Below are 72089 nucleotides of genomic sequence, written 5' to 3' on the forward strand. Positions count from 1 at the left end.
CTAATGCTAAACATAGATATTCTAATATTGTTATTCTTGTCGGCAGTAATAATGTCCGGCTTTAGTGTGATTGAATGGGTGAATGTCTGTGTGGCAGGGCGGAGGGCAGGGCCGGGTCGTGATCCTACATATTAGACTAATCAAGCCTCCGAGGTATAAAGGTTGACTGCAGGGTGTCATGCGGGAGAGAGAGATCGTTAGCGGACATGTCCGTCATGTGTGTGTTTATGTTGTCTTTTAAGTTTCTCATTAAAATATTATTTATATTGAAAAGCCGGTTCTCGCCTCCTCCTTTCCATTGATCCCTTTACAGTCTGATTGGTGTTTGGAGAATAGCAAAGGATTTATAGACAATTTGAAGAGTTTTTGGGGTAGACCTAATCTGCTGACAGACTCCATCCCTCCAGGGAAGGTGCTGCTCTCCTATCTAGTAAATTGGCTCATATTCTTAATAATGATAATATTTGACTAACTGGGGCCCAGGTCAGGAAGCAGACAAACTGGTTAATCCGAACGTCTGGTAGCTACCTTGAGATGTCACACAGGTCACATAAACAACAACACATAGAGACAGTATCATCTAGGTATCACATAGAGACTGTGTCTGTTCACCAAACTACCAAACACAAACCCCTCCCTAAATCATTTAGAAAAAAAAATTAAAAACTTGAGAAAAAAAATTGTTGGTGACTTCAACATTGGGATTAGCATTTATCGATATTCTCAATTCTCTTGGAGTCAGATAAAATATGAAAGGACCTACTCATCCCCATAATGACATGCTAGATTTAATTCTATCAAATGGATTTGATGTAGATAAAATTGAATTTATATTGCAGAGCGATGACATCTCAGATCATTACCTCATCTCTTGTTTGTTGCGATAAGCTAATGTCACTCAATCTACACCATGCTTTCGTTCAGGTAGAATAATTCTTTCAATAATTTATCAGACCGCTACCACTTTGTATGAGTAAATGAGGAATTTTCAAATCAAACAAAAGTTAAGAATGGAGTGCCACAGGGATCAGTTTTAGGACCTCTGCTTTGCTCCTTATACACGCTTCCCCTGATAGTTATTATCAGGAATCATGGAATAAGTTTCCACTGTTAAGCAGACAACACCCAACTTTATATTTCTTCTAATCCCAACAAAAATTCACAATTATCCAAATTAGCAGAGTGTATCAATGAAATCAAAGATTGGATGGCCAGAAATTTCTGGCAAAATTCTGACAAAACAGGTACTAATGACTGGACAAAAACCTCTAAAAATAAGCAGCTACAATTTAATTTGACTCTTGATGGGTGTACTTTTACCTCGTCTTCTTCAGCGAAGAACTTAGGTGTTATATTTGATACCAATCTGTCCTTTGAAAATCTAATTTCCAATGTTTGTATAGCATCAGTCTTCCACCTGAGAAAATATTACTAAATTACGACACATGATTTCTATTTCTGATGCCGATAAATTAAATTCTGCATTCATGACCGCACAACTAGATTGTTATAATGCATTTCAACATGGAGGATGTCTAGCAAGTTCAGTAAATAAACTTCAATTGGTTCGAAATGTAGCAACCAGAGTGCTGACTAAAACCAAGAAATTTGATCATATTAGCCCCATTCTATAGTCGTTACATTGGCTACCTGTTAAATTTTGTATTCATTTTAAAATTCTGTTAACTATATACAAAGCTTTGAATGGTCTAGCTCCACAGTACTTAAGTGACCTTTTGACACACTATATTCCATCACGTTCATTACGATCTCAAAATTCTGGTTTATTAATAATTCCAATATCAAAATTCATACTTGGCTCCTAAACTATGGAATAGTCTCCCTAACCTGTTCGGGATGCAGACACACTCACTCAGTTTAAGTCTAGACTAAAGACTCGTCTATTTAGCCAGGCATACCTAATTTATCCTTCAAATAACAATTAGGCTGCTTTAGTTAGGTCTGCCAGAACCAGAAACATCCATCATGATCTATAACTCTGCATATAATTGAATGACATCTACGGTAATATTTGTTGTTTCCATGTCTCAACCTTGGGATTCATATCCCGAGGTTACCAGAGCCAGCCAGATCCAGCTCCATTCCTGCTTGGTGTTGGACTCCACTGCAACATGACACTGAAAGATGACGACAAACTACAGCCAGTGCCAGGCAGACATCATTTCAGTCTTCTGACTTCAGAGGATGAACTGATGCCAATTCCTACAATAAGACATGGAATACTTCATGTGCCACTGCCTGAACCCTGGATTTAGAATGGACCCCACCGAACCTCATCGAAATGACCTGCTATTTGAACTGCGGTGCACCTCATTAATCTCTGCCTGCATCACCTTTGTCTATTGATGGACTACACTCTTGAAATGGAATACATAGACTATCATTTAATTGCCAACAAAAGCCTTCATCAGCCAACTAACAAAGGACAATGCATCAATGTGAACTTCTGCAGTTAATCCAGGATGGACTTCAAAGACATTAATCATTAATCTTAAAGTTAAAAAAATAATTATATTTTAAGCATTAAGGACCTTAATGCTTACTTAATTTACACATTTAAAACCATGACTTGCACTGCACATAAATAATTAATATTGGCATTATATTCATGTTGTTTAGCCAGAGTGGAACTGGTCCCAACAGTGATCCTGGTTTCTCCCAATGTATTTTTCTACATTAACCAACATCTTATGGAGTTTTGTATTCCTTGCCAAAATCGCATTCAGCTTGCTCACAGGAGTTCTAAATACAATTATTATTTAATTATAATACAATTTACAATCATATTTAATCAAACTACACAATGATCATTCTAAGACTTAAAAGATATTACAGTTTAATTTTTGTTTAATGCATGATTTTCTGTAAAGCTGCTTTGAAAAGATGTGAGTTGTGAAAAGCACTATACAAATAAAAATTACTTGACTTGACGTACATAGCAGACACTTTGTCACAAGCCCCACAAGCATCCGCACAGCAACAGTCAAAGGAGGAAAACACCTTTTGATGTGCAACATCTCATCATCACTCATTGACGAACTCAAACAGCACACAGCAGGTGAGCATACTTTACAAATGCTCATCAACACCATCAGACAAGGATGGCCAACCAAACTGCACAGCATCCCCCCAGCAATGCGGCCGTTTCATCCATACAGACATGAACTGGCCACAGATGATGGAATTGTGTGGAAAGTCCAAAAAGTGGTCATCCCACAGACACTGCATTCAGAATACACACAGATTGTACATAGAGGTCATCCTGGAGCTGAGTCTACAAACGATGTGCACGTGGCATATTCTTTTGGCCCACCATGACAAAAGAGATTGATGCTCACATCACATCTTGTGTTGTATGCAACAACACCAAGCCCTACCAACAGAAGGAACCCCTTCAACTGCATGCTGTCCCAAGCTTAACAGTAGCAGCTAATATCTTTGAGTGGGATGGTCACCATACCTGTCAACATTTGGTTTTCAAAATCCGGGAGATTTGGGGCGGGGTTTGTTATGAGCCTACCTCTTCATGCTGTAAGAGGTAGGTTCATGCTGTTAAGTGTAGGCTACTCCACGTGTTAAGTGTATTATTTACATTGCAATACCCATAAATGAAAACATAATTTATTAATATTTCTTAATTTTTTTATTTGTCATTTTATTACAACAAAACATCACAGTTTTTAACACTGGTACAAACACATAACACTGTGGTACAAACTAATTTAGCACATTTATTTACAGTTCATTCCTTGAGCATCAATAACTGTCTCTCTTTTGTAAACATAAGTACAGTATGTTTTGTAAACATGAATATGTGCTCACTTTTTTTTGAAGTGTTGTAATTGTATGTGGAAGATTTTGCTGCTCTCAGTGCCCTCTTGGACGGAGTGTATTTTGAAACCAAACCGGTGTGGTTTATTTTGCAGGATAGGAGAGAGCAAAGAGTGCTGTTATTCATGCTCATGCGATTTTCTGTAACTCTCTGTCTGTCCTTTCGTGATGAAGGATGAGATCGCCTGTGTGCCCTTACTTGCCTCTTCTGCGCGATGGTGCCGCTGTGTTTTAATGTGCTGGCTAATGTCATTTTTCCGCCGTGGCCTACATTAAAATCAATGCGACATACCTTACAAAAAGCGTGGAGGTTGTCTATATGACTGGGTAAGATGCACGTCAATTGTTAGCGTCCAACATTGTTGAAATTTACAATTGTACTTCAGTTTCTTTGCGGGACACCGCCTTCACCTACCATCATGTCTATCGGCTCGCTTTGGGATAAACTTTCCGCGACTGCGCAACTGGGTTATACTAGGTTGCCAGGTTGAGGTGACAAATGGGTTGATATTGTAAATGGTGTGTGGATTGTGTGAATATAATGCATTTAATACAATCTGGCAACTGATCAACATTAGACAAACATATTGGTCCGATTAATAATAATAATCGGCGATTATTCATAAAGGAGTTTGGGCCATGCAAATTACGGGAGTTTCCCGGAAGAAATAACAAACCGGGAGGGGTCCGGGAGATAGGGCTAAAAAACGGGAGAAACCCGGGAAAAACGGGAGTGTTGACAGGTATGATACCACTACCTGGTGTTTGTTGACTTTGATAGATCAGCTTCACAGCTTGACCTCAGCAAGTGTCATAAAGAAACTAAAGAGACACTTTTCAGGTCACTGATCACCCCACAACCTCTTCACAGACAACAGGAGACCGGTTGTGAGCCATGAGTTCAAAGCTTTCACTACAGACTGGGACTTCACTCACAAAACTAGTTGTCCAAACTACCTTCAATCTTATGGCCTAGCAGAGCGTGTAGTTCCTAGCGTAAAGAAACTCATGGAAAAGTCCAAATGAGATGGCACTGACATCTATCTCAACATGCTGAATCTCTTTAAATGTTCCATGAGAACCTAAGCTCGGCTCACCAGACTCATGTCCAGGCAAACCCGCACCACCTTGCCATTCCACAACTCTTTGTTGGATTAATCACCTCTGGCCAGCAGGGAGATCCACGCACAGCTTGCAAAGAAAATACTGTCAAAAGAACAGCTATGACAAAACAAGTAAACAACAGAGTGCTCTGTCCAAAGGGCAGGGTGTGAGGATGCAAGCCCCTCAAGGTTATGATAGTAAAGGTTTGGTGAAGGAAGTTTGTCAAGGACCAAGGTCTTATATAATCCTGTGTGGAGGGAAAGAGTATAGGAGAAACTGCAGACCCCTCAAATCTGTGAAAGAGCCTTTGCCAAATCAGCATGATGATGATGGCCACCAGGCAATCCATGTCCCTCCCAAAGTAAATGGTCAACTTCCAGTGGTAACTAAGAAACCCACACAAACTGTCCCAGGCAAGCTGACCTCTCAAACAAACACAAACCTGAGTAACGGTCCTTATATGACATGTTTTTGACACACAGTCCATTATTATTTATTTATTTTATTTTTTTAATTGATCCGGCTCTTCTGATATGCGAGCCGGCTCCCAACGTTCACCTACGTTCGCGACTGCCCACTGCCGGGGTGTTCAGTGTTCAGCATGGCTCTCAAGTATGTTGTCAATGAAGTCATAACTTCTAAAGCTGGTCCAAGACAGTTTGTTTCACATCGATCGAGTCAACAGTGGCAGAAAGGAAATAAATGGTAGCAAACAATTGTTTCCATGAATTAAATAATGGAGGAACATTTCTATGCATGCACAGTGGTGGTTCTAGACAAATTTTACTAGGGGGGCCAAGGAGGGGCCAGTGTTTAACCAGAGGGGCACATAAAAATGGCAACAAATGATATTTTAAGATTATAAACTTTATTTTACTTTAAAATCATATAAACATTTATTTTGTACAAGAGTGAGTGGAGGTGCAAAAGAGGTAGGGACATAAAAAATGAAAAATACAGTACAGGGTACAAATACAGGGTGTCAATTCAATGTGAACAAAACTCCAGGGTACAACAAAGGGTACAACAATGTGCCATTTCCTATTTATGGAAGCCCCACTACTGTGGACAGTTGAGTCCACACTTTAGTATTTGAATTGGCACAACAATGCTGGATCAATTGAATTTTAATAAATAGATACACTACACTACAGCAACAGGATACGGTGGTTGTGCTGTCTGGAAAAACGGTCCACAAATACATCAAGATCCAGAGCCTTGGCCCTTCTGGACTCTATGCTCAGGACACCAAGATCACTGAGTCTCTCATCAGTAGTGGTGGACGGCAGGAAGGTTTCTATCAATTTCAGTGTGGAGAAACTGCGTTCGCAAGAGGCTGAGCTTACAGGAAGGGTTACAGCAATCTTGCAAAGCTTGCTGTAACATCATGTAAATCTTTTCTGGATGAAGAACAAATCTGAACTAAACTGAATAAAGCACCGTTTCAAGTATCCTGCAGGGATACCAATCAATTCAAGCAGTCAAATGAACTAAAATGACAGAAATGCCTTAGCACTTCAATACACTGGCAATTAACTGAGATTTTCATGACTCAATGCAGACCGTTAGAAGGTACATCTTTATAAAAACTACTAATCGCTAACAGTAGGTGTATACTGACCTCTGGTGTCGTGGAAAAACTGAGAATAAATATAAGTTCTGCCTCTGTCTCATGAAGGAATGTCCATTATAACACATTAACCTTTATATGGGAATTACTATTGTATAAAGTTAGATATAGGCTATAACTAATATGGTCATGATATTTTAGGTTAAAATGGACCAATGCATATAAGATATTTGTAGAAGAGAATGTGTGGATTTTAGGAACTGTGACTGGACACCGTTTTAATTGCTTTAAATTGAATTGGTTAATTTAGTTTCTTGTTTTGCAGTTAATCTGCAGTAAATAGTCGTCAAGGAAAACAAATGAATTTTGTACAAGTACAAATATCCATGCAGTCCCTCAATTATTATAATGTCATCAACACTGCATGTTTAATTAAACAAGAATTTGAAAAAAAAAAAAAAGTTGTTTAAGGTTATTAGGTAACGGGTAATTTTTTAAATACAGGTTGGCATGGACTGCTTGGAATTTCATGTCAACTATCCACATATTGCTGTGTGAGCTTTTTATTTATATTACAGACAAATTTATTTACAAAAACAAAATACAAAAGTTGAATAAAACATATAAAACCATATTTCAAGTAATCTTATTTCTCACCATTATATTTACAGAAAGCAAAATAATAATAATAATAATAGCTTTTGTGTGAAATGGTGTCTTGTATCATAAAAAGTAAAAGTGAAACTGAAAGTCATATCAAACAAAACAAAACAAACAAACAAACAAAAAATTACAACATATGTTATCCAGTGTAAGACATAATTCTATTTGTTGTTTTTTTTGTTTGTTTTCCAACACAACACAAGCCTTGCATTCACTGTAAAAGTGCACTCGGCCAAAAAATAAAGTAAAATCCCAAAGAGTGTGACACCTATTTGGCTGTGTGACTCCATTTTAAACACAAAAACAATTGACATTTTCTTCTGTTTAATACACAGTGGTTTCCTCTGGATACAGTAGATCATCTTTAGTGCATGGCCTTTGGCTCTCACAGTTCACGAGACCATATATAAAACTTTGAATTCATGAAATGAAGCCAGCCACACTCAGTTCACTCTACAGTGGTAGACTAAAAATCCCAGTGTCAGGTGGTGGAGGAGTGGTCTGACAGCTCTGAGGCTGCAGGTGGGGCCGGTGAGAGAGAGGGGTAGGGCCGGGGCTGATCCAGATTCACATATGTGATCTGGAGGTTGATATAGTGCTCCCCTTCCAGGCTGGAGAGGATCTGTTTAAGGTCTTGCACAAGTGTGGAAAACCCTGGTCTCCCCTCAGGCTCTGGATGCCAACACTGCACCAGGATGGACCACCTACAATGCAAAATGTTGTTAACGAAACTTAAAATGAAAACTAAAAGAACAAAATTTAGTTGACTGCAATAAAAACTTAACATATCCAATAATACATTTTTTAATCAATAAATACAAAAACTTTTACAACCTGCCTTAATTAAACATAAAAATGACACTAGGTAGCCATAACCCTGGACGGCCCATTGAAATGTAATGCTAGCAGGCTTTAGGGATGTCATAGAATATAATTTATTGATCAGCACGTTATTTCATCTATATATATTTTCCAGACATCGATTTATTAAAATTAGCAGACATTTAAATTAGAAGCCTAATTTGCATGCTTTCCAATTCACTCAGATGGCCTCTGATTTACAGTCTGGCGAAATAGCGTTGGGAGACCACAAGAGGGTGATATAACATTTACTGAAGCCGGTCGCATTCAGGAAAGGTATCAAACACACATACACAGGCCAAGCTGAAGAAGCGCAGTAGATGGCAGTCTAACGTTACTAAGGTTTTTGTATTTCTTCAAGAATGAACAAAGTGACTGGTGTAACTGTGCAAACTGAACGATTAGAAATGGCAATGTTTAATATGCAATTTCTCTGTATGTAGCCTTGACAAGTCTTTTATTCAAGTCGTCAAACCACAAAATGACAATTGTAACTGAAAATACATTGTGTAGACTATATGAAAGATGTTTATACACACAATATATCAGTGATGCCTAAAGTAAATAATCTTTGTCCTTTGATAATGAATTGGGTCGAATTTAATAGAAAACTATGCGAGTTGAAGCTGAGCATTGACTGTGTGTGTGTGTACTTTTGAAGAAAATTATTGTTATGAACTTTTAGAACACGCAATGTCACCAGACACGTCCGGTGTGTGTAATTTACCCTGCCTCTCACACTTTTAATTAAACTAAAATTAACAATAAAAGAAAATAAATATAGTATAAACCATAATACTTTACTATTCTTTATTTCCACATAGTATCTTAATGTAAATTTGGGTAGTTCTACTGAGTTTATGTCTTTATTATTCAGCTAATCAGAAATAGTCAAATTCAGCATCTAAATAATGATAATGTAGCCAGGTCAGGTATATACATAAAAATAATCATACAAGGAATCTAAACAGTATTGTGGCTGGGGCAGTCGACGGCCTTGTATCAGATAGCAAGTAATGTCATAAGGGTCCACATCAGGATACGGATTGGCCCCTCTAGTCATCATCTCCCACATTAGTACTCCAAAAGACCACTAGATGGAACAAAACACACTGTGAATAACATAATCTGCATTTTGTTTATATGTGAATAAGTTTTATATCATCATACCTAGTTTCTGTAATATGCAGGAGGTGAGGCAAATATAATTAGATAATCATTAATAGCTTTCATAAACATGAACTTTGTTTACTTACCACATCTGATTTGGTAGTGAATTTTTGAGTCTGCAGGCTTTCTAATGCCATCCATTTGACTGGCAGCTTTGCTTTTTTATTATCTTGGATGCTATAATATTCCTTATCATAAACATCACGTGCCATGCCAAAATCAGCCACCTTCACTGTGAATGACTCGTCCAGCCTAGGAAAACATTTTAATGCATTTGTTAGAACTTTGTGTATATTCATTGTACTTTTCGATGATACATAAAGGCTATTGACATATGGTATACATCAATAGACTTTATCAAATATACAGTGGATATAAAAAGTCTACACACCACTGTTAAAATGCCAGGTTCTTCTGATATAAAAGAATGAGAAAAAGATAAATCATGTCAGAACTTTTTCCACCTTTAATGTGACCTATAACGTGAAAAATTCAATTGAAAAACAAACTGAAATCTTTGAGAGAAAAAAAAACTCACAATAACCTGATTGCATAAGTGTGCACACCCTTAAACTAATACGTTGTTGAAGCACCTTTTGATTTTATTACATCATTCAGTCTTTTTGTGTAGGAGTCTATTAGCATGGCACATCTTGACGTGACAATATTTGCCCACTCTTCTTTGCAAAAGTGCTCCAAATCTGTCAGATTGCGAGGACATCTCCTGTGCACAGACCTCTTCAGATCACCCCACAGATGTTCAATTGGATTCAGGTCTGGGCTCTGGCTGGGCCATTCCAAAACATTATTCTTCTTCTGGTGAAACAATGCTTTTGTGGAATTGGAGTGCTGAAAGTTTCCTCTTCAGCTTTCTAACGGACGCCTGAAGGTTTTGTACCAAAATTGCCTGGTATTTGGAACTGTTCAAAATTCCCATCACCCTGACTAAGGCCTGGTTCCAGCTGAAGAAAAACAGCCCCAAAGCATGATGCTGCCACCACCATGCTTCACTGTGGGTATGGTGTTCTTTGGGTGATGTGCAGTGTTGTTTGTGCGCCAAACATACCTTTTGGAATTATGGCCAAAAAGTTCAACCTTGGTTTCATCAGACCATAACACATTTTCCCATGTTTGTTTTTGCAAACTTAAGCCAGACTTGGATGTTTTTCTTTGTAAGAAACTGCTTCCGTCTTGCCACCCTACCCCACAGCCCATTCATATGAAGAATACGGGAGATTGTTGTCACATGTAGCACACAGCCAGTACTTGCCAAAATTCCTGTAGTTCCTTTAATGTTGCTGTAGGCCACTTGGAAGCCTCCCTGACCAGTTTCATTCTTGTCTTTTCATAAATTTTGGAGGGACGTCCAGTTCTTGGTAATGTCTCTGTTGTGCCATATTTTCTCCACTTGATGATGACGGTCTTCACTGTGTTCCATGGTATATCTAATGCTTTGGAAATTCTTGTGTACCCTTCTCCTGACTGATATCTTTCAATAATGACATCCCTCTGATGCTTTGGAAGCTCTCTGCGGACCATGGCTTTTGCTCTGAGATGCAACTAAGAAAATGTCAGGAAAATCCTCCTAGAACAGCTGAACTTTTTTGTGATTAATCAGAGTCACTTTAATTGATGGCAGGTGTGTAATGACTATTTAACATGAGTTTGAATGTGATTGGTTAATTCTGAACACAGCCATATCCCCAGTTATAAGAGGGTGTGCACACTTATGCAACCAGGTTATTGTAAGTTTTTTCATTTAAATTTTTCCCCCACAAAAGATTTCAATTTGTTTTTCGATTGAATTGTTCACATTATAGGTCACATTAAAAGTGGAAAAAGTTCTGACATGATTTATCTTTGTCTCATTCTTTTACAACACAAAAACCTGGCATTTCAACAGTGGTGTGTAGACGTTTTATGTCCACTGTATATTGTAAATGATAAAAAAATGTCTATTGATGATATATGGTTTCAAAAAAACTTTTTAAAATGAATTATTATAATGAAGGTTATGTCATATCTATTGTAAATTAACAACAGATGGATTTGCTACTTACATGCAGTTACGTGCGGCAAGGTCTCTGTGTACAAACTTCTTGTTTGCAAGATATTCCATTCCTTTGGCAACTTGAAGACCAAAGCCAATCAGGTCTTTAACTGTGGGATTCTGAATATTAAGGACAGCTATTACATTATACTAAAGACTGAAAAGGACACAACACTGATTTACTGAGGGATACATATGAATAGAAATCAATTTATTTTTTTTAGAGTATTGCCAGAAGCGTATTTATGGAACTTTCAAAAAAATGTAAAATCAAAATGTTATTAGAGCCTAAATATTAAATTCAATTCAATTCAATTTTATTTGTATAGCGCCTTTCACAACACACATCGTTTCAAAGCAGCTTTACAGAAGATCAGCATTAACAGACGATAAAACTGTAATGTCTATAAAGTCGATGAATCATCATTGTGTAATTAGATAAAATACGATTCTTAATCGTGTTTAAAAATAATAATTGTATTAATAACCCCAGTGAGCAAGCTGAAGGCGACTGTGGCAAGGAACACAAAACTCCATAAGATGTTGATTAATGGAGAAAAATAACCTTGGGAGAAACCAGACTCACTGTGGGGGCCAGTTTAATATAATGTAAATATTACTTATGTATAGTTAAAATCATGGTTTAAAATGATTAAACTAAGTGTTAAGGGTCAGTGTTTAAACATCGATCATGTTTGAACTGTATGATTAATGACCAATGTCTTTGAAGTCTATCCTTGATTAACTGCAGAAGTTCACATAGATGCAATTGTCCTTGTTAATTGGCTGATGAAGTCTTTTGTTGGCAATAGTTAGTCTATACATTCCATTTCAAGATCGTAGCCATCAATAGACCGAGGTCAATTGACAGAATATATTTTTCTAAGCAACATTTTAGAATGTGTGAAAGGTGTTAGACAGAATTTTACTTATTTGACTCGTGGTCAATAACTGTCAAATTTAATTTATTCCAGTATAATTTAAAGGTTTGAAGGTGGCATGAAATGCCTGGTTACCCTCTGCTCAGAGCGGATGAAATGTCTGAGGTCTCCATGCTTCATGTAAGGCAGGACCACCAAAGGAAGTCCATCACTTGGAAGAAGAATGCCCAGAAGAGATAACACATGAGGGTGGTGGAAGGCCTTCATAAGGATCCCTTCTCTCAAAAACTGCTCCACCTCCTCAAGATCAGTGATCCCTTTCAGGAATAAAACATAAAAGCATAATTTCTGTTATCTATAAAGGTATACTTTAGAAAAAGTATATGAAAGAAACAATACAGTACATTACAATACACTGTAATTTCAACATGTTTGCCTTTGCTCACTAAAACAGTGTGAGTTTACTCACTGTTCAATGACTTGACAGCACAGTGGATTTCTTTGTCTTCATTATCAATGTGGTAGCCGTGATACACTGTGCCAAAATGACCTGAGAAAGATTTGAGATTAGAATGTGGTATATAACTAAACAATGACTGGATGTATTACTAAAAAGAGAGAAATATAGAAAAGAATGTAACAAAACTAGATAAATGGTTGATCGTCTTAAGAAATTAACCTTTGCCAATGATCTGATCCTGCTGAATTTTGAGCTTCTTTGGTGGGATCAAAACATCCTTCACCTCCTCCAACAAGTTTGGCCGGAGGGCGGACATTGAGAATGTCTGAGTGGGCATCAGAGGAACTGCTGCAGAGTCCACAGACCCAGTATATGGCAAACTAGAGAATGTTGTGCTTGAACCTTGGAACGGAAAAACTGATACACCTACAGGATGCATAATTTATGTTTAATGGAGTTTGAATGCTGTGAATCTGCATACTCATACTACACCTTGAAAAGGTGAAGTATGTTTTTATTATACCACTAGCATCACCAAATGGAAATCCAAAAACAAAGAATGTTTTCCAGACTTGTTTCCTCAACATTCCCCACATCTACCATTGGTCAGGCACAGTCGCACCCCAAACTGACAACATTGATTAAGCCAATGTTGCTGTGCTGGTCAGGATGTTCAAACAAAAAATGTTTTCATCGTTTTCACAAAAACAGATTTCAGGTTATCTTACCTCTTCTGTAGTCACCTTCAGGTGATCTGTCATAATTCCCCATTGCAGTGCGAGTTGAATGCATGGATAGCCGAAATTCAGCAAGGGTAGCTGTCAACCAAATATAGCCCTTTGACAATGCAATGCAACAAACACTGTGCAAAATTTAAGATTTTGCACAAAATCTTGAATATTATAATTAAATAGCATTTATGTGAAAGAAATTCCTTCTGAAAAGACCAGCAGTTAAAAACAAAAACACCAGCAATTTAAGCAATTAAGTTGTCTATACATACACATTTTAAAAAGATATATAATACTGTTCAAATTAAATTGCATTATATTAATTTGCATTCTATATGGTTTTCGGGGGAAAATATAGTTTTACCTTTCTTCCTCTTACGTTCTTGTGCCATGGCTAAGTAGGCTAGAGCTGCCCCCAAGCCAACTGCAGATACGATTCCCAGCACAATTCCCACAATGGCATTGTTGTTTGCAATTACCACCACGCCAATGTCATAAACTTCCCCATTCACTGACACCTGAAGAAAATACAGAGTGATGCAGTGTAACTTTAAAGGAATGTTCTGAGTTCAATAAAAGTTAAGCTAATTGAAAGCATTTATAGCATAATTTTGATTACCACAAAAATTATTTCAACTTGTCCCTCCTTTTCTTTACAAAAGCAAAATCAAGGTTACAGTGAGGCACTTACAATGGAAGTGAATTGTAGGAGGATTTAAAAGGCAGAAATGTGAAGCTTATAATTTTATAAAAGCCCTTTAAAAAAACGATTTAAAAAAAAAAAAGTTTTTTAAAACAGAATTTTTAACATTGTTTTATGGTTTACGGCCTTGCGTCATCATGGCAATGACAAATTGTAAAATCGGATATACAGGTGAAACTCGAAAAATTAGAATATCGTGCAAAAGTTCATTAATTTCAGTAATTCAACTTAAAAGGTGAAACTAATATATTATATAGACTCATTACAAGCAAAGTAAGATATTTCAAGCCTTTATTTGATATAATTTTGATGATTATGGCTTACAGCTTATGAAAACCCCAAATTCAGAATCTCAGAAAATTAGAATATTGTGAAAAGGTTCAGTATTGTAGGCTCAAAGTGTCACACTCTAATCAGCTAAACACCTGCAAAGGGTTCCTGAGCCTTTAAATGGTCTCTCAGTCTGGTTCAGTTGAATTCACAATCATGGGGAAGACTGCTGACCTGACAGTTGTGCAGAAAACCATCATTGACACCCTCCACAAGGAGGGAAAGCCTCAAAAGGTAATTGCAAAAGAAGTTGGATGTTCTCAAAGTGCTGTATCAAAGCACATTAATAGAAAGTTAAGTGGAAGGGAAAAGTGTGGAAGAAAAAGGTGCACAAGCAGCAGGGATGACCGTAGCCTGGAGAGGATTGTCAGGAAAAGGCCATTCAAATGTGTGGGGAGCTTCACAAGGAGTGGACTGAGGCTGGAGTTACTGCATCAAGAGCCACCACACACAGACGGGTCCTGGACATGGGCTTCAAATGTCAAACGTCTTACCTGGGCTAAAGAAAAAAAGAACTGGTCTGTTGCTCAGTGGTCCAAAATCCTCTTTTCTGACGAGAGCAAATTTTGCATCTCATTTGGAAACCAAGGTCCCAGAGTCTGGAGGAAGAATGGAGAGGCACACAATCCAAGATGCTTGAAGTCCAGTGTGAAGTTTCCACAGTCTGTGTTGGTTTGGGGAGCCATGTCATCGGTTGGTGTTGGTCCACTGTGCTTTATTAAGTCCAGAGTCAACGCAGCCGTCTACCGGGACATTTTAGAGCACTTCATGCTTCCTTCAGCAGACAAGCTTTATGGAGATGCTGACTTCATTTTCCAGCAGGACTTGGCACCTGCCCACACTGCCAAAAGTACCAAAACCTGGTTCAATGACCATGGTATTACTGTGCTTGATTGGCCAGCAAACTCGCCTGACCTGAACCCCATAGAGAATCTATGGGGCATTGCCAAGAGAAAGATGAGAGACATGAGACCAAACAATGCAGAAGAGCTGAAGGCCGCTATTGAAGCATCTTGGTCTTCCATAACACCTCAGCAGTGCCACAGGCTGATAGCATCCATGCCACGCCGCATTGAGGCAGTAATTAATGCAAAAGGGGCCCAAACCAAGTACTGAGTACATATGCATGATTATACTTTTCAGAGGGCCGACATTTCTGTATTTAAAATCCTTTTTTATTGATTTCATGTAATATTCTAATATTCTGAGATTCTGAATTTGGGGTTTTCATAAGCTGTAAGCCATAATCATCAAAATTATATCAAATAAAGGCTTGAAATATCTTACTTTGCTTGTAATGAGTCTATATAATATATTAGTTTCACCTTTTAAGTTGAATTACTGAAATTAATGAACTTTTGCACGATATTCTAATTTTTCGAGTTTCACCTGTATCTTTACACAGAAAAGGTTTTTAAGCAATTTTATCACACTAAAATCATATTAAAAGGCATATTGTTTATATCTTGTGGCTTTACTTTTGAACATTTGAAATACTTTAACATTTCCCAATTGGTCTATTCACTTCCATTGTCAGTGCATCACTGTAACTCAGATTTCTACTTTTTTTTTTTTTGTGGTAATCAACATTATGCCACAAATACTGTCGATTGAGCTTAACTTGTATTGAACCCAGAATATACTTTTAACACGTTAATATTTAAATCTTTTAGCTATAGTTTTAAAATAGTAAGTATTTTAACATTTATTCTGGTGCAATGCCTTTCCCCATTATAAATGCATTCTATTATCTTCAGCATATCACAAATGCTGTCAATAAAGCATTACTTCTATTGAGTGTGGAACATTCCAGTAAATGGATTGACGTTCTCTCACCTTGACTGGCGCACCCTTGCTGGGTATGGTCAGATTTTTGGGGATCCTGCAGGTGATCTCATTATCTAGAACTGTAGTCTTGCAATCCACACCATTAATTGCCATGATGATATCCATGCAACCAAACACCAGGCCCAGTTTTTTGTGCTGAAATAAAAAAAGACAAAGTGATTAGATTATAAAATATTACATTTCGAAGTCTAATGACTTGATCTATAGTAATTACAAATGATGACTTTGGACCAAGATAAATGTAGTCTGAGGAAATAGAGCCTACCCTCAAGTAATTTATAAAATGGAAAACACTGTAATAAAAATGTTAATGACACAAATTGTTATTAAATCATATTTTTACTTAATTCCATCCTTCCGCTAATGTGCTTATTGTGTAACTATGTTGTTCTGCAAAATTCTCACAAGATTCACATTTGCTGCTACTTAGGTTGAGGTACAGGTATGTTTAGGGGTAGGGTTAGGGTTTAGTTTAGGATTATGGGTAAGGTTAACAGTGTAACTATAGATGTACAATTAAATGCAGGTACATATTAAGTACATTTGTATTTGTATACAATTCTTAAGTACATACATAGTAGTTAAAAACACCTAATTTAAAGTGGGTTTGACTATGAAGCAAGACGTACATGTACTGAAATTTTGTCCTGCCCTGAGCTGAGTTCAAGCACATGGCCTTCCGTTTCAAATGGGATGGGCTCTGCATTAGCATGACAGGTGAACGTTTCAGGCAGGATTGCTGTTGTGCCATCCAGAAGCACTGAGAGAATTCCATGTGACTCCTCACATATTGGGCTAATGCACTCCATCTGTGAGGGATTGCCCTGACCAGCACACACCTAATATTACAATATTCAATTAGTGACAATATATTACTAAGCATGGCTGTTTAAAACATAAACCTTTAATGTTAAGGAGAAAGAGTCTTACTGTTTGCACAGGTCTTGTGCTGTTGCCTATGTAGTTAATGATGGCCTGGGAAACAGAGTCCAGATTCTGGCCTGTGATAGTAATTTTTGATCCTCTTCATTGTAGCAGGACCCCAAAAATGCATAATGAACAATTTAATAAGTATTCACATGATTATTGCAGTATATTTTAAGTTATGTGTTATTTTCAATTCAAATGTTAAATATCACATTTAAATTCAATTTACTATTGAATCATGAAATTGGAGTTAGACATGTTATACAGCTTGTGTTTCTTTTTTTTTTTTTTGCCAACTGGACTACATGGATGGACTAAAAGCCACAAAACACAGATTTTTATTTCATGGGGTACAATTTATTTAATTGTAGTCTGTTGTTTGATGTGTCAAAATTATCATCAAAAATGTTCAATTGGCTAATAAAAACTTTCTACTTATAGTCTTTTTATTTAACACTCCACCATTTGAGTTGGACAATGGAATGTAAACCAGTTTGAACCTGAAGCAATGCCGTCTTATTTCTGCATAGTGTTTTACTCAACACTTGCACAGGATCATAATATGCTATAGCACAGAGAAAAAACAATAGCAATTGTGGCAAGAGAAAAACGCAATGTTTTGACTCACCTTCTAAAAGCACAATTGGGTTTCACCCCCATCACCTGAGGATTCACCTTGTAGCTAAACATTTTTGTTGTGGAAATAGTTGATTCATCAATAACAACTTTCACATCTACTTTTGTAATCTCCTCCACACCTTCAGACCTGCAAACTATAGAAGTCCCATTGCTCGAGACGCTGTGGAAAAATTACAGGAATGAAAAGTCAGACTGCTATAGTTAATGAAGAACAACTCTGGCATACCCATTATATTTCTAGACCATGACTTCTAACAGTTGAATTTTATAATCTGGCACAATAACCTTTCAACAGGGCATATTCTATCTCCAAGGTTGACTGTTCTGCTTTTGCCAGCATCCAGATATTTTCCAGCTAGGGTGATCAAGGTTCCTCCAATCTGAGGTCCATATTCTGGACTGATATCTGTGATTTCTGGTGTCTGATTGGAAATATGAGACAAGACAGATCAATTAATATTATATCAATTAAAAACAGCAAAATTGTGTTTTCAGGGTTTGTGTAAGGATAAGGCAAGAGAGAGGATCCAAATGCAGCTCTTTTAATGATAAACAAACAGAAGGAGGCAACACAAAGAAGTAGGTAAACATAAACTTAACAGCAGTTTGCTGGCTTAAAACACTCTACATACAAACAAGAACCGACCAAGGTACAAAGAACATGAGGATATATATATATATATATACACACACATACACACAGACTAACAAGGTAAATGAGACACACCTGGGAAGCAATCAGGAAAGGAACCAGGAACAGAGACACAATGAAGGAAAACACTTCATAAGAACTTCAAGAGTCCTTGTAAAGACGCTGACTACCACAGCTGGAGTTGCAAGTTCGAATCCAGGGAATGCTGAGTGTCCCCAGTGAGTCTTCCTAAGCAACCAATTGGCCCGGTTGCTAGGGTGGGTAGAGTCATGTTGGGTTAACCTCCTCATGGTGACTTTAATGTGGTTTCGCTCTCGGTAGGGCACGTGGTGAGCGGTGCGTGGATGTCGCAGAGAATAGCATGAAGCCTCTGCATATGCTAGGTCTCCACGGTAACACGCTCAACAAGCCAAGTAATAAATTGTGTGGATTGACAGTCTCAGACTTGGAGGCAACTGAGATTCATCTACTGCCACCCATATTGAGGCGAATCACTACGCAATCAAGAGGACTTTTGCGAATATAGCATACCAAATTGCAGAGAAAAGGGGAGAAAATCTCAAAAATAAATAAAATAAGATTCCTTGGAGGAAAAACACAAGAATAATGTGACAGAACAGTAGTTTTGGAGGAGGACTCATGTGGTGGGCATGTTGAAGAATGCTCTGTGGCAGGAGGATGCTGAGAGGATGACTGCACCAGCTCGGTCTTCTTGCAGTCAACGACGGAGCAACTTTCTGCTCTTAAGTTTATTCTGTGCACTGTGAAGTGCTTCATCTGATTTGTCATGTTGCCGGTCTAGGCAGCAATGTAAAATACATTTTTTGATACTCGATTGTTTACAGACAATTCGGTGGGTGCCTAAAATGTGCTCGATACCCAGCCCTACTCATGAGGCAGAGTGGACAGAGCCATGGAGAGCTCGGAGGGTAAAGCCACGGAGAGCTCAGAGGATGGAGCCACGGAGAGTGGTGCCTCAGAAGACACATAGGGTGGAGCAGACAGAGCCACAAAAGGACAAGTCTCAGAAGAAAGAGCAGGTGGAGCAACAGGAGGAAGAGCCTCAAAAAAGGAGCGGGCAGATCCACGGGAAAAAGAGCAGGCGGAGCTGCGGAAGACTCGGGAGGGGGAGCCATGGAATACTCAGGAGGGGGAGCGGACGAAGCCACTGGAGAAGCGAGTGAAGCTGCTGGAGGAGAAGAGTGGGAAGTGGAAGGGCCTCCATCGAGGGGGTCTCCAGAACCACCTGAGCTAGGAGCAGAGGGGCTTCTGTCGAGGGGGTCTCCGGAACCACCAGAGCTAGGAACAGAGAGGCCTCTGTCGAGGGGGTTTCTGGAACCACCAGAGCTAGAAGCAGAGGGGCCTCCATTGAGAGGGTCTCCAGGACCACCACAGGTAGGAGCAGAGGGGCCTCCATCAAGGGGGCCTCCCAGACCAATGGAGTGCAGAAGGTCAGACCTGAAAGACAATCACAATCCAAAGGGACCAGCTTCCTCACAGGGCCATTAATTCCAAACCAGAACATTTGAGGGATCTCTCATTCCAGTTTAATTGGGCGGCCAGATTCCAAAATTTGAGGCAGATCTCCGCCGCAGGAGTGGACCTTTGGAAAAGTCTCTCAATCAGTGCTGCTGGATCCATTTTGTGTGGTCAGTTCTTCTGTCAGCGTTTGTGTAGGGATGAGGTGAGAGAGAGGATCCAAATGCAGCTCTTTTTATGATAAACAACGAAGGTGGTAAACATAAACCCAACAGCAGTATGCTGGCTTACAAGGCTCTGCATACAAACAAGAGCCAACCAAGGTACAAAGAACATGAGGGTATATCTGTATACTGTATATACACAGACTAACAAGGTAAATAAGACACACCTGGGAAGCAATCATGGAAGGAACCAGGAATAGAGACACAACAAAGGAAAACAAAGAACTTCAAAACAAGAGTCCTTTGGCAGGAAAACACAAGAATGGCGTGACACATGTAAAGTAATTTCCATTTTTACTCCTCTTTCCTTTTATTCTAGCTAAAATGTATTATCATAACTTATTACATGTCTCTCTAAAATACTCGAACTTGATTCTGACAGGACAATCACAGCATTCTGTGGCCAAAAACAGATATTTTTTTACAGTGACCACTAAGTTGTATAATTGACAATTAATGTCCAAAGCAACCATTTCCATAGCAGTGCTCATTTCATGTCTTTTGAAATGATCCCTTTTTTAACCAATACATTTAAGTAATCATACTACATCATCACAATGAGCAACATAATTCCAAGATAACTGGTCTTCAGTGGTAATGAAAGGTAAGGAATTTTCTGGTCATTACCACAATGCTTAAGCCATGCACACAGGCCTCTCCAGAGATGGAGTATCCACTGTCCACGCTCCTTTCATCCACTTGTATTGTTACATCTACACTCTGATTCAGTTCTGTCCCATTACTTTCAAAGCGACACACCAGCCTGAGAAAAGAATGAAAAATTATATTTATGTGTGCATAAAATATGTGTGCATGTACAACTCTATGTTTCTTTTGATTTGAATGGTGTCCAATTATTTAAGTGTTTAAAACATGTTTGAGTAATTTACTCACCGAGAGCTATGGCTTTTCTCTGGTATTAAAGTGCAGGTGTTGTTTCCCACTCTAACCAGGTGAGATGTCTGGGTGAAAGCAGGTCTAGAGGCTGATTGGAAGTCCCAGCCACACAGTGTGAGTTCACTCTTGCCATTTGAGGGGACTGTACTGGGGAAAAACTAAAAGAAAAGCACAGATCTAACAATGAAAGCTATGTAATATCTCAATTATTTCTCTTAGAAAAATAAATGAGATTACATGGTTATGAAATGGAAAATTTAGGTTAAGAGCCCTGCTTTTAAAAACCCCTTAATCTCACATACGGTATCTCCTCTACAGAGTTTCAGAAGAGATCTAAACTATGTCCAAAACTGTGCTAAAAATTTGCCCATGATACCAAAGCATGCAATCAGAAGTCTTGTTGCTATAATTTTGAAACTGATTATTTTAACGTTTACGGATTGCCCCCATTCACTTCCATTGTAAGTGACTCACTGGAAGCCAGATTTATACTTTTTTTAAAGAAAATAAGGGGGAAGTCAAAATAAAATTTTGTAGTAATCAATGTTATAATAATATTATATCGATTGAGCTTAACTTGTAATGAACCCGGAATATTTATTTAAGGTTATCGCCTTAACCCCATAAACAGTTTTTTTTTTTTTTTTAAGAAACTGAGGCCTGTCACCATTGGAAAACACTATCGTGTTTTTAATTTTATAAGGGTGATTTTAATGACCCTATATATATATATATATATATACACAGTATGTATGAATGTAGATATGTAGTAGGTGGTTGACATGCCATGCTTTTTGTCTGTTCAGGCTGTTATTCAAAAATAGTTGACACATTTTGCTAAATACTGCTGTGAGATTCATGTTTAAAGCCTTTATTTACTTCCTTAAAGGTATAGTTCAGCCAAAAATGAAAATTCCTCTCACGTTGACCTTCATTTAATTCCAAACTGATTATTTCTGCTGTGAAACACAAAAAGAGATATTAGGCAGAAAGTTCAGTCTCAAGTCACCATTCACTTTCATTGTATCGAAAAAAGATGCTAAAAAGTGAATGAAGACTGAAGCTGTCAGTCCTTATTATTTTGCCTAGCATCTCCTTTTCTGTTCCACAGGAGGTTTGCACAATTTTATTTTTTGGGGGTGAACTATCTCTTGAATGCACAATTAAATTGAGTAAATGTTCAGAAAATGTTACATTTTCTACTTGTAATACAGTAAGACACTCTAGTTGATGTTCACTTACTGTAACTGGCAAACACACTCACCTAAATTGTGTAAATTTACAATGTTTTGCAGTAGTTCTCTGCTTTCCATATGTGTTTGGGAGGAACTAATTGCCTGCCACTCATGCATTGGGTCATGACTGGGTCAAGTAAATGTATTGGCTGGGGGTATGAGATATGAAAGAGCACTCTCCGAGCAATAATGTTTTCTCTGTCAATAGCACCAAAATCTCTTTTAAATTTTTTTGACTATACTTCATAAAACTGTTGCTATGAACATACTACATATTTTCCCTTGAGCTTAAAAAGTATGCAACACTTAATAGAGCTGACAATTCCCAGAAAGATTAATTTTTTACACATCACATGACTAAAATATGTCTTTCTTTTTTTTGTCAATACAACAATACATTTCAAATACTTTTTTACCAGAACAAATTCACCGCCAAAGATGATATTCCATTCTGTGTAAGACTGGGGTGAAAGTCCAACAGATACACTGGTTGTTAACACAGCCCTGCCCTGACATAACTAAGCTGACTTTGGAGCACTGACAGACCTCATATTACAAGTACATACTCACCTTATATAATGACAAAATGCAAACTTAAAGAGGGACAGTTTATTGTCACTTTTATTGCCTCTTAATCATTATCAACCAAAGGGTGTTACCTGGGTGATAACAGGAGGGCAGGAGTTGTTTCTCCACTGTTTCTCACACTGAAGCTCTTGGGAACAGACTCCACCACACCAGCCACATCCCATAAATTTGGGGGCCGCTAGGCACACAGAACAGTTGAGAAAATGGGCACAGCCTGGACCTCTGGGAGACACCATCACTAGCTGTATATATAAGGATAGAGAGAGATGGTTGTAAAGACACTTTAGTAAATGTGACCCGTCACGGAAACCAGTGACACAAGTCGGCAGCACAACTTGTGAGCAAAATGAGAAACAAGTGTTTTTTTCCAAAATTGGTGATTTCCGCTTTTTTGCAGAATCTGTTAGTTGAGATCATGAAGAAGCCTCTCCATGTTTGAGATAACAGTATTGGTATATTTAAAAGCGTACATTTTGAGGTTGAAATCGGCTTGTTTTTCGGAGATTCTAGCATGCAGTAGGGCGTGTCATTGTCTGTGTGTATTTCCGTACTGAATAGCCGCGGCGCTTTGCCCCCGCCCCTAACAGCGTGGCTACTTATTATGCAGCTCTAGCCGGCTCTATCTGATATCAAAATTCAATGAAGATGGACGCCGCAAAGAATGTCGCGAGACGAGCTGAACCGTGGCGTTACAACGAAAATGTTTTGAAGTACTTCTTCGACAAGCCGGATGCTTATGAACAAGCGTTCACTGATTCTGAAGACGATCTGAGCAACGATGAAAGTGGCATGATAAGACTGAATAATATCCCTAATCTACAACTGAGCGAAGATGAAGACGAGGAAGAATGTATCGGACTGGCGTCATGCGAATTATTCGACATTTAGAGGCAAACAGACGCACAGTGCAAACTTCGGAGATGGTTACATCCACAAAGAAGACCCCGACAAAGAGAAAGTGTGCCCGAACGACTTATTTCATTGGAGGCAACGAGATCTGCAAGAATACTTTTCTGTTTCTTATGGGGTGAGTTTCCATAAACATCAAAGTTTGTCGTTTTTTGTTCATTCTAAGAACACGTACACGTTATCTCATGTTTAGTCCATGTTTACAGGGGAGCTTTACAGGGGTATGGCTTATCTAAATGAGATGTAAATGAGCCCTATTGTCACTCCCAGCAGCAGAGAGAGGTGAGAACTGCACAATCTTTTGAGGCCGTTTTCTCCCCTTTTAGCTTTTTTGAGTGCCTACCTTCAAATGGCCACAACTTCTCCAAATATTGTCAGATTTCCATGTGTTACAAATCGTTGGAAAGCTTGGAGTCTACACTTTCAGAATCTGTGAATAACTCAAAATGCCCCAAAACCGACTTGTGTCCCTACTTTCCGTGATCGGTCACAAATATGGAAAAATGCATCCAAAGTAACTATTTGTTGATGGAACATCAATATATTCTAAACATTAAAAATTAAGTTCACTGTTCGCTGTGGATAACTCTCTGAACTGTATAAAATAAATGTGCAAACACTGGTGTTGTGTAAATTGTGGTGGTGTACATGCCTTGTTTCCAACGACAAAGAGCAGAGACTCTGAAGAAAGAATGGCAGCTGTTCGTGACACTTTCTGCTTGTCTTCCACAAGAGAGTAGTTGGCAAACACTACAGAGATTGATCTGCTTAAAATGACCTGAAAAAGGAAGACATTTTTGTTTGGTAAACCACAATTCTTAAGCAATGAGTCAATATGACACACTTGCCATCAGGACACTCTGGCACAACTACAGGAACACCAACATAAAATAAATAAGAAAATGTGTCCTTATAAGGGCAAAATAAAATATATTAAGTTGTTATAAAGCTATTACAGGATCTTCTTCATACCAAGCCATATGCAAATCTTTTTCTGTTATATTTAGGGAGGCACCAATATAATAGTTTTTGGCCCAGGGCCAGCCTGTGGCTTTGGCAAGTGCACCCTCTCGTGACGACTATGCACGCCTCTACCCATATATTGAGCACTACGTGATTATATTCTAATCGATTCTTATCATATGTGGACAAAATGAGTGAAAAAGATCCAAATTATCAGGTGCACAAGGCAGGAAGCAGCACAAAGAAGAGGAGCAGAAAAAAACAATACAAATAATCACAAGGTAACGACTGTTCATGTCAGCCATTGATGTTCATTTACTACTTTCAAATAGCTTATTTAGAACCTCTTAACTGGCATGGACACTGTGTGCTATTTTTGCTTGTTTTATTTTTTGTGCAAGTTAAGTGCAGTGTATTTTCTTTAAAATAAATTTATATATAATATAAAATTAATAATGTTGTTTTAATTTTAGTTATATTGCTGCTTGCTTTCACTTCACCAAAAAAACTACTAAGTCTCCTCTTCGAAAAAAAATTATATAAAATACTTACCACTCAATAGTGCAATATTATGCTAAAAGAAAAGTGTGATGCTGCCACTCGTGTGCTACTTAGTGATATACTTCAACCTAGTGAAGTATATCAGGCGGATGGCCAGGAGACCCAGAAGACCAGAGCGGATGGTCAGGAGACCCAGAAGACCAGAGCAGATCAGGTGGATGGCCAGAAGACCCAGGAGACCAGAGTATATCAGGCGGATGGCCAGGAGACCACCTGGATCAAGAGGTCTGGGTGGCAACCACAGGGCCGAGATAGGGTTAGGAGGCCTGGGAGGCAGCCACAGACTAGAGACTGGAGCCATGGAAGACTCTGAGGGCGGAGCCGTGAAATGCAGAGCTGTAGTAGGCTCGGGTGGCAAAGCCGTGGAAGGCTCAAGGGGCGAAATCACGGAAGGCATAGATGTGGCAGGCGGAGCTTTGGGAGGCTCGAGGGATGGAGCCATGGAAGACAAACCATAGGAGGCTCAAGGGATGGAGCTGTGGAAGGTGGAGCCGTAGGAGGCTTGAGGAACGGAGCCATGGAAGGCAGATCCATGGGAGGTTCAAGGGGCAAGACCGTGGAAGGCAAAGCCGTAGGAGGCTCAAGGGATGGAGATGTGGAAGGAGGAGTCATAGGAGGCTCAAGGGACAGAGCCTTGGAAGGCAGAGCCATAGGAGGCTCGAGGGACGAAGCCATGGAAGGCAGAGCTGTGGGAGGCTCGAGGGATGAAACCATGGAAGGCAGAGCCATGGTGGCTTGAGGGGCTCAGCCGTGGGTGGCGGAGCAGTAGGAGGCTCGAGGGAAGCAGCCATGGAAAGCAGAGCTGTGGCAGGCTCGAGGAGCGAAGCTGTAGAAGGCAGAGAGGTGGAAGCCTCAAGACTAAGAGTCCTGGATGACTGGGAAATGACCTCAGTGGTCATGAACATGAGCAGAGTCTTGGGAGTGACCTCTGTGGTCGTGGGCATGGATTGAGACTCGGAAACGAACTCTGTGGTTATGAACATGAGCAGTCTTTGGAGCGACCTCTGTGGTTGTGGGCATGGATTGAGACTCGGAAACGAACTCTGTGGTAGTGGGCATAGACAGAGACTTGGGAATGACCTCTGTGGTCGTGGGCATAGGCAGAGACTCAGAGATGACCTCTGTGGTCGTGAACATGGACAGAGACTTGGAAACGACCTCTGTGGTCATGTACAAGGGCAGATGATCGGAGATGACCTCTGTGGTCGTGTACATGGGCAGAGACTTGGAAACAACCTCCATTGACGTGTACATGGGCAGAGACTTGGAAACAACCTCCATTGACATGTACATGGGCAGAGACTTGGAAACAACCTCTGTGGTCGTGTATATGGACAGAGACTCAGAGACGACCTCTGTGGTCATGAACATGGGCTGAGACTTGGAACCGACCTCCGTGGTCATGAACCTGGGCTGAGACTTGGAAATGACCTCTGTGGTCATGAACATGGGCTGAGACTTGGAAACGACCTCCGTGGTCGTGAACATGGGCTGAGACTGGGAAACGATCTCCATGGTTCTGTACATAAGCTGAGACTTGGAAACAACCTCCGTGGTCATGTACAAGGACAAAGAATTGGAGACGACGTCTGTGGTCTGGGCAGAGACTTGAAAATTATCTCTGTGGTAGTGTACATGGGCTGAGACTTGGAAACGGAAGCCTTTGTCCTCCTCCTCCATGAGGCCGAAGTTGGCGAGGCTGGCAACGCAGGCTCTGGGACGGACGAGTCTGGCAACACAGTCTCTGGGACGGACGAGGCAGGCAACACTGGCTCTGTGATGGACAAAGCTTCCAGCTAGTTGGCTGTGGCAGTCGTGAGCACTGACTTGTTGGCTGTGGCATGGCGTGGAGTGGACTCAGACGTGGAGGTGACATGGCGTGGAGCGGACTCAGATTTGGCTGTGACATGGTGTGGAGCAGACTCAGACTTGACTGTGGCATGGTGTGGAGCAGACTCAGACATGGCTGTGACATGGCGTGGAGCAGACTCAGACGTGGCTGTGAAATGGTGTGGAGCAGACTCAGACGTGGCTGTGACATGGCGTGGAAGACTCGGAAGCCGGAACTGGGATTGAATATGTAAGACCAATACTGTAAATTGGCAAGCAGATTTCCTTGAATCCCAGCAAACACACATAAATCCTTGCATTTTGTGAACGCACAAAATGCTGCATCAATGTATGTCCTAATCTGCAGGCATAGCATTTTGTTGTCACTTTCAGCAACAGATCATGTGAAATTTTTTTTTAATGAAGCAATAAATTTTTTGTACATGAAAAACTGTTCTTTATGTTGTTTAGTAGCATTTAAACATGATACATCTCCACTTTATACAGAGCACCCCCACTATTTACAGAAGCACCCGCAGTGATTTTGATCTGGAACTGGGCCTGTAGCTGGCTAACATGTTCCTAATATGGCCCTGTTCCCTGTCTGTCATTGTTATCGTTATCAGCCTATAATTGTTTGTTAAATTCGGTACCGGCTAAAATGTCTTGGATACTGATGTAACCTCTGTTCCCTGATGGAGGGAACGAGACCTCGTAGTGACAATAGGGGTTCAATCTTGAGATCTCCAATCACCTTTGCTTGAAATAGAAAATTCCAGTGAGAATTGGCAAGTGGAATTTGCATCCCATTCTCCACCCCGGACATAAGGGTATAAAAGGAGATGGCATTCATTTGCGTTTGCGCTACCGGATGTGGCCATAATCTCTCACCTCAGGACAGCAATGAAATCTCGAGTCTCGAGTGCTTGGGGTGCCAGCACACCAAGGCAGCTTTCATGGAAGGGTCATGTTCTCATTGCAAGAACATGCCCATGAGAACATTGTGGTCGCGGCTCACTTCCTTCTTCATGAAGCAAGGAGCCAACGTGGCTGCTTCCAAACCTGGTCCATCCTGGGCTGATGCTCAGCCGGCCAGTTCGGCAAGCACTGGAAGGTTACATCAGTAACCAAAACGTTTTGGCCGGTACCGATTTTAAAAAACAATTATAGGCTGATAGTGATAACAATGACACTTACCTTATTTTGTCATCAGATCACAGTTACTTAAGGCTTATGGTTTAAAAAATTAACAAAGAGGAACAAGCCTTTTTACTGTTCTACCAATAAATAATTTCCATTAAATATGGATTGGATCTGTTGAACACAGGCCCAAATTTTGAAGAGAGACAAAATTAAAGATAAAGAGAAGATACAAAAAAATAACTAAGTATGATAAAAAGGATGATTGATATGAAAAAAATTATATTTTGTACTTCTGCTGATTGAAGCGCTGAATGCAGACAAAATTTAGTAAAATAAATTTAAGGTTTAGTGACCACGAAAGGCCATTTTGCGATTTCAATCTTAATTCAATCAATCATGCAGCATTAACTGATATCATACAGATGTCTCAGAAGTCAAAATCTGCTGGTTTCCAAGTGATTTAGATGGATTCCCTCATCACATAGACTATAGGTAAGTGCCACTTTCGCAATTAAATGGCTAATTAAAGTGAGAACGACATTTTTTAGTAGTGCCAACCCTTCTACATATTGTGGCTATTATTATTTCTGGATTGTGCATTTGAGACTTGAGTTTTTACCATACAAATTAACCATAAATAAAACATTGTTTTTTCATATAGTTTTTTCACGCTAATAACCAATATGCCAATGGTTATAATTTGATCAATAATTGGCCGATAAATATCGGCAGACAATACATTGATGCATCCCTAGTTATATTTGAAACAAAACCTGTTTTTACCAAGAAGTACATCTCTTTTTTATAGAATTGAACATAGCCCCAGAATGGAATTGGACAACTAAATTTATACTAACTATAACATAAAAATATTAAACCAAGTGGCATCTGCAAACAAATGTTGCTAGGGCTTTTCTTAGAAGCAATTTTACTTTTCTTATCCATTTTGAAGTAACTTTAAACCAACTGGTTCCAGTTAGGGAGGTCTGTGCCACCCCCAGCAAGCACCCCGTGCGACCCTGGCTACCCATGTCGCCCATGCCTAAATCCACCACTAGCTTAAAGGCCAAAGTATACTTTGTGTGTTCATGTTGCGGATCGCTCCATGCACAGTATGTGTGATGCAAATTTCTTGACCAGTGGACGTGGTCCTCGTCTGTGCGCATCATCTGTGCATGCGCTGGCCATTGACTATACTAAAAGAGTGTCACAAAACAGTTGTAGAAATATTAAGTATACCCGGGCCTCTTTTACGTCCTAAGAGGTATTCAAGTGGGAATTTATATAATTTGTTTTGTCTGTGTATTTTGGGGTGGGTGTGTATTTTGTGTGCATGTGTTTTCCCTGTCTTCTGTCTCCTTTGCTCTCTCCCTTGTTCTATCACTCTATTGAATACAAGGTGAGACCAATAATGAAAGGTGCCTGGATTGGTCTGGCTGTGAGCTGTGGGGATAAAAGCTGCTGGGAAATTCCATTCTCTGACTCCCCTCTCCTGTCTCAGATGTGCTGAGCTAATTTGTGACAGAGCGAGGAAACGACCTCCCATCATCACCCGAACTTCGAGGAACCGAGTCATAAGATGGACGAACACACATTCTACCCACGTCCTCACGTGACTCAAGTAAGAGGTTTACGTCTGGGCAGAGATAGATTATTATAGTGTGTTATTCTTGTGTATCAAGGTGGTTGCTTGTACAGTTTACGGACCGCCGAGTCCACTCCTTGCTACTAATAATACTCAAGGTATGAATGTAACTTACTGTTACAACGAATGAGATTTTCTGTATTGTCATCCAACCACGTTGGGCTGTTTGTGCATTTCCGCCATCACGGGTGAGACCGGCACACTGAGTTTATCCATTAAACAACCAATGACCGTTGCGGACGGATTACGAGCCATTCACTTCGAGTGATAAAACTAATGGTTGCCTTCTCTCCCATGATCACTAAAATCGGCTTTGGTGTCTAACTGTCATACTAACTGCACACACACACACAACCCCTCACAAACATACCTGCACATACATTTGGCGAACAGATAACTTGGTGATACAGCCCAGCTTTGTCCCTAAGTTATCGTCCCAGCAGAGACACATGTTAAATGGGCAGACGCCATTAACCAGTCTCTCCGCCCACATTCGCGGCCACATTCTCTGGCAGGAAAACTTGCATGACGTACTCTCCAAAAGAGTGACACCTGCCCATTTGTGCCCTCCTTCTCTCCTTCACACACATACACCCACTCACACACACACACCTACCCTCCTCTCATGTATTATAGGCTTATCTGTTACAATATCTAATCATTTTACTGTTTAGTTTGTAGTTGGAAGACGTAAGTTTATCGACTGCATTGTATTGATTATTAATTTATATTACTACATCAATAAACTTTGTTATACTTTAAAGAGAAGAGTTTTGATATCGTTCTGAATGCACCTGTGCGAAGGGCTGGCAGGAGATGTCAGTGCTCAGATTCAAACCTTTGTTGTTTTCCTTTTGAATGTCGATGTTCTCCAGATGTCGACTTTCCTAAGAGAACAATCCTATATTGAGACTGTTATACTGTCTGGTTATTAGACCCTGATTCCAGGGTGGTGCCCCAGCAATATTAATCCTTATTAATATTCTATTGATTTTGATAATTGATAGTTATCTTTGATGACTGTTGATTTGAAGGATTAATAAGCTAATGTTGATTCTAATCATTGTTCTATTGATTTGAATAATTATTGCTAATAACAAGGGCTGTCGATTTAACACGTTAATTCAGTGCATTCATTTTACAAAAAAATAACGTGTTAAAAAAAACGTATGCAATTAATCGCACTGCCCCGACGACAGAAGATTCCTGAGGAATGCAAGCTTGTAGTACCACCTGTTTACTCCAGAGGGCAGTAAGTGAAATTTCAGCTGTATGAGCAACGTGCAGTTTATACAGTGAAGAAAATACTTCAGCAGCAGCAACAACACAAACATGCGTTACGTTCTTGCGTTCAAAAAACTCGAAGGAGCGCAAATACGAACTAAGGATCTCAAGATGTGTTTAAAGATTGAGTATTAACTATATTTAACTTGACACAGTGACCTAAACATTTTATGTTTATGACGTAAAACACCTGAGACACTACTGTAAGGTATGGCGGAGGATCAGTGCCTTAACAGATTCCCGAACAAACAAGAACTTACTGTTAAAAACCCCCCTAATTACTGAAATAGCGCCAACCAGCCTCCACAAGCACAATAAATGTATTGACAAAGAGACAATGAACTATTGACAGAGAACCGCATGTGACATCCGCATGCTCACCACGTGCTTATCGTGTGGACAGGAAGGGGGAAACTTTGAACGTAAAAATGTGTGTGTGTGTGTGTTTTTCAGTTAAACACAGAACTGCATATTGCTAATGAAATACGTGTAATCCCTGTATGTTGTGTATTTCTGAGGTATATCAAACTCGTTAGAACTGTTTCGTTGTGTGTTTTAAAATCTGAGGCCTCATATTTAATAGCCTCCGTGTATATTCCCTTATTAAGTGTACTAAATATACCTTTCTTGGTATCAAATTAAACCTTACGATTTGTCCGAGCTGAATTCGAATATAAGATCTCTGTAGAATGATATTACGCGATGTTTTACTATCTTTTGAGTCATTCAGCCCAAAATCTCTTACTGTCATAAACATGCAAATGAGCTTTGACAAAGGAACTCTCTCATGCCCAGAGTAATGGAGGCCTTTACGACCTCCAAAGGAATGTTCGGAGAAGTGCTGACCCTCCCTTCATTCTCTTACTGAGAAAGAGAAATGAACCCTGTTAATCCTATATATATATTCTATATATCTATGTGATAAATATTGACATGTATCTAATGTGCCATCTCACATTTTCCCTTAAATGTGCTTGATCTATGTTTTCTTGCAAACTAATGGGTTAATGTTTCAGACTTTGCATACTATGGTTAACCAAAATCATATGTGTGGCATATTTGGTCTCTATAACTTGGTATTTTGAAGATTGAAATGACTGTGTACATGATATGTCGATAACAACAACATATTAGTATTAAAAGTATATTTCCTATTTTCTTTCTTGCACATGCAATGGGCAATTTTACAACAAAGAGCAATAAACCAAATTCCCGCCTAGAACTCAAACCCTTCTTATTGGTCGAGCCAATGAGAGGTGGGACCTGTTTCCCGAGGGTATAAAATTGCTGCGCCCACTTCCTCTCATCCTCTCTCTTAGCTCGCTCTTAGACCTGTCGCTTATCTCTTGCTCTCTTGCCCTCTGAGCCTTGTGCTCTCTCACTCTCTCGCTGAATCATGCCACACTAGAAGGCCCCAAGGACTCCCAAGCATGTGCCAGGCTACCTACAGCCTTGACTGCCCATTCACCAAGATCCTCTGACTCTCACTGGTTCTCTCTCTCATCAAGACAACATCAAAGATCAACTGGAGCCTCAACAAATTGCATCAGGACAGTTTATTTCAAATGGGACATGCAAGTATCAAACTTAGTCTCATTATTTGATACATTAAGTATCCTTAACCCCTTTCTAAAAAGGGCGTGTCAGAACTAATATGATGGTTTGCTCAGGCTGATGATCTGCTGAACTTCAAACAATGCTATAACTTCCTGTATTCTGCTTCAGCCCTCTTTCCCTTGGTAAACTGTATGAATGTATGTATATGTATGTTAGATTAGTTTAAATGTTTAGTCTAGTTAATAAAGTCTTGTTCATGTCACATGTAAAGTTGTCTGTGTCTCAAGCTCATATCTAAAGTCACTAATCATAGATTTTGACTACTTGCTCTTAATACTTAGTAAGAAAGACATTTCCCATGCCCCGGAAATGTACCTTTCTATTAATTAATTAATTAATAACCAATATTGAGTGTTCACGGGATGAACCGAGTATTTGGTTGTAATGTTAATGTAGCTACATCAAGTTAACCCGATTAACTGATCCAAATATTCATAATTGATTATAACAAGTTATGATTGATTATTAATATTTCATAGAGCTGATTCGCTACCTAATGGTGGAAGAATATAGAGCTGATTCGCTACACTACACAGGCATGTCTGATGCGGGGTGTGGCTGAATTGAGATTCCAAAATTTGGAAATTAACCCATGAATATTTAATCACGAATAAAATCAAAGAAATTTCCTTCAAACTTATTTATAAGTACTAGCCCACTAATTATTTTCTTGTAGAGAGATTGAATTATGATGTCGATATAGTCTGTACATTTTGTGGCCTGCAGGCAGAAACATTTTTTCATTTATTTTGGAGTTGTCCCTACTCGACTTGTTTTTGGTCTGATTTCTGCAAGATTGTTAGAGATCATATCATTCCCAGCTTTCAACTTTGTTTTTAAAATGTTTTATTCAGGGTTTTTTTAGCTATGACATGTCTCTTCAGAAGGAATATTATTTGATAAATGTTCTGCTTTTGTTGGCAAGGTTTAGTATTCATAAATGTAAGTATGAGATGCTACACAGGCATATCTGGTGAAGGTGTAGATTGACAGGCTCTTAAACAAGCCCTCATAATAAATCTCCAACTGACTGACAAATTCACTTGTGAAATGGATTGCTGTGAACTGTATGCCAATAATTTGATTATGATCAATAATATGGTAGTAAACAATACATTGTATTCTAAAGCAGCTTTTTGTATTGTCTTATCAATGAATAACTCTTCTGCCACAAGAATGTAATGCATTTAAATGATCTGAATATTTTTATTATTATATATATATATATATATATATATATAAGATAAAGGCTTGCCAGTGAGGGAGGCAAGCCTTTGTTGTTTATTTATTTTTTATTTTTTTAAACTTCAGGTTAGACTTTTCCTTCTAGATAGTTCTGTTTTGTTTATTGTTTTGGCCTTTCACCCTCCTGAAGTTTCTGCTGCTCCCCTTTCCTTTGTTTAGTAAATAAACAAATCATTATTTTGTTATCCATTTCAGTGCGTGTTTGAGAGTATGAGACTCCGGGATTCCTTTATTCATAAAGGACTCCTTTACATTTGTTATGGTTTACTCCAAACTAGACTTTGGATTTTAATCATAGCAGTGTCCGATTGATTTATATGACTGTATAATAATATGCAACTAAAAACGATTCAAGGGTGATACAATAAAAACCTGTATGAGCCTTCCATGATCTGTGCCGATGTGCGCCACAGTCTTTATGTCAATGGTTGTGACCAGAATAGAAGTGAAGAGCACATCTTTCATCTCCCCATTGAAGAAGTCCACTCTGTAGTAAGGCTTTGACACCATGGTGGGAAGTGCTTTGCATGCCAAACTCTCTGGATTCTAAACAAAATAGAACAATAACGTGCAGATTAAATATATGTTTGCTCAAAAGTTCACTAATGTGTTTTTAATGTATGGACTTGTAATTTGTCTGCTCGGCAAAAAACATAAAAATGACATTTCCAGGCCAATGACAAAAAATTCCAGTTTGACAAAATTTAACATGCAAAATTGCAAACATCACACCCAGCACTTAGCAAACACAGTATATACTGTATTAAGATAACTTATTTCAGAAATACTGTATACACTGCAAGTGTACTGCCCATATGAGAAGGACAGTGGATTGTTATCTTAGTAAAAATCCCATTACTTCATTTACACTTTATCAAATCCAAATTTTATTCACTACCCATTCCGTGCCAATTTTGTTATGACTTTATATAAATGCAGCATATATTGAACATTTTCCATTTACAGATCTTTAGATCATTAGGGAATTTGTTTCTGCAACAGTGAAAAACTAAATCACATCCACGTTAACAGCAACACAGAGAAAAGGAAGCAACAACTTGTAAAAGGAAGGCTGCAGACACCATCTGGCAATAATAAATAATTTCCTGCTCCTAGAGCCTACCTAGCTTGAACACCAAATTGGGATTTGTGGAAAATACTTTACATTCTTTCATTTCAAGTTTGAAAACAGTTAAATTGCTTTACGAAATGCTACATATACCTACATACAGTATCTACATCTTCTTTTATATTAGACACCCCCTTTATTACTGTTTTTAAAACAAACCGTTGATGTAATGCCACTTGAAAAATCCACCATGGCATGTTTGATTTGCTATCTCTGGCTGGCTCATTGCCTATTAAAGATCCTGAGAGTTAAAACGCAAACTTCTGATAATAGTATTATAATGACGTATTTTATTCATGTATGAACATGTGGCCGCTGGTATCTGCGTAATAGACAGTGACTACATGAATTCAACAACACAACAGAGACATTCAAAAAACATGCAATAACAGTGATAACAATTGACTCAAACAGATTGCTCTTTCTGAGCGCTTCCAGCTTCACTTTTGAGTTTAAACAAATATCAAACATTTGTGTGAGTCATTTCCTGGAACTGGCTAAAATTTCAACCACTGTAATTATTTTATGGTCCACTCCTTTTAAGGTACAGGTTGAAGAATATAAAATAGACCAATGAAACCATTTAACAAATAAGAGACAGGGAAGTCTTGTTTTAGACAACGTTAGAAATATTTCATATTCAGATTTTTCAGTAGGGCTAAACATCATTCATATTTAAAATGTAATGCACTTAAATATTAATGTGAAAACATTTTAAAACTACCTACAAATCATCTGTAAATTTAAAAGATGGGTAGAATAATAGAATAAGATCTGAATATTATGTTTTTCAATTACTACTTCCTTGGAGAGGAATATGAACTCACCTCATGAGGGCACATTTCACATGGTTGGAAATGGCACAGTCCTCGTGAGAGCCGCTCTGTCCCTTTTGAACAGCAGGACTCAACCCCCTTTTCAATGGCATTATTCACATAGTCTATTGGAAATGCGCACAAGGCAGACTGACTGGTAGGTTTGCCCTCTTTATCTGTTTTAGCAAACACACCATACAGGATCAGGCTTTCCATCTTCACCCCTAATTCATCCGCCAGCTCTTTGCCTGCTGTGCTGAAGTGGGCAGCTTGAACTGAGTCGTACACAACATCCCGGAAGCTCCTTCTCCTTCGTTTGGGCTCAAACCGGCACTCCAGAACTATCTCCCTGTACATCCAAGGCTCACTATCCTTGATCGGCAGCCGCCCAAGATGGGTCTGCAACTTGGAGTCTGGTTTCAGTGGGTTCTCCCACTGTACAGATAAGAAATACACATATTCTACTGTGGAGAAGGTATAGATGTAGTCAATGGTAAATGTATCCTGGAATTCAGGAAGAACTGTCAAGCCCTTCACTTGGCTGTCGAAACCATTCTCTGTGGCGAGTAGGCGGCGAATTGAGAGGGATTGCTTGCCATAAGACCCAGCAATGGTGCTATTGATGGTAGCTGCGGTAAAAAAGTAAGTTGAAAAGCCATCTTTGACTGCACTAACCATTGTGCCGAGAGGACTAGCGACACAATCAGGACAATCTGCAGGCGAATTGGCATTTTTATTAAAAAAGCACTCAGGGTTAACACGTTCACCTTTGTTTAATTCAAGGACTGTACAGATTCCATATTGGGTGCTCCCACAGATGTAGAGGAAGTCAAGATGGTCCTGAGGCTCTAGAACGAGAACCTGGTTATCTGTATCCAGTGATGTCCCTGTTACACTCTCAGCATCACAGTGACAGGTCTGACACTCTGGACTGTCAACAGGGCCTGTTTGTAATTCCCACAGTTTGGTGAGCTGACTGTCCAAAGCTTCAATCACATTTTGAGAGGCCACGTAGACCTCGTCAAAATATTTATAAACTACTATATTCTGTATGGCTTTTTTAGTTTGGAAAAAGGGGACTGAATAGTTAACAGAAAAATTCAAAGCTATTTGTGGCACCGTAGGACATGTATTTAGGGCACATGTCAGATGTATCTGTAACCAGACACAATTGAATAAAGTCCTGGGGCTGAATAACATCTCCACTTTTCTATGTAGTCTGAAAGAGTATGTCACTGCTCCTTAACACATGCTGAAGATAAACCAGGATGTCTGAATGAAACAAAAAATGTATATCATCATTATATCATAACATTTTTGTTTCCAAACATTTACAGTAACTTGTAAGAGTACTTTGTCATTTCTACTCAATTTTATGAGTTTTCAGAGTTTCAACTCGTCAACTCATTCAACTATTTATCAGTATGTAAATTCAAATTGGTCACTGCCACTTTGATTTTACTTAAAACTTCAAAGGGATGGTTCACCCAAAAATGTAAATTCTCTCATCAATTACTCATTCTTATGCCATCCCAGAAGGGCATGAATTTCTTTGTTGTGCTGAACACAAACAAAGATTTTTAGAAGAATATCTGCATGTCCATACAATGCAAGGGAATAGATACCAACATTTTAAGCTCCAAAATGCATATAAAGGCAGCATAAAAGTAATCGATATGACTCCAGTATTTAAATCTATTTATTCAGAAGCGATATGACAAGTGTGGGTGAGAAAGAGATCAATATTTAAGTCAGTTTTTACCATAAATTATCTTCCCTCACCAAAAACAAAAGAAGAATGTGAAAGTGGAGATTAATAGTAAAAAAGGACTTAAATATTGATCTATATCTCACCCACATTTATATTTCTTCTGAATATCTAGATTAAGCCATTGGAGTCATATGGGTTACATTTACCCTGCTTTAATGTGCTTTTTGGATGTTGCCAGGACCTACCTCAAATATCCTTTAAAAAATTAGGGTGAGTAAATGATGAGAGAATTTTCATTTTTGGAGAACTAAAGAAAATAAAATAAAATAAAATAAAAGAAATAAAAAAAGTCTCTTACAAATACCTACCATGGTAACCATAATTTCAGCCAAAATAGCATAGGTAATCAATCTACTACATAAAATCGTGTTAACATGGTCTAAGATGTCACAGTGCTCTAAGAATAAATAAAACATAACTGTTTAAAGGCGTTGCCATATTAATTTGATATTTTGCCTGCAGTTACCCATGGTAAATGAGTAGAAGGAATGATTGCGCAATGTATGTAGAATGGAGAAATGTATTTTCACCAGCACAAAAAATCAGCACAATGATAATCAAAATTCAACTTTTACCCACAATTTACAAAAATAATCGATATACACCGCGCCGTGTCAGTGAAATATTATTATCAGCTTTGATTTTCGGGCTTGGTCACGTATAATATCAATGTACAGTGAGATAGTATAGAACTTAAATAAAATGTGTATGTGAACATGTTATAAAAAGTCGAAGAATAAAAGGAAGAACGGTGGTAAATTATTGATTTTTTTTTTTTAGGTAAATATATGTGAATGTAGAATGTTCCTAACGCTCACCTGAGACGGTGGCCTTTTACCTTTTTCTCTGAAGTCCTATAAACTGAACGTGTGAACGTGCGCGCGACCAAACCCACGTGCTGGAGCTCGAATGACAAATTGCATTTCAAAAACTAGTAGAAAAGTAGTAAGGTCAAACGAAAACTCACAAGATTCCAGGATTGACCGGTTTCTTCGTACGGGACAGTTTCGACTTCTTGTATTTGCATGAGATTTGCAGACGGGTACTCCACCAGTCACGGTACACGCCTAAAATACATCATAAGGAAGTACTATTGCACAATCCTGTCCTGACATTAGTGTCTCCCAAGGGGTTGAAATTAGGGGTTGCACACCCTTAACCTTTTACTTGTCTAAACAGCAGTTTCGCTCAGAAAACATTTAGAAGGCAACTAAAATCTCTTTTATTATGGCCAATAATTTTTTGTTGAAGAAATGCAGGGAATTTTTTTCCCCAGGCTAAATTCTGTCCTGGAGTGAGGAAAAAGTAAGATAATGCACACTCACAAAGGTTATAAAAAAGATGTCCAACAAGCTTAAACTGGGAGGGAGGAACATAAAGAGTGATTGTTTGAATTTATTTTTGGTTGTTATGTTGTTACATAGTGTGTGACATCAAGTCAACTGGTGACGCAACTCTGGATTTTCACACAAATAAATAAAAAATATCCTCATCTGGTCCTATAAACGTCCCTTTTTACAGATTAATCTACAGAGAGGGAACTAAAGAATAACTGCATTTTGTACCATATATTTACAACAGTTAGTCCTCCAGTCTGATTGGACGAGAGACGTTCCATGAGTACTGATGGTCTGACACATCAGAACTCCATTGCTTCACTGTGTGTATCACTCCACTTGTGTTTGTGCGGTTTTAAACTAAAGTTTAAGAGTAGTTCATATGTGTTAAGATTTACTGTATAATGTGTCTCTTACATGTATTTTTTTTTTTTTTTTTTTTTTTTGACATTTCATATGTTAGCCAGCAGGAGGTGGCAAAAGATCATTTTTGTGTGTAATGTGAGCCAGTTAGGTGATGTGAAGTGAATCTGTGTCAGTCAGTGTTCACATACAGCACCTCTTCATGATCACTTAATTGTATTACTACTACACTACTAATGCTAGGAAATAGCTTTAAATGGCTTTAAGCGAACAACTTAAGCATTACGGCTCATCACAGCTGAGAGATACAACAGACTGATTAATTACACAATGCGTGCTGTTTAAATTGGCGGAGGACTTTGCGGTTTCTATAGTGATTGACTCTTGCGCACCGGCTACTGCAAAATGGGGAGAAATACCCCTGCTTGGATGCAATTTTTCCACTGAGATAGCTGATCTTCATAAAGCTTACAGCATCTCTGCTTGGGAGTGGCAACAGGTAATCGCACACACTCCATCTCTCTCTCACACTCTCTCACTCACAAACACACAAATCCATCCTTGTTTATTCAATAACTTGTTCAAAACTATTTTTGAATAACTAACAAAGGCTTGGACGCATCATTTGTTTTGAACCAGCAATGGCAGATTCTGATCCTTCGCGTAAGAAATAGTTCCATGCAAAAATGTTGTACATTGTGTGTAATGCTTGGCAGACAACAAGGTAGACGAAGGTTGAGGATCCACAAGCAGTAACTTTATTTAACTAAACAAACACAAAGGAAAACCCATGATGGGGAAATAAACATAAGCAGGGAACTCAGGAAGGAAACACAGAGCAGGCTTAACTAAGGATGGCTGGCGCGAAACAGACGTTCCGAAGCTTTGCGAGATCCCGAAGCAAAGATGATTCGAAACACTGATCCGAAGCGTGATTCAAAACACCCACGTCACGTGACAACGGCTAAATGAAGCGTCTAAGTGTTTCATCAGGTGGAGTGCTCCGCCGAATCAGGGTTTCATTGATTGGTCGGTTCGGGAACAAATCACACAATCACACAGTATAAAAGTTTTGTCAACGCATTTTCATATCGTGGGTTTTTGTGAGAGGAGTTTGGTTTTGAGATAGTGGATTTTTGGTGATATAGTGACATTTATAGTCGCGATTTGTTTAGTTATATTTAGGATTTAATTTACATTTACACATTGACTTAGAGACACACAGAGTACATATAGTGACACATGAATAGATGCATTGATAGAAATATATATATATATATATATATATATATATATATATATAATATATATATATATATATATATAGATTAATAGATAGATACATATATATACAGATACATATAGATTGATTAGATAGATAGGCTACATATAGATAGATAGATAGATAGATAGATAGATAGATAGATAGATAGATAGATAGATAGATAGATAGATAGATAGATAGATAGAAAGAAAGAAAGATAGAAAGAAAGAAAGAAAGAAAGAAAGAAAGAAATGGAGGCTCCACAGAAGAGATGCCGTACATCTGTGGTGTGGGAGCATTTCCATTTGGAAACCCCAAATAAAGTGAGATGTGTGTATTGTGATCGGCAGCTCAGCCTACTGCAACAATACATCATCCATGATCGCCATTTGAGGAGCATTCATCCTGCCATTCTGCAGGGTGCAGAGGATGGTAGTGTTCCCCCTGTACCAAGGCCTGCTACTGACACTGCTGGGCCATCTAAGCAAGGTATGCATTGTTTGAAATATAGGCTAATTATAAGTGAAATATAATAACTAAGTGTTGGGCCATTGTTTAGAAAGGCCATGGACTAAGACATGCCTAACATCCCAATCACAACTGCCAATCACTTTAAAAACAAATGTTGTCAATATAATATTATACTTTGTGAATATACATTTTATATGTCTACATATGAGTACCCAATCTACAGCCAAGACATCATTTTGTTTTTTGTAATTGTTGTATTTCTATAATGCACTTTATCTTTCTCTGCACACTGAGCATAAATATTCATAACATAACTTTGTTTAGGAAGGTTTCCAAATGAACCAGTAGACTACTTTCACGGTAGGCTACTATTTTTCCAATATATTTGTCTGAAAGTATGTTTTATCTTCTCTTTTAAAAGGCAGACAGAGGGAATTGGATGAGGCTCTTCTGAACATGGTGGTGAAGGATCTGCAGCCCTTCACCATCGTGGAGGATGAGGGTTTCAGGGCCTTTGTGAACAAGCTTGATCCAAGCTATGTCCTCCCATCCCGGAAGGTGCTTAAAACAATGGTCAGCGAAAGGTACAACACAACCAAGGAGAAGACAATGGAGGACCTACAAAGGCGGAATTTGTTAGCCTTACGGCTGACATGTGGTCTTCCATTAATATGGATGGATATCTTGGTGTAACATGCCATTACATAACACCAGAGGCAACAATGGCAACTGTTTTACTGGGTGTAAGGAGGTTTTACCAAACCCACACAGCCCAGCATCTCATGGAGGCTAAAGCCTTGCTAATGGCTGAGTGGGGAATAACCTCCAAAGTTCACTGCATGGTGACTGACAATGCATCCAACATGATCCTAAGTGCCCAGCTACTCAACCTTCGCCATGTCCCATGTTTTGCTCATAATTTGAATTTGATAGTGAAAAAGGCCCTGGATCAAACCCCAGTCATCAATGAAATTCGCCAGAAAGCCAGAAAGATAGTGGGGTTGTTCAGATCCAGCTGCAAAGCAAAGGACAAGCTTGTGGAGATGCAGAGCTTGATGGGCAGACCAAGTCTGAAAATGATACAGGAGGTTGAAACGAGATGGAACAGCACATTCGACATGCTACAACGCTTGTATGAGCAACGTGAGCCAGTGGCTGCTGCACTTGCCAATTTAAACAGTGATACTGCTCCCTGACAAGTCTTGAGTATGACATTATTCAACAGTCATTGACACTTCTTCAACCATTCAAACTAGCAACAACAGAGATGTCAGAGGAACAGAGAGTGTCTGCTTCAAAGCTCATACCATTGTACAGGATGTTGCAGCACAAGCTTGCACAGAAAAAAGGAAATGCAACGCAGGAATCAACTGTACAATTAGGTAGGACACTATGACCATACGTGTAATTGGCATAACTCTCATATTGTTGTCATTATTTTAATTAATATGGTTTTCTCTTGTGTTGGCTCATAGGCTCACATCTACAAGAAGGTCTGCACTCCAGATGTGGAGGGTACGAGACTTTTAGAGCCTTGGCACTGGCTACACTGCTGGACCCAAGGTTTAAAAATGTGGCTTTTGGAAATCCTGCCAAAGCCCTGGATGCTGAAAAGCACATCACACTGGAGTGTGCTTCACTGATGCGTTCAAACACAACTCCTGGTGAGTTTCAGTCTGTTATCTTATGTAATGTGATTCATGAAATTTATACTTCATATGTGTTGTCAGTTTATGATTTGTTACTAATTGCCGTTTTCTTTTAATTCAGAACCACAAATGTCAACATCAGGCCCATCATCAACACCAGTTGAAACACAAGACAGTTTATGGGAACATTTTGACAATCAGTATCCGTGAGACCCAGATGATACACAATCCTACAGCTGATGCCACAGTGGAAGTGAAAAAATACCTCAGCGATGCGTTTTTGCCCAGAACTCATGATCCTCTAACTTACTGGAAAGAGAGAGCAGTAATCTTTCCTCATTTGTATGTCCTAGCTAAAAAATATCTTTGTATGCCAGCAACAAGTGTCCCTTGTGAGAGAATTTTTCAAAGGCTGGAGAAATTATCTGTAAAAAAGAAGTAGGCTGAGTCCTTCAACAGCAGAAAAATTAATATTTTTGAATAAAAATCTATAAGAAAGGGAGACATTGTGGCTTGATTTATTTTTATTAATATTCATTTTCATGACCAAAATCACATTATGCAATGTGAAGAGACTACAGGTTACAAGCTTCATATATTACAAAAATACAATAATAAAAAAAAAAAACAACACATTTTTTTATTAGCTCTTTGTAAAGGTTGTTTCAGATCAACACCTGCAAGTGACCACTAGGTGTCACCGTGGAGACGGGTTTCGGATTGATTCGAAGCCTCGAAACAAAATGGCACATTTGCTTCGACCGTTTCATTGCTTCACGAAGCCTCGATCTGCCCATCTCTAGGCTTAACAAACATACCAACAAACATTACTAACATTCACCGATCGACAGGGACTGAACAAACAGGCAGGGTATAAATACAAGACAGGACCAATGAACAACCAGAACTCAAAATGACATGATAAGGTGATGAACAGAAACCAATGGGAAACTAACGAGGACAGGTGAGAACAATGAACAATGAACACAATGGCTAACAAGACTATGGAGGTACAGAAGGTTCAAAAGTGAAAACTATGGAGTGACGAAAGTATCAAAATGGAAGACAAAAGGGAAACAGTAAAACAGGACAAGGTCATACGTTATATTGTGACCGTACTCAGTTTATCCTCATTTTTAAAAAGGAACTTGTTCATTGAACTGTTGTATATAAGCAATATTACACTCGCAATCGTGCTATATGGCCCTAAATCAGCACTACTGTGATTACCATATGGCACTCGATCTGCGGCCGAATCACAGCAGTGCTGATGTAGGGCCGTATCGCACTCTTGCTGGTGTGATATTGCTTAAATATTCATAATTATTTCTCTACACTGTAAAAAAAATAAAATAAATAGGCTAAATCTTTTTTCCAGTAAGCTAACATAAAAATGCTCTTCATGTTGTAACACCTATATTAACTGTTTTTTATTCAAGTCAAAAATATGATTTCTTGTGACTGAAATAACCTGATTTAGATCAAGTCCTTAAGGCAGCAATTTGCTCGTTCCCACTTTTTACAGCGTAAATAGCAAATACTGTAATTTGTCCATGTTTAAGATACATTTATGTGTATTTAAATGATAATATTGATATAGTTCTTTTCTTTTATATTTATGTATGTGGTATGGTGGGCATGGTCATGTGTCGTCCTGCGGGAGAGAGAGAGCGTTAAGCCTCGTCACCTGGTTCACAATTATCACTAACACCTGTCTCTCAATATAGTGATGCCGAGGGAGACCAAAAAGGGATGCCAGAGCATCAGTGGGGGAGAGAGAGTGACCTGAAGGCACAACAACCACGCTCCGAGAGATCTTTATTATTTGGACTGCTTTAACTTATTTAAGAATGTTTTCTTTGGTTATCAACAGTTACTGTCGAGTGTGTGTGAAAACGAGAATAAAAGACTGACCTTGAACCTGCTTCATTGTCCCCTGACTCCTCCATTGCCCATGAACTAAGATCCCATTACAACGTATTTGCTTGTTTGATTGTTGATTGGCAATTAGGGAATATATGAAGTCTAATACTAAGAAAAGGAGTGGTAGATGTGGTCACATTGTAAATTTTGGAAGCAGTTATGCCACAGTACACTCGTTTAGCCAATACATTAAGTAAGAAGAGTATTGAAAAAGTGTTAACATTTTTATAATTATTACATTATTAGTAAAAATCCAATTGTTATACTTTCCTTGCAAATTAACTACTCACCTCAACAACAACAACAAAAGTTATCTTCACTCAACTTTAAATCCCCATGTATTTGAACATTAAACAGAGAAAACAAACTTGCCTCTGACTCAGATTTTGGATTGTCATCAAGACTAAAAAGTTGTGTAATTATTATTATTATTTTTTTGTTATTTTTTATTGAACAAAACACAAGTTAACAAGACATAACAGCTTATACAAGTAAGGGACAGTGAAATACATATATATATATATATATATATATATATATATATATATATATATATATATATATATATACACAAATAACAAAACACAAAAAAAACATAATTATAGGTGTATAGATATAGTAGTGTAGTTGTTGTGTAATTAGCACGTTTATATGTATGTTCTTATACCAATTATGCTTGAAAAGTCGACAACATGTGTGGTCATGTAAACGCCTTAAAAGGCTTTTCTTTATTGGGGGGTAAGTTTATAAACAGATACAAAAATAAACTGATCGATGCAGATTCTGTTAATATGCACATCAATATGTTAAAAAAATCTCAAAAATCAGCTTATTGAAGAAATCCGACAAAGCAAGAAAACGTCTCGGGTTATGACTATAACCCTTGTTCCCTGAGAAGGGAACGAGACACTGCGTCGTTGAAAACGACTCTTTGGGGAACGCTCCTTAGCGTGCGCCTCTGAAGAATGAATGAAACTATTCCAATCTTGATTGGTGTTGCGTCATGACGTAACATGTGACGGCATAACCGGATGCATAAAAGTGACGCCGGCACACACACACATTAGCCTAGCGATGAAGCAAGCCGCTCTCAGGCCTTGAGGGGCGTGGCAGTTCCCTTCTCAGGGAACAAGGGTTATAGTCATAACCCGAGACGTTCCCTTCCGAGGGAACTCGCACTGCGTCGTTGAAAACGACTCTTTGGGGAATGAATGTCCACTAGGCCACGCACCGAAAAAAGGCCTGCCCTAGGGTGAAACTGAACTCAGGCACTCAGCTAGGACGAGAGCACACGTGCGCCAGGCGTACTAGGGAGGTGCAGACTATAAAACCTGATGAAAGTGTGCGGGGTAGCCCAACCGGCTGCCTCACAGATCTCCTGGAGGGGTACTCCCGATAAGAGAGCCCTAGAGGACGCCATGCCTCTAGTTCAATGAGCCCTTACGGCCAAAGGTGAAGGCAAATTGCGCACCTTGTAGGCCGAGATAATAGCCTGAACAATCCAATTACTAATGGTTTGTTTCGAGGCAGGGAGCCCCTTCCTAGGTGACCCAAAATACACTAACAGTTGGTCCGACCTCCTCCAGGAAGAGGACCTCTCGAGATAACAGCTCAAAGCTCTGACAGGGCAGAGCAAATGGAGCCTCTCTTCTTCTGCCGACACATGAGGTGGAGGATGAAATGCCTGCAGGACCGTAGACCGTGCCGTGTTAGACGGCACCTTAGGCACATAGCCAGGTCTCGGGTGCAAAATGGCTTTAACTCCGCCAGGGGCAAACTACAAGCAAGCTGGCGTCACTGCCAGGGCTTGAAGATCACCCACCCTCTTTAGAGAGGTAATAGCTAAGAGAAAAGCCATCTTGAACGTCAGGTCCTTGGGCGAAGCCGACTGAAGGGGTTCGAAGGGGGCCAGGGATAACCCTTCGAGAACCACCGCCAGGTCCCAGGCAGGAACCCTGGACCTGGTTGCGGTCTCATCCTCCATGTACCACGGAGAAAACGAATGACCAGCTGGTGCCTCCCCAGAGGCCCATCACTCAGTGGTGCATGGAACGCCGAAATGGCAGCCACGTACACCTTAAATGTGGAAGGGAGAGACCACAGAGAAGCGATCTTGAAGAAACTCCAGAACTGAAGCCACCGGGCAGTTAACTGGATCTAATTCATATTCTCTACACCAAGTGGAGAACACATTCCACTTGAGGCCATATAATCTCCTAGTAGACGGAGCCCTAGAGCTAAGTATGGTTTCAACCACCCCCACTGATAGACCAGCATTTAGGTACTGAACCCCTCAGGGGCCAGACCCACAGTTTCCACAGCTCTGGGCGAGGGTGGAAGACTGTGCCCCCTGCCTGAGACAACAGATCCCTCCTCAGAGGAATCTGCCATGGCGGAGCTATCAGGAGTGAAATTATGTCTGAGAACCATACTCGGGCCGGCCACATCGGGGCAATCAGAAGAAGACTGATGCCCGCTTGGCGGACCCTTTCCAGGACTCCCGGGAGCAGAGCGATCGGGGGAAATGCGTACAGGCGAAGCCTCGGCCAAGCCTGTACCATGGCGTCCAACCCCAGTGGGGCTGGATGTGAGAGGGAGAACCAAAGTGGACAGTGGGACGTCTCTCGAGACGTGAATAGATCCACTTCCAATGGTCCAAATTTGTCCCACATCAACTTCACCACCTCTGGATGAAGTCTCCATTCCCCGGGCCTCAGCCCCTGCCTCGACAGGATGTCTGCTCCCTGATTCTGAACCCCCGGAATATATATTGCTCTGATAGACAGTATTTTCCCTTGGGACCAAAGAATTATCTGATGCGCCAGTCTGCACAGAGGGCGCAATCTGAGTCCTCCTTGTCAGTTCAGATAAGCTACCACTGATGTATTGTCTGAACGTACTAGGACATGGTAACCTTTGATGTCTGGAAGGAAGCTCCTCAGAGCCCTGAACACAGCCAACATCTCTAGACAGTTTATGTGCCAAGAATGATGATGGTCCTGCCACAGACCCCTGGCAAAGCGGCCGTCCATGACCGCGCCCCAGCCAGTGAGGGAGGCGTTTTCCGGCGGCATGACGCTCCCAACACTGGCCCTTGGGACAGGAACCAAGGTTTCTTCCATATTAGCAGAGAACGAAGGCACCTGCGTGTTACTCTGATTATACGAAATGGATTCCCCTTGGGGGAAAACCCCTTGGTTTTCAGCCACCACTGGAGGGGCCTCATGTTTAGAAGGCCCAAAGGTACAATGTTGGATGCCGCTGCCATGAGGCCCAGCAGTCTTTGAAATTGCTTTACGGTGATGGCCTGGCCTAGCTTTAACCCGGCCACCATCGCTATAAGGGACTCGATACGTGCAGGAGACATGCGTGCCTGCATCGTAACCGAGTTCCACACAACGCCCAGAAACGTTGTGCACTGGGATGGTTGTAACACACTCTTTTTTGTGTTGAGTCTCAACCCCAAACTTCGAATGTGGCCAAGAACGACATCTCGATGCCGAACCGCCATTTCTCGAGACTGGGCCAGAATGAGCCAGTCGTCGATATAATTCAGTATCACGGATGCCCTGAAGTCTCAGTGGAGCAAGAGCTGCATCCATACATTTGGTGAATGTGCGGGGAGATAGTGCTAGGCGAACGGAAGAACCCGATATTGGTAAGCTTCAGCCCCAGCGAACCTCAGGAACCTCCTGTGACATGGAAGGATGGATACATGAAAATAGGCATCTTTTAGATCTATCGTGACAAACCAGTCCTCGGATCTGATCTGACTCACGATGACAGGAATAGTAAGCATTTTGAACCTGAACCTCCTCAGAGACCGGTTCAAAACTCTGAGATCTAAAATCGGCCTCAACCCCCCATCCTTTTTTGGAACTATAAAGTACCGGCTGTAAAAACTGGACTCCCTGTCTGAATGAGGAACACGTTCTATGGCCTCCTTCAGCAGCAGAGATTGCACTTCTTGTTCCATCACCTGAGCCTGCCCCGGAACCACTGTAGTCTGCACCACCCCAGAGAATTTGGGGGGGCGGTGCCCGAACTGCAGTCTGTACCCTGATTTTATTATATGCAGGACCCATGCAGATATGTTGGGAAGATGATTCCATGCCTCTACAAAATCTACTAAGGGAAGCCCTCCGAGGTTCTACCACCCCGGTTAGGACCTCTTCCCCGAAGCCCTCCTAGCCTTAAGGACGTCCCTCAGGTCGGCCCCCTGGCTGGAGGGCTTCCGCTGGGAGCGTTTCCTCTGTTGCCAAGCTCCTGGAGGAGGGGCTCTAGAGGAAACGCTCTCCTTTTGCTCTGCACGGTGCGAGGAGCTGACTGAAGGCTGGGGCTGATCTGTTTGCCCCACCCTACTTGATTTAGACTTGGATTTACGGGGGAGAAACTGCTTGAGCGCCGCAGATTGTTTCCTCGCCTCCTGAAACCTGTCGACGACCGATGTAACGGCGTCGCCGAACAGGCCAGAGGGCGAGGCGGGGCATCAAGCAAAAAAGCTCTGTCTTTTTCTTTTATTCCCGACAAATTTAGCCACAGATGCCTCTCCGTGGTCACCACAGCTGCCATAGAGCGGCCAATAGCGCGAGCCGTCTCTTTAGTGGCCGGAGAGACAGATCTGCGGCTCTCGCGCAACTCCGCGATATCTTCGGGAGTTGGCCCCTCCCCTCGTCTAAATCTTTCAGGAGATCGGCCTGATACGCCTGCAAAATCGCCATTGAGTGCAGGCATGAACCAGCCCGACCTGCCGCCATGTAAGCCCTGCTTATTAATGCAGATGTATCTCTGCAGGGCTTACTAGGCAGCGCCGGGGTTTTAAGGGAAGATGCCGACTCAGGAGAGAGGTAACCGGCTAAAGCCTCCTCCACACAGGCATCTTCCCATAGCCCATATCCCGTGCCCCTAAAACATAGCTGTAATCGACCACACTGGGGGTGGAGACACGGGACGAATGTGGTTTATCCCACGATCTCGAGATCTCTTTGTGGAGATCGGGAAAAAGCGGCAAACCCGGCTGGGGTTGTGGCGTGTGCTGCAGGAAGCGCTTCGTCTAATTTGCTTCCGGCGTGCGTTCCCTGCTCATTTTGTGGCCAGCTAATGTTAAGTCTGGCCACAGCACGCGTCACAACCTGAACCAGCTCCTCATAAGCTTGGCGAAACCCGGCGTGCTTGGCTCACGGTCAGTCCACATCAATGCTGAGCATTTCCACTTCCTCGGAAGCAGAGAGCTCGAGCATTGGAACCTGATCGTGGGCAGAAGAAGCCGCGACGCGGATTCTGCACCACTCACAGTAGGCTCGGGATCCTCAAGCGAAGAATGAGAAAGTGCGGAGCAGTCTCATTCTCATCTGCAAGATCCCGCTGCGAACCCCACGATCTCAATCGCCACGCTGCCTCAACAGACGCGGGACCAGAACCGTGGGGAACGCGAGCCTGACCGTGCTCATCAAAGCACGCCAACCGGGAGCGCAGCACTCTCAGGGGTTGTGCTTCACAGCTTTCACAGGCAGATCCCTCGAGAGCTGCCTGTGCATGCTGCGCTCCCAAACAGTTCACACACAAATCGTGCGTGTCCCTACCCATAATAAAACGAGGGCAGGGGTGCACGCACTTCTTGAACTGTTCGGTGGCCATAATTCTTTTAAATAGGACAAACAACACCAAATAAGACAAACAATATACATAGAGCGCTTGCTGAAGAGCGAAAGCTAATGTTTGTGTGTGCCGGCGTCACTTTTATGCATCCGGTTATGCCGTCACATGTTACGTCATGACGCAACACCAATCAAGATTGGAATAGTTTCATTCATACTTCAGAGGCGCACGCTAAGGAGCCCAAAGAGTCGTTTTCAACGACGCAGTGCGAGTTCCCTCGGAAGGGAACCATGTTTACATGAGATTTGAAATAATCTAGTTATTCTATGCTTTGACATCAATCTGAGAAGAGGCATCTGCACAGCTCTTGCTTTCATTGGATAACCTGGTAAGAACTCCAGTAAATGTGTTTACAAGCAACGCAAAATCAGTGTAATGGGCATAGAGAGAGAGCGCGAGAAAGAGAGAGAGAGTCAATCGGTTTACTCATAAGTGGTTTGTGAAGAAGAGAAAAGAAAAATCCATTTAAGGCAATGACATGACCACGTTGTCAGATTATTAAGGGGAGTTCTGACAAAATTGCTGCAAACTTTCCATAATAATCCTACTCATTATTTTCACATGCAAATGAGCTTGCGATTTGCCGCAAATGTTTGCCAGAAGTTTGCTGCTCTTTATTGGCAAAGCTTATTTGCATGCTTATTTGCATGTGAAAATAATGAGGTGGCGAATTTGTGGCAAGTTTGGATAGTATGCATATTGAGACCCAGGGGGAGTCATCCACGACCAAAACAATGAAAGTTAACAAGAGCGATCAAATTGACAAAATTGACAGCCCACGGTCAAATTGACAGAAGTATGAAAAGTACAGAAATATGGATGAACACATCATGCTAAATAATGAACCACGTCCACAGTGAGTTGTATGTTCTGAGGTGCTTGTAAATGACAGTATAAAACCTGTGAAACTAATAACACCAAACACCCGACGTCCCATGATAAAACGGTTGATTTCCACCGTAAAGAGTCAGGTCTTACAAACCAAAAACTTGTTACAATGACCAGCCAATGACAGAGCATCATAGAGAGAAGCCATGTTATGACCAGCTGTGTGGGTATTAGATTGGAAACATAGATTGTGATGTTGTGCTCTCAGAAATAGGTTCAATTGTCACACTGAATACGGTATAAGCTAAGGTCTATTTTATGCATTGTATATGCGTTTAGAGTACATATCCTTCATATTTGACCAAAGCATTTATGTTATCGGATTGGCCCCATTCACTTCCCTTACAAAAATCGAGAGTTTGTGGCAAATGTGCCTCAAACTTGCCATAATTTTTCCACTGATAATTGTCACATGCACATGAGCTTTGCAGCAAACTTGGGGCAAAATGTCCATTGTTGCCAAAGGTTTGCCAGAGGTTCACCACTACCAGTGAAGAGCTGCAAAATTCTGGCAAACGTCTGCAGCAAATCACAAGCAAATGTGCAGCAAGTTTAGGTTTTTGTAAGGTTTCCATTGTAAGTGCCCTACTGTAACTCATATTTTTCTGGGAAACAAGTCGATATTATTATAATTTTTTTATCAATATTATGTATCAAATGCTGTCAATTGAGCTTAACTTGTTTAAACCTGGAACATTTCTTAACACTTTGTACTTTGTAGAAACACATGCTGTCCAGATTTGTTGGAACACTGTTAGTACCTTTCTGAAAGTTAGGTAAGACATTGAGACATTTCTTTCTTTTCTTTTTTGGTAAAGCATTTCAAAACAGCTCTGTCTGTTATTAAACAGCCCATCTTGGACAGCCAGTGTAGAATGACAAAGGTCATCCCAACTTCCTTTTGTGTGCTCAAGCTCTGTTTGGGGTCTGTTCAGACCTTCTTTAGTGTGCGTCTGTTTGCCAGAATGGTGGAAATAGACTTGTTGTTGAACTGAGGTCCCTGTAAACTGAAATTGTCATGAATTTACGTCATAGCCATTCACACTGCAGTGAATAGTGTTCTCTCCCTGTCTGTCTCTGTTCAATGTTCATAGGTGCAGCTCAGGCCTGTGGTGAGGAAGAGGGTGATACATGAAGTCTTTCCAAAGAGAGAGAGAGAGAGAGAGAGAGAGAGAGAGAGAGAGAGAAAGAAGAAAAAATTGTGTTTTATCATTTCAGATGGTAAAATAAAAATGTATTCTTTCTACCACTCTCAAATTTTTCATGAACTCATAATTTATGTTATAAAATGTTTAATTTATTTAACAAATAGAGAGGGTGCTGGATTTTTGCCTTTTTTACATGCACATTTACAATAAAATCTGTCATCTCTCTCTACTTTTGAATTCATGAGCAGATTTTTGTAGAACTTGTCACGTCTACAGACAGCAGGAGTCACCATTTCTCTGCTCTCTGCTCTTGTCTCTCTCTCTCTCTCTTTCTGCTCTTGTCTCTTTCTCTCTCTCGCTCTCTCTCTCTTTCTCTCTCTCTCTCCCTCTCTCTCTCTCTTTCGAAAAACAAGCTACTTGTAATTCAATTAGCTAACTCTGTGAATCAGGTAGGTCAAGCTTGGTGCTCTATTTCCGTTTGGTCAGTTCACTTTGATCCAGTCATTTGTTTCACTGTTTTCCCACTGGTGTGCTGGACAAGTTTCACATTGAACTACTAGCTTGCATAACTGCAGACCCACTCCACACACACACACACACACACACACACACACACACACACACACACACACACACACACACACACAAACACACAAACACACAAGTTGGTGTGGCTATCCTTATGAGGACTCTCCATAGACATAATGATTTTTATACTGTACGAACTTTAGATTCTATCCCCTACCCGTAAAACTAACCCTCACAAAAAACTTTCAGCACTTTTAGATTTTCCAAAAAACATAGTTTAGTATGTTTTTAAGTGATTTGAATTATGGGGACACTAGTAATGTCCTCATAAACCACATTTATAGCATAATACTTTTGTAATGACCAGTTTGTAACCTAAAAAATTGTTAACCACCAAAACCAACCCATACACACACACACACACATACTCACACACTCTCTCTGCGCATGTGTGGATTGCCTGAGGGAAGCATGTGAGTGAGTGGCGGCATTTTTGAGTGAGTTCTTACATTATTTCTCTTTTCCCTTTGTCTCTAGATTAGATATTATCTTTATAGGAGGTGTGATCAAATAATTGTGTTCAAGAGTTGTAGAAATGGGGGTTGATTCTGACAGTTTTCTACCTTAACTGCTAGACACAGGTGCAAATGCATTCCAGATGAGTCTATCACAGTTGAAGACTGTTTAAACGCTATTGGTTGTGAGGGGTCCGAAACACCTTGTCGGCATCTAGATTGAATACAGCTGTTGTTGTTTTTCTGAAAAAGGAATCTATGGTTGAGCATTTGGTTGAGATTTGGTTAGCGATCACCTATGAAGGCCGGAACGGTACACAAGGGGGTGGGTGGCCAGCACCACGCCTGACTGCCTTTGTCTTTCCAGTGGCGATGTTTTACAAACCACACCAGGTACTCATTTTAGGCTGAGTTGACCTAGGGGAGGCCCGGGTCCGGTTCAGATAATCGTCACTGGTGTTGGCCATGAGCGGGAATCGAACTCATGTCGCCAGGTTCATAGCGCAGCATGCTAACCGCTACAGATAGGACAATAAATTATCTATCTATAATAGAGGAGTTGGATAAACTTAAACATTACAGAATCAAAAAACATATGAGTGCTGTTAAAAAGAGATTAAAAGTTTATCAAAATAAATATTAATAGGGTTATGAATATCCATTAGATTATATTTTGGGTTATTTTGTTCCCACTTTTAATATTTTTTTATGACATCTTTAAATATTGGGACATTTAATATTAATGGATGTCGAGGCACAGCAAAGAGAATGGATCTAGATGACTATTTAGTTCTAAACAAAAGCTGATGTGATCTTACTGCAGGAAATACGGATATACATAATCAGACACAGTGGATAGAAGATTGGAAGGGCAATGCTAGTTTGAGTTAATAGTCAAGCAGTTATGTTTGAGATTATACCTGGTCGAATTTTGTGGGTTGATATTATTTGGGGTGATGTTAGTTTTTTTAATGTCTATGCCCCAAATGTTGGCCAAGAGCATAGCCTTTTTTGGAATACTATCTGATGCCCTGTTACAGTGCTCTCAGGACAGTTTTGTTGTAATGGTAGGCAACTTTAATTGTACAACTTATATAGACCTGGATAGGAAGCATGATGAGCCCCACCCATATTCTGCTGAACTTTAAAAAAAATATATTAATCATCATAATCTTGTTGATCGGTGGAGAGAGAGACCTTTCCTAGGGTCAAGCATTGCACTTGGTTAAAAGCTAACTCAAATAATATGTCTGGAGCTAGGCTTGACCAGTTTTATACTGAAAAGGCAATATTTTTTTAATAATTACATTACTCTTTCCTTTTTGTCAGACCATCATTACATTTCAATTTCTGTCTGTGTCCTATTTCCTAAAATCTATAAATCACATTGACACTTCAATAACAGACTATTACAGGATCACTTCACACTTTTGAACGTTTATGGACATCTTGGAAGGAAGAGAGAGATATATTTCAGTCATTAAGCCAGTGATGGGACAAGGGCAAAGGGTATATTAAAACCTTCTGTCAACAGTACATTGCACAGGGCATTAGAAGTCTTAAAGAAAAATTTCTTGAACAAGATATTCTGGCTTCAGATTCCGTTAGGAACCTCTAAGGAACCTCTTTTTTTAATCCCACCTCTTAATTTTAATGATAGAATTACTGTCTAATATATCATCTTCTTTAACTAATAGATTTCTAGATGCTGGAGTAACCAAAATTATCGACTTGATTGATATAACTAAAGGCCAGTGGTAGACTGCACAAGTGATTGCTGAACAGGTTGGATATACCTCAGTTAGAACGGTAGATGAGTTAATCAGCACTCTTTCATTTTCTTTTCCGACAACATTGGTTATCTTTAATAATGATGTCTTGATAAACAGTGGTATACCGCAGACCTTTCCTTAGTTAAGCGTGATTCCTAAAGACTGGGGAAATGAAAATGATTATAGTACTTGTTTTTTGAAGAGATATGATGAATTGATTTTTGAGTGTATAGGGGGAAATAAACACAATATCATATCTGTGTTAAGACTGCTCATCTTGGACAATTGAAAGGAAGGGTTGATACTAAATGGAGGGCTCAGCTCTCTATATCTGATTATGTATTTCCATCATGGAGGTTATAGTATAAACTGTGACTGTTTTACCAGTATGTCCTTATTGCAATGCATATGATAATATTTTTCACATGTTTTGTGATTGCCCAAGATTTTTTCCTTCGTTTGTACTGCTGTGTTTTCATATTGTTCATACTACGTAGATTTTCCTTATTCCAGGTAAGACCATGATGGGATACAAGCCCTCATGCATGGACTAGCAGTGGGTTTGTCTTTCCAAGGTCTCCTTGTACTTGCCTAGCCCTACCCTCAAAAAGCCTTTCTAGGTTTAAACACTGTACTTGCCTTAATGAGGTTTAGGTATTACTGCTGCTTCCCAGTAGTACTCACGATAGTTTCTCTAGCTATCGGTCCCCATAACCATATTGATCAGAGATCTCCTGGTAGGGCTGTCCAACTAGACCCTATCGGATCAGTTTAACATCATAATCAGGACAATAACGAGGAAGAGGAAGTCGACAATGCAATTGAGACCCTCAACCGAAATAAAGCACCAGGCCCAGACTGTGCGATGACAGCCGAGGTGCTAAAAGACGGAGGCGACTTTGTGGTAAGCCAACTACACATCATCTGTCAGTTGGTATACAGGCATCTTACGGCACCAAAACAATGGACATCAAGTCTGATTAACCCAATTCCAAAGAAAGGAAACTCACAACTTATGACCAACTATCGAGGAATCTGCTTGATGTCAATAGCAGCCAAAGTCTTCAATCGAGTGTTACTCAACCGCATACGAGACCAATCGACAAACTGCTCCGAAACAACCAAGCAGGCTTCAGAACAGGTCGCGGTTGTGCTCAATAAATCCACATTCTTCGCAGAATCATGTAGGGAGCAAAAGCACAAGGCATCCCAATGTACGTCACATTTATTGACTTCAAGAAAGCCTTTGACTCGATCGACCGAGAAATTATGTTTGCCATCTTGCGTCACTATGGAATACCAGCAGAAATTGTCGGTGCAAGCAGAGTCATGTACGATCAAGCGACAAGTCAAGTGTAAGTTGGAGGTGAGCTGTCAGAACCTTTCATCATCACAACAGGAGTCCTACAAGAAAGATGTTGAGATTCGAATCTCCCTCACCTGGGTTGCCTTTACCAAACTCAAAACCATCCTGAGATCACCCAGACCGAAAGTGAAGTTTAAGCTGCGGCTTTTCAATGCAGCTTGCATATCTGTGCTGCTTTGTGGATGCGAGACTTGGGCGCTTGAGGCACTGGAGCGCAAACTCGGCATCTTCACCAGAAAGTGTTATCGGATCATGCTGGGCATCAATCAAGCTGAAGCTCATATGACTAATCAAGAACTTTACAAGAAAACTGGCCAAATTCCAATCAGTTCAACTATTAGATCGAGACAGCTGCAGTTTATTGGACTCTGTCTCCGAATGAACGAGTTTGAACCGACGAAAATCTATGCCCTTTACAAGTCGGAAGTAACATCAAACCCACATGGTAGACAGTGCTTTTCATATCAAGAAAAAGTGTACAAAGATCTTAAAAACTTAGGCCTGGAATTGGAAAAAGCAATCTAATGCAAGAGGTCACCAGATTGGCAGAGGATAAAAAGTTGTGGAAGAGTATTGTCATGCCTAACAAGCCCGCCCGATGATGATGATGTACTGCTGAATAAAATAATAACAAGTTAGGTTTTTTATATGTCAATAGTTTGTTTATATTGGTTTGTCAATATAGGCAGTCGTAGCAAGTACAGTGCACACTTGCTAATTTTTTAATAGGTCAAGGTAAGAAGGCCATTTTGAAATCCCATCAGAACAGAAATACATGGTAAGACATAAATATGGTAGTGTTATTTAAGTCACTAGTGGAATCAAGGGTGGCCATAGAATATACATATTACAAGCACACTGATAATGTTCTTTAAATTGAGACGGAGTGTTAGGGTGGCGCTAATCACACTAAGTGTCTTTGGAAGTTTGTTTTTTAATTGGTAATCGCAATTTCCTTGTTTGTTTTTTTAATGGTATATATTGCATGGTGTACTGAGTTTTTGTGATGTTATAATTCAACTGAATTTTGTTCTCAATATTTTCTAGTACTCTTTAATTTGTATTTGGACCCATTTCTTTAAAATAAAAAAAATTACTCAGCAGGCAAGTCAAAGTAGTTTGCTTTCTTTGCATGATGAATAATACAACATTTGTTTTGCCTAAAGCAGTTGTAGGCAGGTGCAAATGGTGCAAAATAAAGAAACAGATCAATTTCTGCATTTGCTAAGTTGTTCTAAGTTGTTTTTGCGAGAGGGCTCTGGGTGGTCCTCAACCTATGGCTCAGGGCCCACCTCCTCAAGTTTGGTTCAATGTGACCCCCCACCCCCCGCACACACACACACACACACACACACACACACACACACATTTTATAATCAACCAGACATGATTTTATTCATTCATGTCATTCAAGCAGTACAAATGGCGCAGGCTGCACCAAAGCTAATGTAATGCTTAGATTTAGGGGTTTGTTAAACACCTTAATCTTAAATATGAACGATTATAATGCCTTAACAAGTGTAAATTTTATAGAGACTATGAAATAGAAAAATAGAAAAAGTAATTTATTTACAGTATAGGATTTTTTCAAACTTAATTTGTATTTCAAAAAAGAGTCAGAAAATGCAGCTCAGTTGTGTTATTCTTGCAACCCTTTTCCTTTCAGCAACCAAAGCTGGCACAAACTTCTCCCATCTCATTTTCTCTCTGACTTTCTCTCTCAGTCTGTCTTTCTCGCTTTTGCTTTCTCTTCTCTTTGTACTTGGCTGGGTGCATGTTCCTGGCAATAAGTAAAACAGATGGATGGAAGGACAGAAGTAAGGAAGGATAATGAACAGCAGGAACAGCTGAAAATTTTATATTTGTTAAATAGAGGAATTAATGGTCAGATGATGATGTTTCATTGCAAAATATGGCTGGAGGAGTGTAAATCTCTCAGGATTACCAGGTTAACAGTAAAAAAACGAATATACCCAAGTTTTGACATTTGTACTTTCCAGGCTATTTTTGATTTAAAATAAATATTCATTCACAATCATGTGGCGTATACTTTTTCTGGTCTTGCAATTGTATTTAATTTAGTTTGATTATTACTTCTTGCCTCTTAAAGGGATAGTTCACACAAAAAATTTTATTCTCTCATTCTCTCATCATTTATTCACTTTTATGCCATTCCAGATGTGTTTGAATTTCTTTCTTCTGCTGAACATAAACGAAGATTTTTAGAAGAATATTTCAAAGCAAGTGAATGGTGACCAAAACTTTCAAGCTCCAACATCACATAAAGGCAGTATAAAAGTAATCTTTTCGACCCCAGTGGTGACTCCATATGTCTTCTGAATCGATGCAATAACTTTGGTGAGAAAAAGATACATTTCAATCCTTTTATTTACTATAAATCTCCACTAACAATTTCAGAAAGTGAAAGTAAAGATTTAGATTAAAAAAAGGAATAAATCATTGATCTAATTCTCAAGGCAGCTGGAGCGCTGAACTGTTCAACATACTCCTCAATTGAGTTTTCACCTTTACTGAGATGCAGGAATTCTAATGCTGGATCCATTTATTTTTGGTCGGTTCTTCTGTAATGTAGCAGAGAGCAAGGATGTGAATTCAAGTGCTGATTTATTAAACCAAAGGAAAATACAAAACAAAGCAAAGCAAGGTACAGACTAGGTGAAAACAATAACAAAAACATGCTACAAAACATCCAGTAAAGGACAAGAACCAACCAAGACAGAGCACATGAGGGCAATATATACACACGGCCTAACAAGGCTAAACAGACATACCTGGGATAAATCAAGGGGAGCATAGTGACAGAGACAAGACCAGGAACTAAAACAATTTCAAAATAAGAGTTCATAAAAAGCAAAGACTGCATATACATTACAAGCATGTTATAGGATAATTAATAGGCTTTCAGCTAAATTTCAATGTTAAAGCAATTGTGAAATACCACAAAAACAAAAATGAACAGCACAAATATAAAAGATATATACATTGTTTGTATGTATGAATGTATGTATGTATAAATATTTTCATTATATATATATATATATATATATATATATATATATATATATATATAAGATAATTAAGTAACTAATCAATTGTATAAATATGCCTTGACCTGTCCTGGCATTTGTGAAGACCTTGGCCTGAGAACACAATTAAAACATTCAGATAAAATATATCTTAATTATTTACTTGACCCCTTTTAACCTCACTTTTTGTTATTACAAAAATATGGTAAAATTTTAGTAAGCAGGACAGAATCCATAAAAAAAAGATTCTCTGATTTTAGAGTAATGGGGAAACCCATTTCGGCCGCTTGTACTCGCGACCTAGTTCTTTCATCATGATGCAGCCTTCATGACCATAGGTGAGGGTAGGAATGAAAATTGACTGGTAGATTGACTTTGCCTTCCGGCTCAGCTCTCTTTTCATGACAACAGTGCGATAGAGCGAGTGCAATACCACACCCCGCTTCCCCGATTCTCCGGCCAACCTCCCGCTCCATTGTCCCCTCACTCGTGAACAAGACCCCGAGGTACTTGATCTCCTTCACATGAGGCAATACCTCCTTCACTACTTGGAGTTCGCACTCCATTGGCTTTCTGCTGAGAACCATGGACTCAGATTTAGAGGTGCTAATCCTCATCCCAGCCGCTTCACACTCGACTGCCAAGCGATCCAGTGAGAGCTGAAGGTCACGGACAGACGATGACATGAAGACTACATCATCTGCAAAAAGCAGCAATGAGATCCCCAGCCCACCATACCGCACACCATCCCCACTCCGACTACGCCTCGATACCCTGTCCATGAATATCACAAACAGGATTTGTGACAAAGCACAGCCCTGGCGGAGACCAACCCCTTCAACCCCAAACTCGACTTCATGCCGAGGACCCGAACACAGCTCTCGCTTTGGACGTACAGGGATTGGATCGCCCTAAGAAGGGACCCCCCCCCACCCTGTACTCCAGCAGCACCTCCCACAGTCTCTCCCGGGGTACCCCGTCATACACCTTTTCCAGATCCAGAAAACACATGTAGACCGGATGGGCATAATCCCAAGCCCCTCTGGGATCCTTGCGAGAGTAAAGATCTGGTCCGTCGTTCCACGGCCAGGATGGAAAAAGCATTGTTCCGCTTCAATCCGAGGTTCGACAATCGGCAGAACCCTCCTCTCCAGCACCTTGGAGTAAACTTTACCAGGGAGGCTGAGAAGTGTGATACCCCTGTAGTTGGCACACACTCTCTGATTTTGAAGAGGGGAACCACCACCCCATTCTTCCACTCCTTAGGCACTGTCCCAGACCTCCACGCAATGTTGAAGAGGCATGTCATCCATGATACCCCCCCACATCCAAAGCTTTCAGCATTTCTGGTCAGATCTCATCAATCCCCGGGGCTTTGCCACTGCGGAGTTGTTTGACTACCTCAGTGACCTCCGCCAGGGAAATTGAATCTGATCCCCCATCAGCCTCTGGCTCTGCCTCTAGCATAGATGGCGTGTTGGGATTTATGAGTTCTTCAAAGTGTTCCTTCCACCGCCCAATAACCTCCTCGGTTGAGGTCAACAGCTTCCCATCTTTCCCCCTCCTAAGGTGACGGACGGTTTTCCACTTTGGTGCGGACCGAAAGTCCTTCTCCATGGTTTCTCTGAACTTTTCCCTGCCGGAGGTGTGAGTTGAAGATCTTGCGGACAGGGGCCTCCTCCAAATGTTCCCAGTTCACCCGCACTACTCGCTTGGGTCTGTCCAGAGTTTGTCCAGAGTCTTTTCCCACCCCCTGATGGTGATCGGTTGACAGCTCTGCGCCTCTCTTCACCTGAGTGTCCAAAACATATGGCCTCAGATCCGATGACATGATTACAAAATCGATCATCGACCTTCGACCTGGGGTGCTCTGGTACCACATACACTTATGAGCATCCTTATGTTCGAACATGGTGTTTGTTATAGATAATCCATGACTAGCACAGAAGTCTAATAACAAACATTCACTCCGGTTCAGATCGGGAAGGCCATTTCTCACAATCACGCCTTTCCAGGTGTCCCTGTCATTTTCCACGTGCGTGTTGAAGTCACCCAGCATCACTATGGAGTCCCCTACTGGGCCCCTATTCAGGACTCCATTCAGGGTCTCCAAGAAGGCAGAATACTCTGAACTGCTGTTTGGTGCATATGCACAGAAGAGTTTCCCCCCACAACCAGTAGGCGTAGGGAGGCGACCCTCTCATCCACTGGGGTAAACTCCAATATAGCGGCGCTCAGCCGGGGACATGCCCACACCTGCCTGTCTCCACACACCCTGGGAAACTCCAGAGAAGAATAGAGTCCATCCCCTATCCAGGAGTAGGGATCCAGAGCCAAAACTGTACATCGAACTAAGCCCAACCAGATCCAACTGGTGGCGCTCCACCTCCCTCACCAGTTCCGGCTCCTTCCCCCCCAGCGAGGTGATGTTCCACGTCCCTAGAGCTAGCCTTTGCCGCCCAGGTCTGGTCCGTCAAGACCCACGGCCTTCACTGCCACCCATATGGCAGCACATCTGACTCCTGCAGTTTCTCCAATTGTTCGTGGGCCCAAGGGATGTAGAGGGGGGTGTCATGTCGCTTCTTCGGGCTGTGCCCGGCCGGGCTCTATGACAAGCGTGGTCACCAGGCACTCGCCGAAGAGCCCTATGTCTTGGCCTGGCTACAAACGGGAGCCCTGGGCTTCCTCTGGGTAGGGTAACTCCTCCTCTTGCCGTTTTTTCCATGAGTCTTTGTGAATACTAACCACGTTCAAATGGCCAAATATTGTCATCATCATCGTATAGAAAGTGCAAAACAGATAAAAATTGACATGCCCAGTTTAAGATTACATTACCATTCTTTCTTTTTCAGTCCAAATGAGTAGGAGGACAAGTCAAGAGTTTGGGAACAGAATGTGAATGATCCTCCATTGTATGATGAGCAAAAGGCACATTTTCTTTGGAGAGAGAAAGAGTGAAAAATAAACTACCCACACACGCTCCCTCTCAGACTCTCTGAGGACTGTTTACGTCATATTTGATATTCTTTTGAGATATGTTTGTTTAACGCCTAGTTGCTTGACCTCTGCATTACCATGCGTCACTTCTACTTAAAAAAAACTTCAAAGAACTTGTTTAGGGAGCACATACTGTGGCATAAGCATAGTTTGGAACTGTGAGTTTGATGCAGTGAAGGTCATGTTTTTTACTGGTCCATCTGTTGTGGGGCCATATGCCACTATTACATGACTCATTAACACTTTGGTTGAACTGGTTAACCCTCAGATATAGATAAGCTTTTAAAGTTCACATGTTTGTCTTAAGCAGGCAATTAAATACCCATCAAAGTATAATGTTCACTTTCTCTTGACCCTACTGACATGTCACTGAATATTCAACATCAGAAATGCTCAACTGTTGTTATCAGGAATTAATTTGGTGACCTTCCACATTGACTCAGATCTTGGCCTGGACAATCAATAAAATCTGGTCATTTTATCATACAAGTCTAAGATGGAGCCAGTTGAGGAGAAATTTCTATAATGGAGTGGTTGCTGTGATTTTTAGTATAGGATGTTAATGATTCATTCTTTCTGAGGCATATGTACAGTACACCAAATTTCTTTCTTGGGTGTCCAGGTGGAGCTTTGGAATGATTGAGATAATTGTGTGAACCGTGTACTGCCATTTTCAACTGAGACAGAAGTTTTGGTCAGCTGTTACACTGTAAAAAGTGTAATCTCTGCTTCATCAGCATCACCAAACAGAATTGGAAAAATAGTGATTATTTTTAGACAGATTTTCCAAACACTCCTCGGCTTCCATTGTTCGGTCAAAGAGATATTCTCTCCTGAGACTCCCTCACAATAAGAAGGCATAGGAGACAGACCATTCACACTGTCAATTTGGTAACGTTAGGTTGAATTGCTGATCTGTGCTTACGAAAAAAAGGTTTTCAAAGTTTTATTTAAGAAATCTACCAAACACCACATGCATGTGTATTTTCCTCATCCAGACACGTCTGCCAGAACATCTGGTTTTGTCTTTTCTCTAGTCCAGCCTCACCCGGCACATTGTGAACATGGGCTGGAGCATGAATCTGTATTTGTTTTGCAGCGTTATGTAAGTCTACTCCTCCTTCTTTACTATTGTATGTCTGAAAGCACTTAAATGGCTAATTCTGGGATCTCAATATGATAAAAACTGATTCATGAATTTTTTACAAGTGAAATTACAGGAACAATGCCATCTATTTATGTTCTCTCCCTCCAGAGATGGCAAATCATCAAACCAATGAATTCACCAGATAGGCTCAGTGCAGTTATTATTATGATAATTACAGAGTCTTAATATACATCCCATATGCAACAGTGCAATGTGGATTCAAATGTGACAGATTTGATATGAACATTGTTCTTCTATGAATAAAAGGTAGCTCTACACAATTAACAGCAGGATAATTGCAGCAGTTTCACTCAGGTTCCATTTTTAGAGACAAATGTATTCTTTTGTTGTCCCAGTGAGTAAGTCAGGTTGATTATAAAGAGTGGTGTGTTTTGCTTTGTAGCAGCAGCTCTTTTTGTCTGTAAAGGGATAGTTCACCCAAAAATGAAAATTATGCCATCCCAGATGTTTAAGACTTTTTTTCTTCTGCTGAACACAAATTAAGATTTTTTTGAAGAATATCTTAGATTTACATTACAATGCAAGTGAATGGTGGCCAGAGCATTGAAGGGCCAAATAAAAGCAAATAAAGGAAACATAAATGTAATTCATATTACTCAAGTGATTAAATCCAAATTTTTAGAAGTGATATAAAAGGTGTGTCCTTGTTAAATTCTCCTTCCTGCCCAGCAGTTGGTGAAACGCACAAAGAATATGACAAAATCTACAAAAACAAAAGAAGAAGAATGTCAACGTGAAAGTGGAGATTTGTTGTAAAAAAGGAACTATCCTTAAATCACCCTCTCTCTACACACACTTATATGTATACTGAAACTTATTTGCCCAAAATCGCTAAAGCCCTGTTTTCTCATATTTTAACTGTTTAAATTTGCCTTCTCATTGGAAGGTTTTGTACGTTATGTAGTCAGTTGTCTTGTCCTTGCATATTAAAGCTTATTTCCAAGGACTGAGCTTCCCCAAAAACCAAATCTTATCACTTCTCTCCCACGTGTTTATTATGGTGAGCGACTAACATTAATTTCCTAATTAGGAATAGATGGTAGGCTTTAAATATTACTCCAGAAATCGTACAAAGCAAAGGATTTAATTTCTCTGTAGTAAGTAGCCAAATAATTTCCGGTAAAAGGATTTGGATCATCTTGTAATATTTACACAATTAAATGACTGAGGTCCAATGTCAAATAGATGCTAAAGTAAACCCAGACAGCTGTTTGTGTACTTGTTGCCTGCCTACCATTTTCATTAGCATTAAGTGGTGTGGTGTTTTTTGAAAGTTTTAGTGTAGGGAAACGGGAGGCTTAGAGACATGTGATAAGAAATGTACATTCAGAATGCATTCTGCACATTCCTTCACTGAATACTGCCTGCTATTTAAAAACAAGATTGTATGTGAAATACAGTAGTATGCATCATGCAACGATACATTTTGAAACACTAGGATGCAGTAATATGAAATGTTGGATTAATTGTGATGATACTGATTACAAATTACACAGCTACAATTTTTATCAGAAAATAATTTATTAAGATTACTGGCAGTGGTGGCTCAGTGGTTGAGGCTCAGGGTTACTGACCAGAAGGTCAGGGGTTCAAACCCCAGCACCACCAAGATGCCACTGTTGGGCCCTTGAGCAAGGCACTTAACTCCAGGTTGCTCCAGGGGGATTGTCCCTGTAATAAGTGCACTGTAAGTCGCTTTGGATAAAAGCGTCTGCCAAATGCATAAATGTAAGATTATACTTTTGATTACACATCTAATTACTTTTGGATTACTGTTCCCTGGGAATTTAACCCTGTAGCGACAACATTTAAGATACAAGAACATGTATTCTAAATAAGATAGATAAATCTATATATTTATTGGGTAAATTCTGAAAATTAATGTGTAAAAGAAGTTAAAATCCTGGTAAATATTACTTTGCAATTAGTTTATTTATCATGTTGGAAATGAAAGATCAAGTCGAATAAATTGCATTGTATATTACCCCAGTGTGCTAGTTCTCTACCATGTCATCTGGATATTCCATGTATACGAAATTAGTTAAATACTATGTACGCTTATGCATACTGTATATATATATATATATATACTACATAAATATTTTTGAGTATGTTTGCTATTCCGAATATAGGCCATATATATGAGACTTCACGAAATTCATAGACGTGCATAGTTTCGTCCTAAACTATAGAGGAATTCTCCATAAATGCTCACTATACCTCTGCCTCTCTCTCTCTCTCTCTCTCTCTCTCTCTCTCTCTCTCTCTCTCTTTAATTTGTAAATGAATAAATGTCTTATCACAGGAGTAGCCTGGCTTAAAAAGCTCTTCTGTGACTCTTGCAATGATATCAGTAAATTTATCAGATATCGTGTCTCATGGGTGTATGTGAAACTGCTGTGTAGTAGCTGTTTATATCTATTCAGCCAATTTGTATAGAGTGTGTACCTGTCAAAGTAATTGTGTTTGAGTAGGGCTGCGCTAATTTTCCCTGCTCCTGTTGAAGGGCTTGTATTACTGGGATCTTGTTTCAAAGAATGACCTTGTCTCTGGTCCACCCTAACATGTATAATTCAGAACTAACCGGGTCAGTGCCAGTGACCTGGGTTTTATGCATTACCTACTAACTACAGCCAAATTGCTATTGATAAGAAATGCTGTGTATTTGGGAGCTCAGCGAGTATTGACGCTGACTACCATTCCTAGAGTTGTGAGATCAAATCCAGGGCATGTTGAGTGACTCCAGCTAGGTCTCCTAAGCAACCAGATTGGCCCAGTTGCTAGCCTATGCACAGCCAACCACGTGATAATATGCACGGATTGACTGTCTCAGAAGCGGAGGCAACTGAGACTTGTCCCGCATCACCCGGATTGAGGTGAGTTACCACGCCACCATGAGGACCTACTAAGTAGTGTGAATTGGGCATTCCAAATTTGGAGAAAAGGGGATTTAAAAAAAGAACAAGAAATGCTGAGTATTGACTAATCATTAGTGGTGCTATATATTTTTGGGTTATGTCAATTTGACTAACCTTTCACAAGATACCTGTAGTCTGTGCGTCTTAAAATTTGGCCCAATCTCGTGTGTCTAGAAAAACTAGGCTGCATGCGGAAAGTCTGGGCAAACTGTGTTTTTGACAAAATTTGCTTAAAACTACTCAGAGGGGGCCTGGGAATCTCAGCAAGTAAAGACGCTGACTATACCACCCCCGGAGTCGCAAGTTTGAATCCAGGGCATGCTGAGTGACTCCAGTCAGGCTTCCTAAACAACCAATTGGCCTGGTTGCTAGGGTGGGTAAAGTCACATTGAGTTAATCTCCTAGTGGTCACCATAATGTGGTTCTCGCTCTTGGTGGGGCACGTGGTGAGTTGTGCGTGGATGCTGTGAAGAATAGCATGAGGCTCCACACTCGCTAGGTCTCTGTGGTAATGTGCTCAACAAGCCACGTTATAAGATGCGCAGATTGACGGTCTCAGATGCAGAGGTAACTGAGATTCATCCTCTGCCACCCAGATTGAGGCGAGTCACTACACCACCATGAGGACTTAGAGTGAATTAGGAACTGGGCATTCCAAATTGGGGGACAAAAAAACTACTCAAAGCAACTAAATAGCAACACTGAGCTAACCATTCACAACACCCTAACATAGACAAGTTTTGGATGTGCAAGAACCACACCCATTTTCTTAAAGAAATTTTTAAATATTGTTAAATATAACAATTTAACCAGTATATTGGACTAATTCTATTTTATTTTTCGCATATTAAATGTATATTTATATAATGTAATATATTATATCATGTTATGTTCTTTGTTATGTTGTGTCTTTTGTACATTTAGTACATTTGAAACCAATCTGAGATTAACCAGCAGGGTGATACAGGAAAACAGAGTTCTTATTCCAGCATTGCATAAGCAAAGAGGTTTCCTTTTTGATGGGGAAACCCAGGCAGTGGTAGTATCTCCCTTAGCACAGCCTCTTCTCTGATATCTAAACCCTGGCCTTGATTCCTGAATGATCTAATGAGACTTGAATGGCACTCAAATGACTTCACCAAACTTGGGAGGTTGGTAATCACTTTCCCATATCCCCTAGAGTATTATGTCCCTTTTGAAATGACGTTGGTAGCAGAGGCATTTCAATTTATCACAGAGTAATGCATACATATGCTGTTAGTAAAATAAGCACATGCATTTGTCAAACTCCATTACCAAGGAGACAGAGACTGGAGCACACTGGCATCAACATGGTAACACACACTGAATTAACCCTTTAAATTAGTGACCTGAAAAGGTTCATGATATCAAACTTAGAACCCCCATAGAGCTCCCTGTCATCAATCCAGATTCCTGCAATTCTGTTATTCTTCTTGCATGTGGGATTGGAGACCTATCATGGTGACCTATCACCATCATGGTGAAGGTGTTGACATTGTGTGTACAGTTCATGGAAAGTGAATGAGAATGAGAATCATCTGCCTACTCCAAATTGCTAGAATAGCAGTGATATTAGAGTTGGTATTCTGCATAAAGGAAAGCCACTTATCAATCATCATAGCCTTGGTCATCACTAAATAGAAGGTGACATTTATTTAACTGGAACATGATGATTGACTCTCTAAATGTTGGTTTCAAATAAACCTGCACAGGTTTGTAGAAGGATAGATTGAGGACGCTTATAATTTGGTGTACGCTGGGGCTTTGGAAGTTTTTGGTTGGGCCACCAGAATAATAGGTGGGCATTTTTTATGTTACACAACATTGTGAACTGTGATTGGTTGGGATTTAGTGGCAATTTTGTGGTCCTTGGTTTAAAATATGCATTATTTTATCACCTAATAATCTTCTGAACATGCCCAGGTCATATTTCAATAACTATAACCACCTTATTACTATTATTTTTTTTTCATTGTTTGTGACATTATTTTCACAACAATTAAGCACATTTTGTTTTGACCACTATTACTGTAAAAATATATATAGCTTTCACTATGTTAAGGCAAAAAAATATATATTATTTGTAATGTAAAGTGATTATGATAATATTTGTTGATCGGAATTTAATTTATGCTGATTAAATGTTATATATATATATATATATATATATATATATATATATATATATATATATATATATATATTGTATTAATAATTTTACTGTAATTTATTTTATTATTATTTAATGTTTTATTGCAATACAGTCACAATCCAAAAATTCTTAATAGTCCTAAAATTAGGCTTTTTGTTTGAATATTCTTTTTTCTTGATTAATTTTGTGGTGTAAAGAACTGTGTGTGGCTCCATTTCAACAGTTTATCAGTTTTTCTTTTTGCATAGATTAGTCCTATGTGAATGTTTATGTAAATATTATTTATGTACTGTTTCCATTTATCGCTGAAAATAACAACAATGGCTGCAGATGAAATATTCTGGACAGAGATCCTCATCAACAGTGTCCAGTGTCATGCTGGTGTGTGTGTGTGTCGGTATCAATTTGATCTTGTGTTCTTACTGACCGCAACGAGTCACTCATCTCCTGTTAATGTAGGGTCTTTCTGAAGATTGGGATCTGATTACACTAACACACACATGCCAAAACACACATTGCATTGGAATTCCGTGTAGCTGCCAAGAGTGTGTTAAGAGGATTGGAAACAGGTCCTATATGTTTAGCCGTAGGATAAACAAGATGAAAAGAAATATGGTAGTATAAAGAGATGTGCGTGTGTGTGTTAAGTGTGAAAGAAAGAGTGAGGCTGTACGTTACAGTGATTTTACCAAATGCAATTTGTGTTCAGCACAGAACAGTGGCAATAGCACTAGGATGCGATGATAAAACACAAGTATTTTCAATTAAATTAATAATAATCAGAATAAAAAGTTCTTTAGAATAAAAAAATGCCTCCACCTAGTATGTAACTCATTATCCTAACTGTACGGTATCTACAGTTGCCAAGCATTATAGCAAATTACAGTTCCATAGAATGTGCAGTCAGGTGTGCATTTAAAGCCATTTTATAATGCTTTGAACGCAGCTCTGTTATGATGAACAGGAAGGCAGACGAGGGGCGAGGATCTAAATGCAGGGTAGGCTTTATTGGACAACTAAAGAGACAAAACAAAAACAAAGGAAACACCCGCAATGGGGAAACACAACAAAAACACACAAAGTTTAAACTGGCCGGATGAACATTAAAGAACACGGAAACAAGCATCCATACATCAACAATCGACAGGGGAATGAAGAAACAGCAGGGTTTAAATACACAGGAGACATGATGATGACAAAACGAGACACAGGTGAGAACAATGATGCAATGATGGCAGTGATGAGATCAGGGAATTGTGGGAAGTGTAGTTTTTAGACAGACAAGTGAAACACGGGGCAGACAACAAGGAAAACGTGACATGGAATGCGATCAGTGACAAGTGACACAGAAAACACGGGGCAGACAACAAGGGAATCGTGACAAGCTCAACCAGTCAGAATTTTGAGTCGGAACTATCCGTTTAATAATTATGATATTTACATACACATACACACTCATGAACCTATAACTTTATATGGGGTTTCAGGAAGATCACTTTGTTTTTTTTTACCTCTAATAAGCCCTAAAACATTGTCATACATAAACACACAGACAATTAGAAAGCAATTTTCTTTTCACAGATACTTACACACTGTGTGTATGAGAGGATGAAAGAGGAGACAGAATGATTGTTGAATGATAGGGGTAAGGGACTTTGGGGAGATGTTGAGGTTGGGTTACTGTTTATCTGACTATTTCTACCTCTCTCTCTCTTATACATATCTCTCCTTTATTCAATCACTCTTCCTAATTACCCCCACAAACCTATTATATTCTATTTGTAAGATAAGCAATCCCAAAATATCAGAGAAACAGTGTACATCTCTGCCACACTTTTCCTTCTGTAATCAAAATGCAATTAATGTCCTTCTGTTAGACAGAACATTTTAAATATACATTGGCCCCAAAAAATATTAACACAATATTAAAAATTTATAAATGCCATTGCATTAGAAAACAAAATATGAAATTCTCAAAAATGTCCATCTGCTTGGCCATTTCTGCAATAACTCTTAACCAGCTAGTCCCAAGGTGATTTATTTCTTGAATATATAAATTCAGTTACCCTCAAGTTCGCACAGGTACCTTTGCAGAGTAATCACATTAACTCTGATCCACTAAGTTTGACGATCAGAAAGTATCCAAATACAATTTGTCTTGATTTTAAACAATATATCAGTTGTTTTATTGTTTAAAATATACCAAGCTTCTTTTTGTATAATGTTTTGAAGAGCGTGCTTATGCTGTCTCTCTTTAAAATGAATGCTATTTTGTTATCTAATGCAATTCCAATATTTTTGGGGCCATCATAATGCCTCAGATTTACTAGCCATGAGGGTTAAAAGAAAAGAACAGGCAGGTGTGCCTTGGTGGCATTTGATGTATTATGTGTGGGTGGTTATGGGTGTGTGATTTTTGGATGTGGATGCTGAAAGTCTATGTGGGCTTTTTGATAGGGGAGTTATTCCCTTTGTGTGTGCATGACCGCAGAGCTTCTAAATTGCTCTGTATTTGTATATGCCCTTCAATTGGGGTTCACCATGTTTATATTTAAACAGGACACAGACTGGCACAGAGCACAGACGATCCTCTCTTCTGTGTAGTATTTTATCTCTTTGCCTAACATTGGTCATCAAACTCAAATAACCAGTTCCTTGTCGGTTTTGAAACCTGAGACGCAATGTGATGTTTTCACTGGTTTTGTCATCTGGATTAAAATTATGTGTGTGCAGTGTTGATTGCTCACAGCATGGGCCTCTCTTGTCTGGTACTCTGTATTCCAAATTCTAATGGATTGAGAACAGACCTTGTTTTCAACAGAAGGTAAAGAGATATAGTCAAAGAAAGAGCTATCTAGAATGTGAGACCTTTCACTTGTCCTTTGCATTCCTGTCATTTCCAATGTTTGTCCAAAATGTAAAATTACTATTGCAATTTGCAGTGGAAGTCTATGGGGCAAGACCTTGCACCGGAAATAATGTTAAAACACACAAGTTTCGAAAGTATTGCCACAAAACTAAAACCTTTTATGTGTTCACATGAAACTAGGGTGATATCCAATATTTCAACTTATTACCATGTAAATTGGATGCATAACCAAAAATGTATTGGCCTAGAAAAGTATTCC

General features: G+C 39.8%; 1 protein-coding gene across 1 annotated transcript; it reads right to left on the minus strand.

Moving 5' to 3' along the window:
- Window positions 1-5878: 5878 nt before the first annotated feature.
- mst1ra (macrophage stimulating 1 receptor a) lies at window positions 5879-38850 on the minus strand. Its single transcript, XM_052130985.1, has 21 exons — window positions 38744-38850; window positions 36018-37277; window positions 34434-34607; window positions 24426-24551; window positions 22936-23106; window positions 21039-21199; window positions 20772-20907; window positions 18075-18211; window positions 17779-17949; window positions 17154-17247; window positions 16853-17062; window positions 16212-16358; window positions 13707-13860; window positions 13340-13429; window positions 12831-13037; window positions 12621-12701; window positions 12287-12468; window positions 11281-11390; window positions 9307-9472; window positions 9007-9143; window positions 5879-7893 (listed from the first exon to the last, which is right to left on the minus strand). The coding sequence occupies exons 2-21, from the start codon at window positions 37203-37205 to the stop codon at window positions 7671-7673; spliced, it is 4065 nt and encodes a 1354-aa protein (XP_051986945.1). The 5' UTR covers window positions 37206-37277; window positions 38744-38850; the 3' UTR covers window positions 5879-7670.
- Window positions 38851-72089: the final 33239 nt, after the last annotated feature.

This window comes from Xyrauchen texanus, chromosome 7 (genome assembly GCF_025860055.1).
Source record: "Xyrauchen texanus isolate HMW12.3.18 chromosome 7, RBS_HiC_50CHRs, whole genome shotgun sequence".
Lineage (NCBI taxonomy): Eukaryota > Metazoa > Chordata > Actinopteri > Cypriniformes > Catostomidae > Xyrauchen > Xyrauchen texanus.

Bases quoted from the DNA above. Each gene is read 5' to 3' on its own strand.
- mst1ra (XM_052130985.1), bottom strand. From the start codon at position 37,205: ATGTTATTCAGCCCCAGGACTTTATTCAATTGTGTCTGGTTACAGATA. The intron at 17,248-17,778 runs GTGAGTCAAAAC...GCTACAATGAAG, and splicing joins CCCAATTGTGCTTTTAGAAG to AGGATCAAAAATTACTATCA. The intron at 17,063-17,153 runs GTAAGACTCTTT...TTGTAATATTAG, and splicing joins GCACAAGACCTGTGCAAACA to GTGTGTGCTGGTCAGGGCAA.